The sequence below is a fragment of the Coptis chinensis genome, chromosome 1 (assembly GCF_015680905.1).
Source record: "Coptis chinensis isolate HL-2020 chromosome 1, ASM1568090v1, whole genome shotgun sequence".
Classification (NCBI taxonomy): Eukaryota; Viridiplantae; Streptophyta; class Magnoliopsida; order Ranunculales; family Ranunculaceae; genus Coptis; species Coptis chinensis.
The window spans coordinates 45,697,176-45,769,264 of record NC_141456.1 but is presented as its reverse complement, the minus strand read 5'-3'; the positions used below and the strand labels follow the sequence as shown (position 1 = coordinate 45,769,264).

General features: G+C 37.8%; 4 protein-coding genes, 1 long non-coding RNA gene and 2 pseudogenes across 5 annotated transcripts; 3 read left to right on the top strand and 4 right to left on the bottom strand.

Moving 5' to 3' along the window:
* Nucleotides 1–24,508: 24,508 nt before the first annotated feature.
* On the bottom strand, nucleotides 24,509–30,016 carry LOC147524259 (uncharacterized). The gene is made up of 2 exons (XR_015196917.1): nucleotides 29,803–30,016; nucleotides 24,509–24,910 (listed from the first exon to the last, which is right to left on the bottom strand). It is a non-coding gene; the product is annotated as an uncharacterized LOC147524259 (long non-coding RNA).
* A 5,007-nt stretch (nucleotides 30,017–35,023) lies between these two features.
* On the bottom strand, nucleotides 35,024–36,760 carry LOC147524258 (uncharacterized). The gene is made up of 3 exons (XM_086574095.1): nucleotides 36,054–36,760; nucleotides 35,861–35,958; nucleotides 35,024–35,742 (listed from the first exon to the last, which is right to left on the bottom strand). The coding sequence occupies exons 1-3, from the start codon at nucleotides 36,758–36,760 to the stop codon at nucleotides 35,024–35,026; spliced, it is 1,524 nt and encodes a 507-aa protein (XP_086430221.1).
* A 2,617-nt stretch (nucleotides 36,761–39,377) lies between these two features.
* LOC147524257 (uncharacterized) lies at nucleotides 39,378–39,785 on the top strand. The gene has a single exon (XM_086574089.1). It carries the CDS (start codon nucleotides 39,378–39,380, stop codon nucleotides 39,783–39,785), a length of 408 nt encoding a protein of 135 aa, XP_086430215.1.
* Nucleotides 39,786–45,771: 5,986 nt separating this feature from the next.
* On the top strand, nucleotides 45,772–52,843 carry LOC147524256 (pentatricopeptide repeat-containing protein At1g25360-like). Its single transcript, XM_086602513.1, is given in 4 exon segments — nucleotides 45,772–47,441; nucleotides 47,443–48,955; nucleotides 49,132–50,694; nucleotides 52,443–52,843. Coding segments are annotated over 2 exon segments (2,430 nt in total). The 5' UTR covers nucleotides 45,772–46,415; the 3' UTR covers nucleotides 48,847–48,955; nucleotides 49,132–50,694; nucleotides 52,443–52,843.
* On the top strand, nucleotides 49,183–54,812 carry LOC147524255 (DExH-box ATP-dependent RNA helicase DExH12-like; annotated as a pseudogene).
* A 1,101-nt stretch (nucleotides 54,813–55,913) lies between these two features.
* LOC147524254 (putative receptor-like protein kinase At3g47110) lies at nucleotides 55,914–56,309 on the bottom strand. The gene has a single exon (XM_086574077.1). The coding sequence runs from the start codon at nucleotides 56,307–56,309 to the stop codon at nucleotides 55,914–55,916; it is 396 nt and encodes a 131-aa protein (XP_086430203.1).
* Nucleotides 56,310–65,029: 8,720 nt separating this feature from the next.
* Nucleotides 65,030–66,733, bottom strand: LOC147524253 (uncharacterized; annotated as a pseudogene).
* Between the last annotated feature and the right edge of the window lie 5,356 nt (nucleotides 66,734–72,089).

Genomic DNA, 72,089 nt, shown 5'->3' with positions numbered 1-72,089 from the left:
AAAATATATTCGAATCATATTAATTGTGTTACGTGAATATGTGATGACGAACCACCTTTACATGCACAGAGTTCTCATGCCAACATACAATTATACGAGGTAAAACAGGTTATAGCAAATAATATCCTCGACAAAGTTTGAGGAGTTTAAGAGTTTGAAACCTGGCGTCCCGCGATTCCTCGTATAGCGATCGACTACTCCCGAGCTTATGCTTACTAGTAAAACAGGACCAAAGAGCCCAAAAGAGTACTGAAAAGGAAAGTGGCCTGTACCTGAAAACCGGAGTGTTGATACTCCAGGTTAGTCTCGCGTGCTACTAATTCAGTCTCGTCCGAGACTCTTTTGTATGTTCAGTACTTCAAATTCCTACGGAGTACTTAGACTGTGCTAATGAAAATAAACAACTTGGCTCACAGATATTTGTTAGTAGAAAAAATTACGGTAAAGAGTTAGTATTGTAACAGAAATGAAAATTAAAAAGATGAGGAGGTAGGGGGGGAGTTTTTATGGATGTATTCCAGTTATTACGTTAAGTCCGTAGTCCTTCGGCGGTACGCCGCCATTTGATTTGATAAACGCTTATTTTATTGAACGTTTGGTTTTCGCCACTTATTTTCTTAAGTCCGAGGTCCACAAATCAAAGTCCAAGGTCCATCCCAAGTCCAAAGTCCAAAGTCCAACGTCCGTATAGTCGTACGTTTTAGTCAAGTTACCTTACTCACGTGGGATTGGTAGGATAGGTCGAGTAAGGGATCGTCCAAACCTTAGGACTCGGATAGGTTCACAACTGGAATTACAACTTTTGATGAGTAGGATTTTTAGGTTTCTTTTTAGTTGGTTTAATTAAAATAACGGTAATGCAAATAATGTAAATTATTACGGCGATTATATGTAGGTAAACAAAGATGGAGAAACAGGGAGAGAGTTAATCATGCTCATGCAAGAATCATTTTTCAACAGTTTTTATTACCAAATCACTACATCTCTAGTTCGTCTCGTTTCGGAGACGACGTCGAGTATTGATCCCTAGTGCATACCCACATCTCTAGGTCGCATTTCACTAGCATAAGGAGTTTCAATAATACCTCATCTCTGGTATACTATTTCAGCTCTGGCCTCGATTTCACATCGGACGGCCGGACGAATTGGAGAGTCACTGTCGACACTTTTAGACATTTTTAGCGCCAAGACTATCTGGAGCATCGGCCTCCAACTTTGTACGATCTCGATCATTTTGGGACCGGATGTTAAATCTATGCCTAATTCCTAAGTAGTGATTCTAGAATATTAACGAAGTCAATCCGGATTTTCACACGAAGCGGCATAACCCTCCCTTGAGGGGATTAGCTCATCATCATAGAAGGAATAATAAAACTTGCTTTGTATACATTAAGTAAATAAATGCGGGACAGAAATTAAACTAGAAAAGAAATGACATTATTAAGGGTAAAATAACTTACGATTATTAAGGCTCTTTGAAATGGAACCGGCCGAATGTGTCTTGAAGAAAAAAAAACTAAAAAGCGTAGCTAAAGCATTAATATCTTTGAAGGGTAATAATGAAGGCGACCCTTCATATATATATAGGCTGATCTGAGAGTGATCCGTGAATGTTTTAGATTTTGTTTTATGCTAATTGAATGGTTCAAACAAAACTTTGTTTTAACCGTATTAATTTTCGTCCTTTTGCTAAATTAAGGTTTTGTTTTAGCTTATGTCAATTCAAACCACCGGTTTTGAATTGGTGCGTATCTTCTCTCTTGCCGGTGGTATCAAATTGAAACCATCCTTTGCCACCTGCCTATCTTCGACTCATCATGCGTTAAGGCCCGCAGAGTGTGTCTAGTGGCGGATTTTGGCGTTTTACGACTTTTGTCCTTGCGCGAGAAATTCGTCGCCTCGTCGCTATGGCAGCTTCACTAGCCAACGCCGGCACCTAGATTTATCCGATTTGAGCTTGGAAGTTTCCTACTTCTTTGTATGTGGGCCCGCTCGCGACCGGTTTTGTTCTTTTGGAAACTTCGGCTCTAGTCAGGCTTTGTTGGGCTTCACGGGGATTGAGTGGGAATTCCAAATATTCCCGTATTCCTGTACTTAGCAGCTTCACTAGCCAACGTCGGCATCTAGATTTATCCGATTTGAGCTTGAAAGTTTGTCTTTGCTTCTTTATATGTGGACCCGTTCGCATCGGGTTCGTTCTTTTGGAAACTTCGGCTTTAGTCAGGCTTTGTTGGGCTTCACGGGGGTCGAGTGGGAAACTTCAATTATTTCCGTATTCCTGTACTTCGATGCATGTTTTATCACTATATTTATTTTAATTGCGGAATCCTGCAAAAGTACGAAAATATAATTATTACATGATTATTAAACACATAAACGACCAAAATGCTATGTCTCTCGGGGTTTAATATTACAGTTTTGGGTGCTTATCAATAAGAAATCAATAGCGGACTTTTCCAAGCTGATGGTGTTGTTTATGCTCAACTCCATCTTTTTCACAAAATCAAATTATAGTCTAGCTTCAACGTACATCTACTACGTCTACAGTTTGGACGAAATGAATAAGGTGTCATGGGCAGCAACAATCTCCTCCCACATAGTGAAGCAAATTAAAAAGCACAGCGTTAAAAGCCCTATGAGCACTACTACATGTGTGGTACAACTACTTGTAAGTATTTAACCCACTTTAGTGGTATTTTAGCTTTTATTATTGAGTGATTGAGCAATAACTATGCTTATTTCATTTTTTGTCAATGATAGTATTGGTTCTGCGAGCATACAGTGGACTTTATCTCACCGGTCAACGATTATGAAACCCAATACCCTAGGTGCACAAAGTGGGACTTGAGTGTGCTCAATGACAAGTCCCCACAAGTAGTAGGTGAGAGGTTGCAAAAAATGCAAAGTAGAGATGCCAAGGTAAGCTTTTTATTTGATAAGTTAGCACCTAAAGTGAGAGAGAACAAAAGAGAGATTTGTGATCGCATTATTTGTGAGTGAAGTGAGAGCTCCTCTTTGTAATCCTCTATCTTGTTCATCTAGTAAATCATTGATCTCGCCGTGTAGATGTAGGCACATTGCCGAACCACGATAAATCCTCCTCTTGTGTGAGTGTGTTCTTTACATAGTCTCTACACACTAGTTTATGCTTGTTTGTTGATATTATTGATTGGGTTTATTACTTGAGTTATTTGTTGGAACTTTTGTCTTGTGTGAAAGATCACTCCTTTGGTGGTTGATTTAGTTGTTGTTGCACGATTCTGTGATAAGACGCAACATAAATTATTTTTCCAATAATATGGCATATGTCAATAAAATTATGGATTATATGTTAGTCATGATAAATAATGGGATGTAGTTGTGGAGTATGTAATTTGAAATTCTTAATTGAATTTAAGTTTGTCATTTCAGGCTAAAATTCCCTTCAAAGTTAGTAAAGAGCTCAGAGATATCATCGATGATGAACAAATCCTTTTAACCCGATTGTATGAACCAAAAGAGATTGAGACTACAGTAGAGATATTGAGGAGAAAACATGTAAAGCTCCGAGATGAGAATGTGCGATGATAAGCACCCAAAACTGTACTATAAAACCCCATAGAGACATAATATTTAGGTTAATTTTGTGTTTAATAATCATGAAATAATCGCTTTTTTCGTGTTTTTGCAGGATGGAGTAACTAACGTACAAATAATGATAAAGCCATCATTTAAACACGGAATAGGGAGTGTACATAAGCTTTCCGATTAAGCCCATGTGAAGCCCAACAAATCCGCACAGAAGTATCAAACTTCCGAAGCTCCTACCTCTTGAACCAGGACTCCGAATGCGACAAGTGAGCTGCTCAGACGATCAGTACGATGAACTCTACACATAGGTAGGAAGTTGTAAAATTACCAAAAGACCGGACCGCCACTGGACTACACGTGGACCCACTATGCGAGCCCGCAAGATTTGATGAGTCATCATACAAGTCAAGACAAAAGTGCAAATAATTGGTGCAAAAGTGACACCTTGCATGTAGTTAATAAAGTTAGATGAAATTAGGTGTTAATAGTGAAAAAAAGATAGGTATCACTTTGTTGTGGATTGTGTGGGTAAGAAGGAAGTAAATGTGGTTTGGTGTTTCACGTGGTAGAAAATGAGATTTCTCTCAAATGGAGAAGAAAACAAAACAAGGGGGGATGCACTACATTGATTGCCCTGACTCTTGTTCCATTTAAATTCCTAGTCTTTATCTTTTGGAAGGGAGATTTTTTTGTTTTTTTAGAAAGAAAGCTTGTAAGATGTTAATGGTGGAAACACTTTCTAGTTTCTAATAAAATTTCTTTCTTTCTTAGGTAATCTGTTTTTACATTCCTTTCTTCTTTTTATTACTTATTAGTTTGTATCTTACAAAAATAAACCCAAGAATCATGAGCTAAAATCCTCCAAAGTGGAGGGTTAATGATGCTCATGTGAGGATTTGTATAGATTTCTTTGTAGTAGGATTCTCTACCTAGACCTAAAGACGCATATAACACACTACCCCAAAATGGTAGTGTCCGGCCAAACTTGAGGCCTGGAAGTGAAGAAAGACTCGCGTGCGCCTCCCTTTCTATGCCTGGGATAGCCGCGCGCGTGAGCCTTAATTAACTCCTTGTTTATAGATTTGACATGATTATGTTTTATGAGTCCAGAAGTTGAGATGGAGTTTCAGAGATGAAAGTCCAGTTCAACTTCTTATGCTAGGGAAATGGACTTAGAGATGAGTTCATCTCGCTAGGGATTGACGCTCAAGCCGGTTCAGGTTTGATAATATACTCAAAACAGCTTAGAGACGGTAGGAATCCTATACTAAGATAAGATAATAAGCCCTTGCATGAGTATTATAATCTTCCACTACTTCTTTCTTCTTAAATATCTTGTAAAATTCTTAATCTTAATCTACCGTTTTCGTGTTTTCACAATTTTTTGCACTTGTTAGGACTTAAACAACAAAACCAAGATTAGCTAGTAATTTAATATTAAACTTACTCACTAGTTTCCCCTTTTAGAGCATTAGAAAGTTGTATATTTCCCTAGAATTTAGGTTGGTTCGAATCCCTACTCAACTAAACGCAAGAAGACGTGAGTAAGGACTTGAGTCTACTCCGAACGAAATAAAGATTTCGTATCTTTATACCGAAAAGTGTTAGATATCATGCGACTTTGGAAATATTACCTTGAGCTAATTAAAACAAAATGGAGCAAGGAATATGATTTTGGTCAAACAGGTGGGCACATGGAAGAGGGAGGTTTGATGGATGATGATAGCCCTGGTATGGATACTCACGATGAATTCCCCTATACAAACTCCACACCGATGGAAGGATCCACCCAAATTGTGGTTAATTTGCAACAAAATGATAGTGATCCAATGATGGAAGGACCATAAATTGAGAAGGAGAGGAAAGAAGATTATTCGGGTGAAACAGGTACGAATGTGGGAGATGGAGGTTTGATGGATCATGACAGCCCCAACTTTGATACTCTCGCAGATGAATCTCATGCTAAATGTCTCAGTACAAACTCAATTCAAGTGGAACTATCCACTGAAATTGTGGATTATCTGCGACAAGGAGGTGCCTCGGTGATAGAAGATCCATAACTTCAAGAGGAGGGGCGACAACATCTTCAAGAAGCAGAAGGTCACCCGATTATGATGGAAGAACCTCATATTCGGGACGAAATGCAGAAGCGAAAAGTTACAATTAGCCTGTCTACAATGGTGAAAATAGTGAAGGGGGAAGAGAGGAAGCAAGAAAGAAAAAGAAAAATAATAAATACTTTTTGTTCTATACAAGAAAGTGAAAAGGACAACATTGATATAGAAGAAGAAGAGGCAAGGGAGAAAACCAAAGCTCTAATTAATGAAGGTACATTGCACAACCCGCATTAATATAGTATATCTAATCATATGAAACTATGATGGGGAAGTGTAATTGCCTTGTGTGGAAATGCTCAGACTTGGTAGAAGTTGGAATATGGGGTTAGATAAGGATGGATATTTGATCTGTATGTGGGTGGTTTGTGTGATCTTGGGGGTGTTCTAACATTGGTCTATCGTAGTAGAGCATTGTCCAATGCATTAATGCATTTATCAATGGTTGGATGGAAGAATAACTAGGAAAATTGAAATAGTAGACCCCTTGAGCATGTTAAGTTTTATGTTTTTTTATTTCGCTGAGTGTGGTATATCTAGGAAAACTACAAAATAAGCCTGCTTTAGAAGTAAGGTGTCTCATGTCAGATTTGTTAGTCTCGTAGTCCTTGTATGCTGAAGCTTAAGCTTAAGTGTCTTTATAGACAATACATTAGATGTCTAAAACAACAATGTAGGGGTATATAATTGTTAGTTGCAACATATGTAGCAGTATGACTAGTGCTTACCATCTATAACTTGTTTGGGATCTACTCTCATATATTAGCACCTACTTTTTCCTTCAAACATGTCCCCTCTCCCATGCTTGCTCGAACTATATATTCCATTTCAGTTTGTGCACTTGAAGCTGAATATGGATCTTAAACATTGGTATTCATATTAATATTTGAATGTATTGCTCGCTAATCTTCTGCACCACCTATGCTTTGGATAAAATTACATATTTGTTCTATTTATTCTACTAGGTGTTTATATATTTTGCAGTCAAATTTCACGTCGATGCTTTACTTTTGCTTTGATTCTTATATATAATTTGTCCATGTGTTGCTTACTTGGTTACCTTGTATATGGGTGCATTTACTAGCTATTTTATATCAAGTTATATTTGAGTGTCACCACCTCTTTTCAATTGCAGAACTCAACTTTGCGGGTGTGTTAATGATGTGAGCTAGGATTTTGTGGCTCCCTTGGCGGAATGAATGATGCACGTGTCAATGAATGCTACAAGTTGGGAAAATTTTCTAGTAAGGTGGAATCCAATAGCTACACAATAACATTTTGGATTGTGATGGATAAATATGATGATCTATTTTGGATGATACTTTTGCACCTAGCTTTCTGGATAAGTGTGTAACTTTTGAACTTATAAATAATTCCAAAATCTAGTATTTGGTTGAATATGGATTTTGTTTGTTGGTTCAAATTTTCGTTTCATATGATTCTTAGGAAATTTGAAGAAAAACGTGGAATCCGAAAAAAGAGAAGCAATGAAATCTCATGTAATGGCATCTAATTTGAAATCAGTGTAGAATTAGTGGTATCCACACATTTGTAATTTATGACGCCTGATAAGTACAAATTGTATCTTGTTGAGAAATGGGTTAAAATGGCATAGTGGAAGTAAGTTAGGATGATAACTTTGATTGAAAATTTGTCATATGAGCTCCAAGGACATTGCCTGCCTTTGATTGAAGAAAAAACTATTGATTTGGGTACCGAACTATAGTGGATTTTACAAAATGGGTACTGTATTATTTTTTTTGCAAAATAGGGTACCGTATTTTTCAAATATTGCTAAAATGGGTACCGTCTATATATACTGTGATGTATGTATATGTATTTGATGATTTGGCATACATAATGCGTACACATGGCCAACTCAGTCTCCACGTAAGCAAGCATGCACGAAGCATGTGAGTCTCATTTAAAATTTCTAATCGTGAAATCAAACACCCACGCTCTCTCTCTCACGTGTGTTATCTTTGGGCTTTCTCAAAGTCCATGTTCATCTCCCTCCAAAATCCCGACCCCAAAATCCTTAACTTCACAAACCCTCACTATGCTTTTATTCAAGATCAAACCAAAAAGCAAACAGGAGCTCTCTTTTTCCAAAAAGAACTTGCAAAAATGAAGGTAATTGTAATATTGAAGCATATGCATTATTAGTTTGAAATGTCTATTAGTTTCTAATGAATACATGAGATGTTTATAATATGATTATAATATTTATGCTTGTCCTTGTGATAGCTTTATACATTCTTTTAGTTTCAAATTTTGTTGTTAAATTTTATTTCTTTAGTAAGTAATTAGTACATGTTTTGTTCACCACAGGTTGAATGTCAGGTCTGTGATGAGGTTGGACACTCAGCTATTGAATGCCAATTTGTGTACTCTCCCTGTAAGGAATCTACATGTGATGGGATCCGAAAGTTGGGCATATCGCAAACAACAAATAATCCAGGACGTGCAGTATGTCCAAGTTATATGCAATGGTTGGATGAAGCTGTTGCTGAAAGACTGTTTGGGATTGGATCAAGCTCATCAAGAAATGAATGCTTTAAGTGTGGTCAGGCAGGCCATTGGATGCAGGTGTGCCCATGGGATGCAGGAGTGCCCATGGGTAGATTGTGACTGCAAGAGAAATGATTGTAGGGGAAAGAGGTCTGTTAAGACTACCAAGTATGGAATGAATATTGGGAAAAAGTATTTGAAATGCAAGAGTTGTGGGGAATTTGAATGGCTTGAAGATGCACTAAAGAGGGAGTTAAGAAATAAGAGAACCATTTTGACAACGGAACCCCTTGTTACCTTAAAAATGACTCTATATGAATTCTAAAAGCTAAATATAAAAGGATGAGCATGTTTAATAGAAATGCAATAGTAGGAGTAGTTGCAAAAATTGAGGGAGGAGAATTCATGAAGCATAGGTTGTTGTTGCTGAAGTGGCTAGTCTTTTATTGTTTCAAGTTTAGTTAGTTAAGTAGGTCTTTTATTGGGGAAGCTCATGAACTAGCTAAGGCTACAAATCCGAGCACTCTTCCACCTTGTATTGTATTGTTGTATGTTAATGAAATATCCATTATTGAAAAAAAAAAAAAAAAAAAAGACTTGTTTGAGTTTTAGCTTTAGTTCTGTTCAACTTTTGTTATGTTCAACTTTGATTTCTTCAACTTTTGTTCCAACTGTTAGAGTGTTAGTTCTAGTTCAAGTTGTTAACAAAAGAAGCAACTTAGTTCTAGTTCTACTGAAATTCTGACGAAAAATTCTGACAGATAGAGCAAACATATGAAATTTAAAATGAACTGAAGTCTAATAGATAGTTCAATGTACTAAATTATGACAGGTTTGCATAGATATGAATAAATGAATAAAGAAATGTACTAAATTCTGACAGATAGTTCAAGAAATTTCATAGTTCAATGTACTAAACATACAAGTTCTAGTTCTAAACATACAAGTAGTAATTCTAGTTCTAGTTCAATGGTGGATTTTTTCTGACAGAGAGCAAACATACAAGTTCTAGTTTAAGTATTATCCCTGAACTACAAACATAAAGCAAAACATACGAAATTTTGACATAATGCAAACATACTAAATTCTGACATAGAGCAAACATAGAAATTTCAGCAAACATACCAAATTTTGACAGAAACAACAGAAACAACTACAAACATAAAGCAAAAGACAAACATATAGCAAAGAAACTATAGCAAACATACAAGTTTGCTTGACATTCCTTAAAAAAAGACTTAAACTAGACTAGACAATAATACTAGACACCATCACTTCTTCTTAAGAGTTTTTCCCATAGTTTTCATGCACACACCTGCAGCTGCTAGTGCTAAAACAACTTCTTTAATTTGTTTTTTAGATGGCCCTGCTATGCTTGAGGTGCTTGCGCCAAGCCTAATGGATCTCCTCTGTGACACAGTAGACTTCTGGAATCCTTGTGGTGGCTCATCATCATCAGTCGGAACAACATCTTTCTCTTTCACAAAACAGTAGGGAAGACATTTTTCTACTTGTCCTTCTTCCCCAAGCACCTCAATGTTGCACAACCTCTGACACTTAGGACAGACTCCAATATGTAGGTCTCCATCTTGGTACACCATTTCCATGAACACCTTCCTTCCCTGTGTTGTCTTCATGATTTCACATAATTTATCATAGGACTGAGATAACTTGGATGTGTCCATCTGAACACTCTTCACGACTCCTTTCACCATGTCAACCTGAATGTGAGTGATCAAGTGATTTCTAAAAGTCTTGAGTAGAGAGTGGTGAGAGTGGTGTGAGTGGAGCTGTTATTATGTAGGAGATGAATACGAAATAAACCATTGGCATGCATTGGTACCTGTAAAGAAATGAATACGAAATGAATAGACACTACTACTCAACTAACACATTCATTAAGCACGAGTTACAAAGCACCACATATTTACTATAATATATCCAAAACAGTTCCTAATCTAGTAGTGTGTTGCAGTTTCAAAATAGTTCCTAATCTAGTAGTGTGCTGCAGTTCCAAAACAGTTCCGAATCCAATTTCACATATAATCCAGGCCCAACATTCATTTTCATAGTCAAATTACATTAATTCCATAATTCCATATTCAAAGATAAGTCAATATCTTAGTTAAATTACATCCATTTCCATAGTCAAATTACATTCATTTCCATAGTCAAATTACATTCATTTCCAAATTAGCCTAACAGTGTTTGGCTTAGTCTTAGTTGCACCAGCTCTGGTTTTAGTTGCAGCAGCTCCTTGTTTACTTGTCATTGACCTTGTTGTTGGTGACTTGCATTCATTTATTGTCTTGGTCTTAGTTGCACCAGCTCTGGTCTTATTTCTAGCTTGAATTGGCCTTGCATGAATCCCTTGAGCTCCAGCTTCACTTTCTTGAGTTCCAGATGCTTTTGGTATAGGAACATTCATATTTTTAGCTGCAGAAGAAGAAGCTGCAGTCAATCTTGAACCTGAACCATTATAAACTTTGATTGGTGGTGCATTGCTTCCTGAATAAATGAAATGACTGCCAGTGTGTTCTGATATATATAGGCCATAACCTTATGGAGGCACTTCTTTTCTCCCAGAAGTCTTTCTCTTCTTGGTTTGGTCCTACAATATACATTGCAATATATAAGGATAAACTAATAAAGACAACCATTAATATAGACTAATAAGGATATAAACAATGTAAGAACAACCATTAATATAAACTAATAAGGATAAACATAAGTAGTATAAACACAAGTTGGATAACTACTAACCTGAGATGGTTGCACATGATAGGGTTATATACTAAAAGCATTACTTTTGTATTAACTTTAATTCTTTATATTTTGAATGAGAATCATATGGGCAGATATTATGCATATTATATATGTTATTAGTTATATGCATGTGTCTAATACTTTATGTTGTAGATGATATGGTGTGGACACACAGAAGATCATATCATCAGTACCTTATAAAGTATAAGTAATCAATTGTTCACAACCTAGATGGATTTGGACAAACGATTGGTACGGTTGTAGTATAATCTGGTATTAGTCTATCTTGACTATAGGATTACACTAGTACACTTTGTGTGTATTGAACATGACCAAATGAGGTTGTTTCTCTTTATACTGACTATATAAGAGAACAAACGCCTCTGTTATTATGGATGCTTGTCCTCTTAATCAGGATATAATAATGGGCACTTACATGCATTGTGCATTGCTTTAAATCATCAATGAGTGAGATTGATTTGTGAATCAACAAACTCGATGGATTGGGTAATGACATTGTATGTAAGGTGTGTTGTTGATTATAGAAGGAATCCGTGTCCAGCATGAAGTCAGGCTGATGATGCCCCCTTGAGGAGCTCATAAGCATTGCTATGTAAACCCTGCAGGTGGATTTGATCATACATGACAATGAGGTTGAGTGGTACTACTCAAGGACATAAGAAGTTGATTGATGTTGTTGTCAGTAACTTGACTTAATCAACGGACATTCGATATCTTAAATACGGGGAGATCAACGAGCATATAATATGGAGCCCATAAACACTGACACGTAATTTGGGATTAGGGCGGTAGTGCAACAATGGCCTTTAGTGGAATAAGCCATTTGTTGACGGACTTGGGCCGTGTATTCTGGGCGAACATGGGAAGCCCAAGCCCGTCAAGAGGCCCAACCCTAATTTCTCCTCATGGTCCCTATTGTAGCCTATAAATAGAATCTCTTCTCTCCTGGCTGAAATTCACTATTCATCTGGATTGAAAAGAGAGGCAAGGAAAGATAGATCCAAAATTGGATCTAGCTTTGTGAGAAAGAAGGGGGTTGGTAGATCGTTGCCTACACAACGTCCAATCTATTGAAAGGAATACAACAGAAGATCAAGGGGTTGATTATTGATTCGGATTCATAGCTATTGGATTCTCAGAGTTATCTAAGCCGGATTTACAGGTATGTTTTCCATTCCAAAATTGAAAGAACCATTAATTCCGCTGCGCGTGGTTTTCACGGTTTGTAGAAATATTCATTATGAAATAACGGTTCCTACAGCACACTGGGTGGTGGCATGGTTGGCTGAGGAATGGACTCTGGTATGTTCTTACTCTTTCTCTTCCCCCTTGTACTAACACTTGCACTAACAGTGTCCTACAATGCAAAAATTATAATAAAAAATTCAAACTAATAAACTAACCTCATACCATTATAAACCAATAACCTAATAAACTAAAGAAATTTAGAAACTACTAACCTGAGATGGTTGCACACTGGGTGGTGGCATGGTTGGTTGAGGAGTGGACTCTGGTATGTTCTTACTCTTTCTCTTCCCCCTTGTACTAACACTTGCACTAACAGTGTCCTACAATGCAAAAATTATAATGAAAAATTCAAACTAAACTAACCTTATACCATTATAAATCAATAAACTAAACTACTAACCTGAGTGGTTGCACAATTGGTGGCATGGTTGTCTGAGATGGTTCTTCAGCTTCTGATTGCACAGTTGGTCTGATGGTTGTCTGAGATGGTTCTTCAGTTTCTGGTTGCACAGTTGGTGGCATGATTGTCTGAGATGTAAGTTAGAGACACAAGTTAACCAAAAAGGAAAACTTAACCAAGAGGGAAAACTTAAGGGTAACTGACAAAACATTTACTTACAACACTAGCTGGTGGCAATAAGTTGCAACAATTCCTCATATTATGGCCAACTTCAAAACACTTTTGGCATACAATCTGCCTCCCCTATCTGCTAACCTTGGTTCGATTTGCACCTAGCTCACCTTCTTCCCTTTTCCTATTCTGTTTAGGCCTTCCTGACATCTTTTTATCAGCAGGTGGCAAGCAAATAGAACAAGTGCTTTTTGGCCATTGCATTTCACCAGTCAAGGGTTGTGTATAGTGCTGGTATGCCTTGATATAATACTCCACTATGTACTAATGAGCCATATAATCTTCTGGATTTAACTTCATATAATATATGGCTGAAATGGCATGCTGACAGGGAATGCCATTTAACCCCCACATCCTACAAGTGCAAGTTCTAGCTTCTATATCAACACATTGTGATTGGGAATAGCTTTGAGGTCTTCTAATCTCAAAAGTTGTGGCCCCACTGTAAATGGTTACCCAATTCCTGGCATCATCCTTGTTCTTTTCAAGTTTTTCCCTAGCCCTTGGACACAACAGATCATGCCATTTGTTATATATAATTATCTTTTTATGCATCCTTTCCATACATTACAATCTTATATCCTCTACCATTGCAATTATAGTCTTCCCTCTTGCTTCTTTGATTACACCATTATATGTCTCACACATGTTATTCTCAACTGCATCACAACATGGCACAAAAGAAAAGAAAGCTCTAGACTACCATCTTGCATCTTGCTGCTCAGTTAAATATTTGTTTGCTTCATCAAACAGCTTTGCTATCTCTTCCATGGTAAGATCAAACTCCTCAGGAATGCTTACCTTGGCAGCTTGCCAAAACAAACTCTTGTAATTGGAAACAAACCTTTGTAATTGGAAACATTTAAAATTTTAAATTATTGTAAAAACAGCAATTGCATATATTAAAACAACAATTGTAAAAACAAAAACATTTAAATTGCATATGAAAACAATAATTGTAAAAACAAAAACACATTTACCTGGTTGTCTCTTCCTCAGGTTTGCATAGATATTCCTTACACAACATATATGGTCTGCAAATGGTAACATCTCATTAATGACTTGCAGCAAACCTTTTTGTTGGTCAGTGATTAGAGTCAAACCAACACCATGGGCAATTCCAAGGTCATCAATCAACAAATCAAGAAACCATCTCCAACTGCTTGCATTCTCAGCTTTAACAACAACACAAGCAATGGGAAACATTTGATCATTGCCATCCCTCCCAACTGTAGTAAGAAGTTGCCCTTTGCAATACCCCTTTAAAAAGCAACCATCTAGACCTATGATAAGTTTGCAACCTTCCACCCATCCCTTCTTACATGCATCAAAACAAATGTGCATTCTCTTAAAAATAGGTTGATCTAATCCTACAACTTCATCTACATCTATTCTCACTGTACTCCCTGGATTCTTCTTTAATATTTCAAAACCATAGTTCCTACTTTTGAGAATATATCTCAACCAAATTCTTTTCAATGTCCTCCATACACTTTCTCTTAGCCCTGAAGCACATTGTTTCTGATACATTGAACTTGTAAGTTTGCAACACTTCAAACTTGAAATTACTTAACTTCCAACCTTGATTACTAATGATTCTATCATGATAAGCTTTAGCCAACCACTGAGAGTTAGCAAGCCTACTGTTCAAGTTCCTTGAACATTTATGCACATTAACAAGTGTCTTGATTTGGAAACTTTCTTCATTCTGCATAGGACTAGCCCACAGTCTCCAAGGACATTCACCACCTTCTGGATAGCATCTTGCTTGCATCCTACTTGCATCCTACTTGCTTTGTTGATAGACCACTTAACTGGGCACCCAGTAGCAACAACATAATCTTTCAAAACACCTTTCAGTTCATTTCTATGACCAAACCTCATCCCAACTTCAAACTGAATCTTCTTTATCTCAGTCTTGGTATTAAATATTGGGAACTTGTTCCTATTTCTAGCTGCTAACCTAGGCCTCATCTCATCCTCTTCACTACTAACCTCAGGACTATCATGATCATCACTACTGACATAATCAGTTTCATTTCCATCCACCATTGGTGCTAACCCCTCAATACTTGGACCACCTCCATCAGTTGGAACATCCTCAACATTCACATTGCCATCCAAATTGTCATTCACATCCTCCATACCTTTTGACTTCTTCTTCTTCTTCTTCATACTAACCAACTGTTGTGTTCTTACTTCAAGCAATTCTTCATCCACATCACTTATATGATCTAAATTAGCAACATCAGACTTATCAGATTCATCACTACTCACATCCTCTTCTATAATAGGGCATTGGGACACAGCTTCATTGTGTTCAATATACACCTCAACTACGCCTGTTCTCCTGGCATACTCAACCATCTCAATTGTCTCTTTGTCACTAAGGATTTGGTGGATATTATTTTGCAAAAATCTACCTTGAGGTGCCCAATACATGTTTGATAAATTATGTATATTCAAATCATTCTTCACTATCCCCAAAAGTTCAAAATAAGAAATCTGATCAAAGTCCAACTCTGTGACATACTCTATTATACCACTGTAATTTAGCATTGGTGAGGTTTTAAATCCCCCGAAATGGTGGAATTCTATCATCATACTCTCATGATTAGTTTCCATTGAAAAGGATATAAAAATGATTTCAAATAATATAAAAAACAAACATTATTATATCAACCCTATACAAATAAAGAACCACCAATTATAATATATCATTATAGGCCATATTCTATACAAATATTGAAATGAAACACAAAGAAAATTAATAATAATATAACTTACTTGTTTAGATAGTTAAACTAGGTTTTCTTTCAACAAGAATTTCCACAAGAACAGCTGAATTTCTTCAGACGAGGGTTTGTGAAGTTAGGGATTTTGGGGTCGGGATTTTGGAGGGAGATGAACATGGACTTTGAGAAATCCCGAAGATAACGCGTGTGAGAGAGAGCGTGGGTGTTTGATTTCGCGATTAGAAATTTTAAATGAGACTCAAGTGCTTCGTGTATGCCTGCTTATATGGAGACTGAGTTGGCCATGTGTACGCATTATGTACGCCAAATCATCAAATATGTATACATACATCACAGTATATATAGACGGTACCTATTTTAACAATATTTGAAAAATACGGTACCTTATTTTGCAAAAAAAATAATACAGTACCCATTTTGTAAAATCCACTATAGTTCGGTACCCAAATCAATAATTTTTTCTTGATTGAAAGGATCACTGTCAGAATTTCTAATTGGAAAAATAGAGCTTTATCATATGCAGGAAGATTGCAGCTTATACAATCCATCCTTTCTTCTTTCCACATTTATTGGGCTAAGACCTTCATCTTGCCTATGGGGGTACTTGATAAGGTGGCCAAGCTATGCAACCAATTTTTTTGAGCTGGAGTTTCCATGCAAGCTAAAATGCATAAAGCCAGTCATGCAAAACTGAGATTACACAAGTCAGAAGGGGGGTTAAGCATTATGGACCCGAGAGTGTGGAACAAAGCTGCATATTGTGGGCTAGTCTTCAAAGTGGTGAGTAAAGATGAACCTTTATGGACAAAGTGGACTTGGGAATATCACATAAGGAGTAAGCACTTTTGGACCATGAAGATACCACAAGACTGTTCTTGGGCCAGGAGATGCATTCTTAAGCATCGAAAGACTTCCAGAAAATTCATTCGATGTTTGATAGCAGATGGAGAGGAGACTAGATTGTGGCATGATCCTTGGATGTCCTCAAAACTGCAGATCCACAACAACCAAACTCGAAACATGCTGCAGGATATACCTGATGATGCCAAAGTCAGTGTATTGATTACCAATGGCATATGGAATGAGCTAGTAGCACAGTTACCAGATGGTGAACTGAAAGTGAACATCTTGCAGATGAGAATCAACCCCAACATAGGGAAAGATCTAGTTGTGTGGACACCTTCCAGCAATGGTAAGTTTACTACTAAATCTGCATATATGGCTATAAAGAAGGTAAGAGAGAAGGTGAATTGGTACAAGTTGGTTTGGGGTAAATACACGGTTCCAAAGCACTCGTTCATAACCTGGCAACTATTTGCAGGGTGCCTAGCCACACAAGACAGGTTGATACACAGGAGGATTCTCACCTCCTCAAGGTGTTGTTTCTGTGAGGCACATCCCAAAAATTCGAAACACCTTTATTTCAACTATGAGTATTCTCGCAAAGTGTGGGCAGCAGTAAAGTAGCGACTGGGGTTACAAGCAACTGTATGTGAATCTACTCTAGAATGGCAACGTATAATGCAGATTAGTCGAAAAAGCTCGGTGTCTAGTGAGATAGTCAGAACCTTTGTCTGTGCCACAGTCTACGGAATCTGGAACGAACAAAATACACTCTGCTGACACTCTCTCTAGAGACATAATTGAAAGTATGAGAAATTATCTTCAGAGAGTGATAAAGGAAGCAGAAGACTCACCTGAAACCAGGAAGATCACAAACAGTATCGGTATAGACCTCTTGCTGAAACAGAAAACCCCAGTACAAGGGGAATGGGCGAAACCACCTCTTGGCACGATAAAGATAAACACAAATGGGGCAGTAAATGCTGAAGGAGTCGGATGTGGTGGAGTACTAACGGACCATGAAGGGGTACCATTACTCATCTACATGGGACACTCTAATCTAAGATCGGTTATAGTCCAGGAGCTAAAAGGAATTGAAGCTGGGCTATTGGCAGCTCAATACATGAACTGTAAGAACATCATGGTTGAAATTGATTCCTTGAGGGTAGTTCAAGTGATCAACAAGGTGGAGATATGTCCTTGGTATTGTTTATACCTGATTGTTGTGAACATAATGAACATGAGGAAGTTTGAGTCTGTTGTAGTCTCCCACGTGTATAGGGAGAGAAATAAAGTAGCTGACTGGCTGGCTAAGGCAAGTACTGTAATGGATATGTTTAGTCCTTCTGAGAGTCTAAGCACCTTTTATAGCATTCCTCCTCTTGAGTATGAGTTAAATGTAATAGTGGACGATGATGCTAGGGGTATGATGTACCAAAGAGATTAAGTTGCTCTTTTAATACAGGTTGGGGTTTGCCTAACCCCTAACTATTCAAAAAAAAAAGTTAGGATGATACATAGAGAGTTAGATATGACTTTTCTTTATGATACTTTGCAATTTTTTACATTAAATACAATGTATTATTTTTCTTGCCTAAAAGAGAAGACCTGTTACCTTTTTAAAGAGAAGACTTGTTATCATCTGAAAGCCGATAGAATAAAGAGATGAGAGTTTCTGGCGCATAGATGAGAGACCGAGTTACGATAAATATTGGTATATTGGTATGAGCCACATTGGTATATAGTATGTATGTATGTATATAACATCCTTAGTTGCTCAACAGGATGTTATATAGTATGTATCATTTAGACAATTGTATGATACATTGTATGTATCATCCATACTTTAAACTTCCAGTAAGAATGGTGAGAACTAAGTGAGAATGGTGCTCAACAGGACGCTATATATATAGTATGTATCATCCAGACAATTGTATGATACATTGTATGTATCATCTATACTTTGAACTTCCAGTAAGAATGGTGAGAACCAAGTGAGAATGGTGCTCAACAGGATGCTATATAGTATGTATCATCCAGACACCTGTATGATACATTGTATGTATCATCCATACTTTGAACTTCCAGTAAGAATGGTGAGAACCAAGTGAGAATGGTGCTACACAGGATGCTATATAGTATGTATCATCCAGACACCTGTATGATACATTGTATGTATCATCCTTACTTTGGCAGACCAAAACTTTTCTAGGGTTGCTTTGAGAGAGAACATAACAACAAGAAGTACCACATCCAAAATAAATTCTAACTTCATTAAGTCACATAAATCCTAATGAGTAATGAAATTATCCTTAACAAAATTGACATCTTCAGCAACATAGACAAAATGGATCATCACTCTTGTCCCCACATTCTAAAATCTAAATGGGACTAATAAACAACTAAAACAGCTAATGATACCACAAAATATACATTTGCACCATCATTTTAAATTGTTAATTTGATTGTATCAACAACAGTAATAATACATTCATTCCAAAATCTACATTCATTGTATGTATTGTGATTCACTAACACTTACAAAACGAAAGTCACGGTGCATTCGAAATAGTAATATCATAGATCACTTCAACTGCATAAAACTATATTTTAAACTCTCAAAATATATTCGGACAAATCTCATTCAAATATGGTTCAAATCTGGTTTTGATTGATTATATTCGGACATCACCATTAAAACTACCATTTGATGTCGGAAGTATGGAATGTCTAGCTGGGTGAAGTTGTAGTTCAGATGTTGCCCATCCCATAACTCCATGAACTTAAAGGTGAACACCCCGCAGTCATACCTACATAGAGAAATTCATTTTAGTCACTCTAGATGGTAAAATTCTAATAAATATGAAACTAAACATTTTACCTATTGGCCTGTCGTGGAACTTCCCATTGTGTAATTGCCCAATCTGTGACTGGAGAAGCTTTGGCATCCACATCACCAAGAGCACGCAACAAAGAATGCATATACAACACTTAAGCAAACAAAAAATAAAGCATAAGCATAAAGTGTAAATAGTTAACATGTTCACTGACTTGTAGGATGATACATTTCATGTAGCATTCTAGTGGAGTGTACCAGAAACATTCAAGTTTCCAAATGATGGAGACTACATTTTATATATCCTCCTTGTGACCTAATGTTGTATACGATATAATTGAATCATGTCAAAACGATAATATGTAATATGTATCATTCGTCTGACATTAAGCTACATAACATACAAAATTTTGCAAAATGAGCCACACAATAATTAGTTTGGCATTAGCATTAATCTAACCAGTTTGGTGGTAAACTCAAAACCACCAGAGATATTATTAGCTGATATTGACAGAGAATCCATCACAAGTACGGTGCAATTTTTCGGCTCAATAACATATAACCACCAATGATGATCTTTCAATATTGGTATGTACCACTGCACAATAATAATCGAATTAGTTCACATCGTTCAAATCCAACCTACGTTATAGAACGTATGATTCATAACAAAATCAACTTACTCTCCGATATTGTCTTATGTCTAAATCTAAATTCATTGCTTTTGTGGCAGTAGCAAGCTTCAATGGGTCAGTGCTCCATTCCTACAAAATATAATTGGAACTCCTAAACAATGATGGATGCATAGAATGTCTGTTTGAAATCCTCCTAGTTATTGATTCACAGTCTCATAATTTAACTTATGGTTTGAAACATAAAAGATTCAGCTGAATACTTTCATATTTGTGTTCATGAGGGCCGAATAATAGTAGTCCTTATTCATAAACCTGCGCTTTTGGTGTGCATTCAGATAGGCACACCAAAGAAACCCAAGCTAAAACAAATAACATATTAGTAACGCCTTATATTTGGTAAACATACTAAATGTATGAAATAAAACACCACGATGATAGTAACATACGTACAACGACACTTCACTAGTTCCTAACAAACATTTAAAGGTAGATCGGGACTCGTGCCACGTAGGAAAGTTTGCAAAGAAATCCCTGTGACAAGAAAGAATAACATTAATTGGTGGATGAGGTAACTAAATAATATGTAGGCAATTCAATGTGACCGTTTACCTGGGTTTGGCAGTAGCTGAAAATATCCAGTGGAAGACTTTTTCTTCGTTAGTTGTTAGTAGCCAGTGAGATTTTAGCCATTTTGAATCTATATCTGTATATGGCATGTCTTCAATGTCACGGCTAACTACAAACTACAATGCAACCCAAATTATACACTAATTGTAGCTTATACGCTAATTGAAGGGTATGCTTCTATATTCTAGTTGTTGAAGTTACCTTATTCTCTTTAGGGGTTACTAGAGAAGAGAATAGAACCTTGCCTTTCTTTAAAGGTAGTGTATGAAGATCTTCTTCATTGTAAGAAGGCAGTAGATCTGCTATATCTATTGGATCCTCCACAACGCTTCCTCTTCTTCGGGTATTCTCGATTTTATCACCTAACATCTTCTTCAATCTATTCAGAGCAATAGAAAGCGCATCAACATCTTCCACTACTTCACATATAGCTGGTGCGAATGTACTTTTAATATCTCTGACCTCAGCCAGTATAATGCTTAACTCCCTCTTCAGAGAGTTAATAGCGTCATATATATTGTACGACTCGTTTGGTTCAACTTTGCCTTTTTCTGAATTTGGGATTTTCTTATATAAAGCAACAGATAGTACAAGGTCATTGTTTATAAGAGACATGAAAAATAAAGAACTAGCAAAGAAATAGCTTTATGAAAAACCAAAAACAACAAACGGCCTCTATCCTGATACATATACTAATAAAGATGCAAGCTATAGTGTGTTTTTTTTCGAAATAAATGGGTTAATCTCAACAAATTAAGATTTACCATCACTCAATTCCTCTACTGCACAAATTTTCTCAAAACTAATAACCACCAGAAAATCCACAAAAAACTACTATTTTCTTTTTCTCAAATCAAACCAAAAAGAACATATCATCCGATTAGTACATCTTCTACTTAGAGCCAAGACCAACTACAGTCCGTCAATACCTCTAGAAGTAGTTAACAACAAAAAACATCTATTTATAGTTTCGTACATATTATGTATTATGCAAAACAGTAATAGAGGAAACATCTCAAACGTTCTAGATGAAGAGACTGCTCTACCCAATAATTGACAACTCTGCAGAGTCAGTTGTAACAATATAACAGAATCCTGTAACAACCTTATAGTTTGTAACAGAAGTTAGTTAGTTTAACTAACTCACCTAACCTCATGTATAAATACTACACTAGTTCTCTGTGTTTGTTAATGAATAAAATTATATTTTTCACTTTTCTGGTTTTAAGTTCAATCCTTTTTAAACACTCCAACACCAAAGTAGACTAGACGACCTCTTTCATGATAAAAATAAATAAAAACACAAACTTTATGCAATAACCTTAACTATTGTCACCAAAACAAAGATGACATTTCTATGCTTGGGCGGATTTGAACAAAGCCATACCATTGTGCACCATATATTAATCTGCTGCAGACCAAAACACATTCATCCTTATACAAAACACTCCTAAACCCAAACTATACAATTTTCAACTATATTGAGTGTGAAAAATACAAACTTTAGAAAAAGTAGCATCTTTGGAGATATGGTGAAGTTTTGTAAAATGAGCTACCATCAAACTTAAGTATATGAGTTACCAAAAATAAAAACACTATATGAACAAGAACAAAGTTAAAGGACCTACTTATCCTCTTCACCATCTTTGCAAACTTATTTTCCAAAATAAAATGCAAAACCTCACAAAATGGATTTCTCAGAGACTAAAGTTGTCACTTGGCGCAAAGCTCGAGATGGTTTGCAGCCCATACTTTCTTTATATGAACGATTACACTTGCATATAAACGCGCAAACAGATATTTGTGGGTTTTTTTAAGAGTCGGGATCCCCTAAAACCAGCCACTTCATAACTGTTTTAATTCCCGACCTATCCATTTTCATAGCCGTGCCTTTGCATTTGATGTCCCATCTATCCCTAATAGTATATTTTCCTTTATCTTTATTTTCAACGTCCACAGTAGATTTCGATTTTTGGATAATGTTTATAAATTTTCCAAAATATTTAATTCCTATTTTCTTCCCTTTATTAATTTCAAATAGTACTCTTCAAGAAAAAGATTTTACATAAATAAATGAACTAAGTTATGCTGCCCCAAAGTTTGTTGTCCAGCTATCCAAAATAGATAATAACCGCTTATATAATGCCTCGAGATTTACACACAAATGTCCGTGTGTATTTCAATGCAAACTGACGGTACACACTGAGTCTAGACAGCTAGGACAAAGTATTTTAGGACAGCAAAACCAGACTCCTCTTTTAAAAACTTGTTCAACAATTATAACTATACATATATAATTTTTTTTAACAAATCGTGATTCTTGTTTTCGTCGCTAACCTATTTTAATTTCCTAACAAATTATTTTAATCAAGTCTTAAAAACCTGTTTTAATTTTTCAACTAATGATTTTAATTAAGTTTGAAAAACCCTTTTTTTAATTGGGGGAGGGATATCTTTTTAATTAGAAGTGTTAGATTTATTCTATATGGAATTCCCATTATAATAAGGAATTTCCATTATAATAGTAGTAGGATTCCCGTTTTAATTAGATGTGCTAGAATTTCTCTTTTCAATCGGAGAGAAATTCCCGTATTAATAGGAGTTAATCACGTAGAATTTTAAGAGAGCTAGAAAATACCCCTTGTGCGAGCTTTAAAACCTTGATGTATAGTTGAAGTGTAAGCTTATCTTCTATCTAACAAAATAGGGAAGTGTGGGGTCCAAAAGGCCCTATCCAATGGTAGGTAATCATTCTCACAAAAATATGATTTGGTAGATCCAAGTGTTTGGAGGATTTGTACAAATTTGTTAAGCGCAATCAATACCATGAGATCTATCCAAAAGTCAACAATTGCGGCTGGGCTTATAAACTGTTAGGCCTCCAAATTTGAAATGGTACTGCATAATTGGCTGGCCCAATTGGGCTTATAGATAATGGGCAATTGGGGTGGCCTTGCGCCGAAGGCGCGACGAGTTGTCGGGGTAGCGCCGCAGGTGTGTCGAGGTCTCGTGGGCCGCAGGCATGGGCATACCCTAGTACTATATAATATGTGGCCTTAATTCATTTGTATGTTAAGAATGTGGCTACAGTGAATGTGGCTCTATCCGTGTAGGATACAATTTAATGTGGCTATTTTATTAATTTGGTTTAATATTTTTATAATATTTTTTGTAGGAAATAAAGATGTTGGTCAAAGCCCAATCAAAGCTTGAGCCCATGAGCTAAAGATGATCATTTAAACAATCAATAAGTTTTTCTTTTTTTTTTTTTTTTTTTTTTTTTCGATAAACAACAATCAATAAGTGAGAGCTCATGGAATAAATTGTGTTATCAAGAATGGAAAGAAATCTTCAAAGGATAATTGCAACTACCCCAATATTTTCTTACCATTTTCAGCTCATGAAATATCCTCATTTACATTAACTATTTATTCCCTTGATTTTATTATATCAAATCATTCCTTAATTGATATATATTTTTGCCACCATATATATTCTCCCATATCACTAGGTGAAAATAAGACTTTTTTTTACGGGTAGACCTTGTCAAAAAACACTGTTTTTGACTGACATCGCCGGTCTCAAGGCCCTTCAAAAAATTCATGGTCATTTTTTTTTTCTTGACGGTTAGTTACCGTCAATAACTTTAAATTTATTTGACGGGTGGTCAACATCAATAATAAATAGAATTGTTGACGGTCCATAACCGTCAAAGTTTGCTATTTCACTAGTCAAATTTGTCCGATTTTAATGAAATTTGGGATGCAAATTTGAAAATTATTGACGGTTTGCTATGTCAATTTTTTGTATACATAAATTTTCTTGACGGTCTATATTCGTTGTTTTTCTGAGCATTAATGTTTTTTTTAAAAGAAATTCTTATAATCTAAATTTCATAAAAATTAAACTATCCAATTCAAATCAACATTCTACCAAAATACAATAGATTCTTTCATCAAAACACCAAAATATTGTAGCAAAGTACATTACATGAGCTTTAGTATACTCCATATACAACCATACATCTTCATGTGTATGCAAAACCAACTAGGTTGTACAAAAGAGTCGAAACTATTAAAATGCACAAAAAAAAGTTCACCAACTCACATCAAATTGGCTCCACAAAAGGCATGGGCCATGTGATTGTATCTCCAATTGAAATGTCGCCAAATGTTCCTTCCCCAACATATAACTCAGTTGTGTAATCAAAGATATCATCAATTGTTATGTGATGGTACGTCATTAGACACGGTTCCAAGTGCAACGGTTTTTTTCCTAAAGTTCTTTAAAAGGCATCGTGCGGATTGTTGAACATGTGACACTTCATCAAAAACACGTGATTGTCTTCTTACCTACATTACAACATCACAATTATAAATGAATACACGATATACAAGTTCAACTCAATGAAAGCACAACAATATTTAAATTTAAATAATCAATTTAAATTGGCCTATTAGCTCAGTTGGTTAGAGCAACATTCATTCTCTCTCTACCGAACGGATGCTCTGACCGGTCTTTGTTTATCGAGTACTATTTCCCGGCAAACTGCCTCATAACCTCTTATAGAAGTACAAATCCATCTGACAAATATTAATTATTATAATTATTGAAAACAAGTATTAAGAAGATATTATCTGCCGTTTCATGCAACATGTTAAATTGTCATCTCCTGTACATTGCTCATGTAGACTTGGTGGATAAATTGTGTTTTGAGATATCAAGCAGTCCTGCACAAGAACTTCTGGTTTTAACACTTGGCACAGGTATCTAACTTATTTGATTTCAAATGATTTTTTAGGTAGCAATCTAGTAGAAAGAAAGTATGGTCTTTAGGTGTTTGGCATATTTTTGAGTAATGAATTTTTTACAGGTAAAAACGCATGTAATATTACTGCTGCTGGCCCCACACTACTTCAGAAGTTGCAGCAGTGCTATTCCAACTAACATTGCAATGGTTAAATATAGGATAGAAGTTTAACTAACTAATACTTAAACTGTTATCATAAAGTAGAAACATTAGCAATTTTTAGCAGTTTACATGCCTACTCTCGTCAGCCTAGTAAATATCTTTGTAGCATCAAGAACAATGAAAACAGAGTTGGTTGAACTTCAGAAATAATGTTAGGAACTCACTTGGTATCAACGCTTTAGTTTGAAACCAACTTCCAAGACTTGACCTTTCACGAAGTTTCCATGTATTTTAAGTGGTGTTTACGTGGGCTAACTTAGAGTTCTTAATTTCATCAGGAGGGGGGGGGGGGGTGTTTCTGCCTCTGTCCAGTGTTTCTGTTTCTTTGCATAGGAATATTACGAGTAAAGTAGTAAGTGAACCTTCTGAGGTGAATCTGCTCAATCATGCTCACCATTACTCGTGAAGCAATTCAGCCACAGAGTATTTCAGATCTGCCACATGAATAATTTCAACCATTTTACTCTAGAAAGATGCAACTCTCAGATGGTGCACATTTCTGACGACCTTTTTTAGCCTAGTTCTCTTCTCTTAATGGTGCCTCAGTTTCTTCCGTGAACTTAAGAAAGCCTCTTGCTCATATTTTTTATACCTTTCACAACTACCTAGATACTTCTTTAAAAAAGCCTCTTGCTCAAGTCAACGTCAGAGTGTAATCTTAAACTTTCTTTAAAAAAAAAAAAAAAAAAAAAAATCGTAACCGAAAAAAGAATTTCTCCAGTGTATTGGCTGCTGTGTTCTGTCATTCTATTGAAACCTAACAGTTACACAGGTAAAGACGCAGGTGTTGGATACGCACAAAGGGTTAGCCTATGTGCACAAGTGGAGGAGCAGTATCTATGCAAATATCTATAGAATAAGGTAACATCGAAAAAATGGACAGATCTCAAATTCAATGCTGTCCAACTCCATTATTCTCTTTTTTTCCCTAGGTGCCAACTCAATTAAAAAGGCCTTCCAAATACTTGTGCTATAGTAAAAAATCCACAAATGTTGTTGACTATCCTGCTCAAAATCTTCCCTAACCAGGATAGACAACCAAAGGTGACCACCAATATGATGAGATCCTTCCCAGAATCAAGAACTACCTAACGAAAGCTTTAAAAGGACAACCAAATCGCCACATGAGCAGCGGACTCTTACTTCAATGCAAAGCAGCAAGCAGTGAGTATATTTAAACCATTGAAGTGCAAAGTTTCTTAATGTATGTTTTCACAATCAAACCATAAAATGATTAAGTGAAATCCAATCTCTCTATGACTAAGGCCTAGTCCTTTGTGTATTAGACAGTTTTCCAATTCCTTGACCATAAGTTTAGTTCTTCAGAGGAGAAATAACTTACTAGAAAACTAAACGACTAACTACCACCTAAGGTATAAATTAAAATGAAAACTGAAGATGCCCAAAAGTAGGAGTATGCCCCAAATTGATGAAGTTGGTCCCTAAATCATTCACTACTTGCTATCTAAGATAATAATGTGGCCTACCTAATAGAACTTAGTCGGACCTTCATTGATTTTCAAAAAACGAGTATATTACTACTGAATCCACTACCATGAGAATCTAAAGAAGATATCTCTAAGTGCTATTTCAAGGGACATGTGAACTTAAAGAAATAGTAGGATTTTCAAAAAATTGTTTGACTACTTTAATGAAGTGGGCTTCAATATCATAGCTTCTACGATATATTGATCTCGAGTCAATCTAAAACAAATTGCACTAAGGTAATATAGTTGAGCTGTAAAGACCGTCGTGTTGATAACACGAAGGTTAATTCATGCAAACTAATTCACAGAGTGTCATGACAAGATGATTATGGAGTCTAGTGTCAAGTCTGAGAGGGCAATTCACGGTGATATTTACTATTTTTATACTAACAACGCTAGGTTTTCAAGAACTAGCAGTACTGAGAGCTCACGCTAAGTTTCGGTTGATAATCAGAAATTTATCGTTTGCTCGAGCCTTTAAGCTCTCTTATAGTCACTTTTGGTACATTTTAATCTCTTTTCACTAGTCTTTGCGTGTTAGATCATTTTCCGACAAACACCACCTATAATCAGAAACATATTAAACTAGCTTTAAAGCCTACTGTGATAGGAAACATTTAAACTACAAAATGCTGCAGAACAGACAATGAGAGAAGTAGGCTCTGCAAGCTTTGCTCATCATAACTAAAACAGTTGAGATAAAAAAAAATCCCAGGGTAAAGGTTATGAATATACAGAGAGGTTGCACTGGTTTAGGTAGCCAAGTATCCAACAAAGTGAGCCTATAAGAAAGCACAATTGTTCATGCATGATGCATCACAGCAGGGCCGAAAATATCGGTCGAAAAATCGATTTTTTGCCGATATTTATCGTTTTTTCAACCTACCGACTTTGAAACATTTGAAATATCGGTTCCGAAAATTAAATTAATTTTAAACCGATATATATCGGTAAAACTGATATAAAGATATATATATCGGCAATATATTCCGATATATTCGATATATATCGTTTGACTTGGTTGGACAGTTTGACTTTTGACCGATTTTGTTAAATGTTGACCGATATATCCCGATATATATTTTCAATATATTCCGATTTTTCAATTTTTTTGAATATTATCACCAAAATGGGCAAAAACGATATATCAATCCGATTTTTCGATTTTTCCGATATATATCGGTTTTGGAAGGGTCCAAAATATCTTCAAATCCCAAAACTTTCGGCCTTGCATCACAGTAAGAAACTAGGACTCTAGTAGTTTACTAAAAAAAATTAAAGAAACTGGTAATGCAAAATTAGTTTAAAGTAGTACTCCTAGTTGAAAGACAAGCAAAATTTAAAGAAACTAGTAAAGTCAGAGAGGGCAATTCTCTGTCACTATGTTATTTTGTTATTTTTTCAGTACTTGATTCAACAATGCAACTTGATTCAGTACTTGATCAAGGAGGAGGCCTTGGATTTTGTCTTAAATTATGAAGATAAGGCGGGTGAGCAGAAGGTAGTAGATTCTTCAGAAGTGGAAGAAGCTCTGAAGGCAGTAGATTCAGAAGTTTTAACTGTTCAACAAGGTTGTTCTACTGCTGCAAAAGAAATGACTCAGACGATCGTAATCGGGGACGAGCAGAACCTGAAACTAGCAACATTAGGTTCATCGGGTGAGAAGAAAGCATCAGGTTCATCAGAAGTCGAGGAAGTTATAGCGGTCAAGTAAGGTTGCGCTGCTGCCGCCAAGGGAATGATTCCGATAACTATCGGGAATGAGGTGAACCTTCCCGGAGTAACGCAAGAACTCAATAAGGTTTCGAACCTGACTAACCAGGGAGTGCAAACTCAAGTGGCCACACCACAGGTACTCAAGGAAGATAAAGGCAGTGCTGAAGTAGAAGCTGCTGGACACACAGCTTCGGACCATTCCTATATGGGTGGTCGTGAAAGGGTTGCCAATGGAGATATGGAATAAAGAGGGTTTTAGCCAAGTTTGCAGTGTAGTAGGAGTGCCTATTTTCACTGATAGACTAACTGAGAATATGTCTAAAATAGCCTACGCATGAGTGTGTGTAGAAATTGATGCCAAGTGCACATACCCTGAAGCTATACCAGTTATACTAGATCAAAGAAGGGCTTATAAAGTAGCTTTTGAATATAACTAGCTGGAAACCAACGCGCTGCCTAGAATGTGAAGTATTTGGTCATATTGACCAAAGTTGTCATAAGAAAAAGCAATTCGGCCGAGTTGAGTCGAACAAAGTGTGGTTACAAAAGACACAAGTTGAGAAGGAAGAAGAAGGCAAGGCAAAATCATAGGAGAGGATGAAACTTAAAGAAGTAATGGTAGACACTCAAGAACTGGTGGAAGTTAACAATATTAAGGAGAGTGATGGATGGGAAATGCCAAACAAGAAACACAGTTGCAGGGCTTGAGTTATTCAAGTGGAAGGGTGCTCTCATTCCAATGAGCAAAAGGAGGATGGAAGTAACACAGGCCCAATTATAGAAGAAAATGATAGAACGTCAGAGAGAGAGATGGGCAAGAATTTACCCACCCGCACACCAGCAAAGAATCCAGCAGCGATTATAAACAAGGATGAGGAAAAGGATGTCTCGAACAAGGATGTGAAGAAACCAATCTCACTGCAGCAGGGAACCAATAGAATTAAACCTATTGTAGGCAGTAATGAGAATGGATGTTGGGTGGATAGGCAGCAACCATTCGCAATAAACTAGCACGATATATATTACTACATGTATAAAGAAATGTTGCACTAAGTTAGCTGATCATTACCTGTGGAGAAGTATTTTCAAACTCCGGTGCATAACCCTCTAACTTTTCCTCAAGAATTTTACATGCCCTCGTCTCTTCATCAAGACGTTGCATCACTAGTTTGACATTTTCATCTGTAATTTCATGTTTTTTATTTTCTTCTTCAACAATTTTGATGTGAGGAGCAGAGGCATGTACAACAGTCTTTGTAACACCAGTTCCTAGTCCTCGAACGCGACCCTTGCCATCACGACCAATGACCTAACCATAAGACAAAATGATTACATTCAACAAAGAACGACATTTAACACATACATCAACTGAAAAGTTTTAGAGTATACTAGATAGATGCCTGCTCTAACATGACCATTATCTAAATATATATACCTTCGCCACAGGATCATTATCCAAATCTTTCTCTCCCAAGTAGGGGTCAAGGCTCACAAGCCGCTTGATTTCATCCTAGAAACAAAATTTATAGTCATATACACAAATTTTTCCACCATGAAATTAAGAGCTAAAGTTAAAGAACAATAAAAGAATAAGAATTCCAATTACCAGACTTGGTCTCAATTTAAGAAAAGGACATGATCCGTCCTTACTTGTATGTGTAGCCACAAACACATGCGTTCTTGTGACCGTACCATCTGGGCTTTCATTAATCTAAAAAGAAAACAAACTCTTAAGCATATAACAATATTCCGGTAAATCCACGAAGTTAGTAACAATAGAAAATACCAGTTCCTCTTCGATTCTAGCACATCCAAGCCTACCAGATGTGTGTGGCAACTTCATGTGCTCCCTAGATAATTTGCCATTTTCTCACTTAATTTTCTCTTCATCAGTCGAGCAAATTTCTATAAAGCTTTCCCAATCTTCTTTTTTTGTACACTTTGGTATGTTTTCCATACACTCAGAATTGGTTGAATATCGATCATAAACCTTGCGAAGTCTGTGTTTCCAATTTTTCCAAGATATGTTGGCTTTTACCAAAACACCAACTCGGCGAGTAGGTGAAAGATCATAAACATCCTTCAATATAAAACAAGAAAAGATAAAAATAGCTTAAAACTTGTTAACAAAAGAGAGGACTAAACTCTTGAAATTAGGCAAAAACAAATAGAAACACTTAGAATTTTCAGGTGGTATTACAAATTGCTAAGACTAAATGCTAAGACCAACACTTCGAATTTTCAACAGTGAGCCGACACTTAGAATTACAAGAGGCAGTGGGTAAGGTGGATACATTCTATGGGAATATGACTTCAAGCGCTTTATAGTCTTCCAAGCATTTTCAAGTGTCTTTGCTTCACAGCGGGAATATGCCTCTTTGACCATTAAAAAAACTGACAACATAATGTATCCATTGCTCCCATCCAAGATCAAGTATATCAACTGGAACATCGCAGCATTCTCTTTTGAGGTCTCTATGCTAATCATTCTAGTTGTTCAGTTCCCTAAATGGATTTTATACATGAAGAAGGAGCTCCAATAGAAAGGGGTTCTTACAATAGCACCAGGTGCAGAGGCAACTCTTGAGAGTCTACCATTTTAGTCAAGGAAGTAAACCTTAACATGCTTACGAGACCTGAGTCATCCCAAGAAAGTGAAGGGCCCCTAGTCATAAGTGGAATGAAACAAATTGGAGGAAGCATTCATGAGACTTTGTCAAAACTAGTCCACCTCACTCAACTTGTCCTTGAGGACAAGATTCTTGAAGGATCCATACCTTCAAGTCTAGGTCAGTTGGCTTCACTTAAGACCCTCTCATTAGGTGGTAACCATTTGAAAGGATATATTCCTTCAAGTTTAGGGAACCTACACAATCTCCTCCAGCTAAACTTAGCCAGAAACTCCCTTACAGGTCGAATTCCAACTATCTTTGGCAACTTCCATTATTTGCAGTCTTTTGATATTAGTTACAACCTGTTATTAGGCTTTATACTAGATTTTGTAGGCAAGTTTCAGAACTTGACATTTATTGATCTCTCAAATAACCAATTTTCAGGACAGATACCAAGTTCACTATGAAGCCATAACCAACTAACCAAAAAGTTAAGAAAATTTAACTCATGAGACGTTATGTGTTTCACAATTATAAGGATCATTGGGGAGATGGGCTGCAGCACTACGCAACGACACAGGTGAGGTTATAGAAACCAACAATGGCTCGTCAGTTGAACTGTGAGCAGTGGCACATGGTATGGGCATGGCATTGAGACATGGCAGCAAGGAAATTATAGAATAAACTGATTCCTTGGCAGTAGATGCATTCAACACAAAGAAGAATGTGTTTAGAAATGTACTTAGAGGGGAAAAACATTAAAAAAAAAAAAAGAGTATAATGTACTTACTGTTACTCTCTTAAAACCGTGTTTCTTGATATCATCTAGCACAGTAGGGCAGTCAGCGTAAGGAGGTGCACAATGCATTCTAGCCATTTTGCCTATAAAGGTGACAAATTGAGTAGAACCAGGACCAACAGGTAGCCCATTATAATTGAACCGAACTTGCTTTTTTGGACATAAAGATTTCGATATATTAGATTACACAACAAAGCAAAAGCAATAACAACTAAACATTTATGTAAAAAATCAATATCATTAAGTCATCTGTATGTTGGTCCTCACTTTCATGTTGTTCCTCGATTTCTTCGGAGTCACTAGGTTCAGAGTCAAGTTGATAGTCACTAGGTTGATCAGATCCGGTTTGCGACATAACTGATTCAAATCTAAATAATGAGTTCACCAAATTCTAGACATAATGTAAGTAATGAATTCACCAAATGCAAACTGATTTCAAACAAGAACATCATACCATTCAAGATTAGATATATTCAAAAAGCTTGACTTACGCAAAATAGAAATAAAATGCAATATATAAGTGTCACACCAAATCAGCAGACACGCAAAATCAGCAGACACAAAATAATTAAAAAAAAAATGCAATATCCAAATCAGCAGACACACGGCAAAAAAGAGTTACAACTGTGTGCACTAATATGATTTCGCTTTACTATCCACTAAACTTCAACACCATCAATATCACCCATTAAAGCAGATGCTAAACCATCTGAGTTTGCCATTGCTTCAAAGACTAAGGGGTCTTCATAAACATCCACATCATGGTTCAATCTCTTAGGAGCATGCAAGACGACATGCCAATTATATCTACTAAGATCTTTGCCATAGAAAACTTGAGCGGCTTCAGAAGCAAGAATGAATGGTTCATCATCCTCATTCGTATTTCTTTGGTACCTTCTCAAATTAACATATACCAGATTTGTATATGGATCAACGACACATTCATTTCTTTTATCTTCAATATGCACCCAATCATAAAAGAACACTACTTGTTTAAACTTATGGTAATCTAGCTCAAGTATCTACCTAATGATTCCATAATAAGTGGCTTCATCTTCCACTAAATTTTTGTCTTTGGCACTTGCTCTGAAATTAGTAAAAGCCTTCATTGAGACACCACCACTATTTTGGGTTGTTGAGTTTGCTTCTGAATCATACGTACAAAAAACATATCCATTTATTGCGTAGGAATTTTATGACTTTGCAATAAAGGATGGCCCATCAGCAAGCATCTTGAATTTAGACTCTTTTTCTTTCTCAAGTTGTTTCCTTAGTCAAGGAATATACTCCATCTCCTTTTCTGATGATGCAATGACCCTACGACTTTTACTCCTAGATTTGAAGCTTTGGAGGTATGTCTCGTACTTCCTGTAATTATAAACAATGTACATTTATTATTAAAAATGTAGAGAGACATAATAAATGAAACTGAATGCAGGCGGTATCTAATTTTACCTTTCCCACTCAACATTTTTACTTGACTTTCTCAAAACCCATTTGCGTGCTTGCCGGTATTGAAAACTCGGAAGCAAGTAGTCCTTCCCTTTTTTATCAATAGGGTAGCCACACTCAGTTTTATCATCCAAGGCAGCCTTTTCTTCTTGCTTATGTATTTCTCTTTTGCTTGACGGGATATATTCCATGCAGTATTTCATTGCTTCATCCATAAGGTATTGTTCAGCAATACACCCTTCTGGAAATTTTGGGTTCCCTATGTACGATTTGTATGTTTTCATCATCCTGTGGTGTGTAATTAATCAATGTAAATATACACAAAAAACTAATGAATAACATAATTAGTTTCAGAAGTAACACTGACCTTTCAAATGGATACATCCAACGATATCTAACTGGTCTGCAAATTTGAGCCTCTTCCGCCAAATGCAAAACAAGGTGTGTCATGGACACAAAAAAAGATGGTGGGAAATACTTTTCAAACACACATAGTGACTCCACAACACGTTGTCCCATTTTTTCAAGTTCAGCACGACAAATAACCTTCGAACACAAGACATTAAAGAACAAAGAAAATTGTCGAATAGCTGCATGCAACGGCTTATGTTTCTTGAACACATACATCAACAATACTGGCAATAGGTGCTGTAACAGGATGTGATAATCATGTGACTTTAGACTCTTCAATTGAAAATCATCCAAGTTCACATTATGTTTCCAATTTGCACTATATCCGATTGGAACCTTCAATTGGTGCAAAGTTCTACAAATCAAGGACCTCTCAGAACGGGAAAGACAATAAGGAGCCTTAGCATACGATAACCTCCCATTAATTTTCACAGGCCACAACTTCTTTTTGATCTTCATAGCCTTCAGATCTTTATGTGCTGCCATACCATCCTTCAACTTACTAGTGTTCATGATTAAAGAGAAGAGATTATCTGCAACATTGTTTTCAACGTGCATCACGTCTACATTATGTGGAATAGGAAGATGATGTAGTAAATGTGAGAAGAGTATTAGTATATGCAAAATATAATTACAATACTAGTAACTAGTAGCAGGACATGCTTGAGATAAAAGACTGGTCAACTAGTCTTGCTGCAACCATTTACTTTAATATCAAAAGAGCATAATACAGAAACAAGAAGGGTGAGGCCTAAAGACAGAGACTTGGCATTGCTACCCTAAAGACCTACAAGTCTGATCAACTGCCAATGGGTGAGGCCAACAATAAGGAAATGGATATGGAGGTACTACCAGAAAATCCAAAGGGAAGGTGATATTTTCTTTTTTTAGTGGCAGCAAGAAGTCTAAGGATGGTACCGGCAACAAGAAAAAGCCTAAAAACAGGAAGAAGTTCAAGGATATGGTGGCAGCAAGAAGAAGTTTATGGATTTGGTCAATAATAAATTACAATGCTATTACATAGAATATTGAAAAGAATGGGTAATAAATACCTCCCAGTAATCCAGTTTAAAGAAGATGGAATCCTTCAACCAACCAGTCAACTTAACCTCGTTTGAACCCCTCTTCCTCTTTTTACCATTCACCTTACCGTATACATAAGGAATTTCGCTCATTTTCTGTTTCACTATTGAACCAACCAAACGGCGAGGATGCTCTCCATGTTTTTCCTTCCTATTAAATTGGGATTTCTGTGTTCTGAAAGGATGGTTTTTGTTTTTCAGAAATTTCCTACACCCCATGTAAGAAAATTTCTTCCCATTTGTTAACCATTTCGACTCTATCCCTTCACTACAAACTGGGCAAGCGTACCTTTCTGCTATTCTACGTCCTGAAATATGACCATATGCTGGAAGATCGTGAATAGTCCACCATAAAATTGCTCTCATGTTAAAAGTTTTCATACTGCAAGAATCATAAGTTTCAGCCCCCTTGGACCACAAGTTTCTGAAATCTTCAATAAGTGGCAGCAAATAAACATCAATTTCACCTCCTTGATTACTTGGAATCAATAGTGTTAACATTACAAACTCTTTGCGCATGCACAAAGATGGAGGAAGATTATACGGGACAATCATTACAGGCCAACAACTATGAATGCTATTGTTGTTACCAAATGGATTAAATCCATCTGTTGCAAGTCCTAATCGAACATTACGTGGCTCAGCAATGAAAACTGCTCCACCGATAATTAACAGACTTCCAACAAGAAGAATCTACTGGGTGCCGCATATGACTTTGGTTTGGAACTGATTTTGCATGCCATGTCATATTCTCAACAAGCCACGACACACTATACATCTTCTGCAACCTTTCTGTTAAAGGAAAATATCTTAGCTTCTTCATTGGCAAAGGTTTAGCCCTTGGCTTGGATTCATCAGCTAGCTTCCATCTGCTCACACCACATATGGGACAACTAACTCTATTTCATTATCCTTCCCCCAGTATAAAATACAATCATTTGGACATGCACGGATAACCTCACACTTCATACGCAATGCCTTTATCATACTTTTAGCATTATCCATTTTAACAGCCAATGTACTATTATCCGGTAGAATCCTCTTTAAGAATCCCAGTAACTGTGCGAAACTATTATTGGACCACCGATGTCTAGACTTCATCCCCAATAGCTCAATTGTTGCTGACAACTTTGAATGTTCACCTTCACACGAAGGATACAAGGGTTGTAATGCATCTTCCATCAATTTCTTGTACCGAACATCCTTATGTATATTGATTTGAATATCATCTAGTAAAATATCACCATCAGGAGCATCATCTTTATCTTGATTCTCATCCACCTCATCCAGACATGCGTCCAAGTTATTAGGTTGACTATGCCCAAATGTATCGTTCACCATCTCTACCATTCTTGGAAGCATCTCTTCATTACCAACACAAGTTAAGGCACTAGTAACACTAGCATTGACATTTTTTCTGGAAGAACGCTCTCCATGTTGAACCCATGTTGTGTAAGAGCTTGTTATACCCTTACGAATCAAATGGTAAAAAATATCTTCAACTGATCTCTTCTCTTGGTTACCACAGTCAACACAAGGACAGCAGTACCAGTCAATTTTTTTCCCCAAACTATTTTGGGTAAATTTAATGAATGAACGAGCACCTTCAATGTATTCTGTAGATAACGTCGGTGCCTTCATCCATGCCTTGCTTGGCACTTTCGTAGACATCTTTTACAACAAAAAAAAATCAGTACAAATGCCACTTGCATATCAAATAAAGTGTCATACTAACTAATATGACTTGCAACACACACGCACAAACGAGTAATATTACATCACCAAGAACATACTAATTAAATTAAACTTGTGGTAGTGGTAGTGAAAGCCATATAATCAAAAATTTCATGAGTCGATATGCAACTAAATTTTTTTACTATGTTTATGCCCCCTCCCTCCCCCTCACTCTAAATTCGTAGTTTAGCCCCTACATTAGACAACCACCACACGAATAACATTTTCGACAAACCAACACCCTCACCATGTTGAAAAAATATAATTTATAAAAAAAAATAGTTAGAATTGATGGACAACACCCTCAACACGACAAACCAACATCTTCACCAAGAAATGCATCCAATTAAAGGATTAAAAAACTTCCATTACTCAGTAAAACGAATGGTGAAAACTCACAATTTTAACAACAATAATTTACTCAAATTTTTTGATAAAGCAATAAAAAGACACAACGTTATACAATATTAATTCGTAGTAACAATAACATATCAATATCAATAATAACGATAATGATATGTGTTTCATTTCTTAAAACAAAGAAGTCTTTTTAAACAAAGAAAAAAAAACACAAACCTTTAGGAGATGCAAACTAACTAAAATTTGATCAAAACTAGTTGTAATAGTGTATATACAAAACAACCATTTTAAAAAGTTAGAGTTTTGACGCAACCCATTATAAGAATGGGAAAAAAAAAAGGGTTATGATACCAATTTATATCTCTACAACATACAAGTACCATACAATCTTCTACAAAAATAAACAACTACATACTAAATGCTACAAGATACAACAAGTACTGATTGCAATACTACAAAAATGATATTTCACTCTAGGCTCAAAGCTAGTAACAGATATATCCAACATATGTAATAGATGAATTTGCTCATAGAGTTGCAGGTACCATAAATAATTGAAATAACTACAAAGAAATTGTACCTAAGTTCAGACTTATTCAAAAGAAGAGTAGGCGAAACTCCAGTCAAATTGTTTATCAACGGAATGATAGTTCTTTGAAATTGTTTTTTTTTTAGTCATTCATTTCTTACAAATTCAATAAATTGAACTGACTAAAACTCCTCAATCACTTAATAATTCACCCCACAACAACAATGAAATATTCACAAAGCAATTTTTTAATACACCCCCCTATCATAAACAAACCCTCAGCAACTCCAATAAATTTCATGAGAAAGATGCATCATCCTAATATACTAATTAAAGAAAAAGTAACATCTTTTCTGAATAAAAAAAAACAAACCGGTGAAATTGAAGCTTGCTGAATTTGTTAGCTTTGGCGGAAGTTGTTTGAAGTTGCTGTAAAGATGAAATTGTTAGCTTTAGGTGGAACAAGGTAATGAAATTATCCACGAGGCTTGCAAATGGAGCCTTGAAGTAGCTGCTGCTTGTGAGGTATGGAAGGAGATTGTATATGACGGTGAGTTTTTGGTTTTGAGTTTTAACCAAATAGAAACCGAAAGAGAGAAAATTGGAAAAGAGCGAAAATTTTGGGGGGAAAGGTATTTGCGCTTCGACTAGGATTTCAGGGAAACTTTTCTTGACAATGGTGGACCATCAATTTTTTGTTTGACAGTTATGGAACATCAATTTAATAAAAAGCCCGTCAAATATATTGTTGACTATTAGTACCCGTCAATTCCTATCCGGGCTAGGAGTAAAAAAAAACCATGTTTTCACCTAGTGTATTCTCCATAAATCTAGAACTAGCATTTAAGATTTAATGAAGTTTCAGAAAAACTAACAAGAGGTATAAAAATGAAATAGAAGAATGGTTGGTGAGTTAGTAACTTTATACCAAGGGTTTTGATAAATTGATCTTTGAAAATTAATGTGTTTAATTGGTCATTATTTCCTTACAAGTTACTTTTATTTTGAGTTAGATAAGAAATTAGAAATTCTCAACAATTGTTGGTGAGTTAATATTAATTGGGGGATCCTAATTGGCTCATCTAATGGGGGGACCGTGGTTGAAATGTCTGGGACCGTGGTTAGCCTTGGAGGTGCTGGCAGAATTGCATGAGGGGGACTATGGGAGCCACTCCGCCGGGAGGACTACGACACCCCGACTGCTAATGCAGGGCTACTTTTGGCCCCATATGAAAAAGGATACGGTGGAGTTTGCTAAGAAGTGTGACAAGTGCCACAGGTTTTCACAATTGATATTCGCCCCCGTGGAACCCCTGCATAATGTCTCAAGTCCGTGGCATTTTGCTATGTGGGCGATGGATATCGTAGGAACATTGCCCATGACTAGCGGTAAAAGGAGATATGCTAGCAACCACGGACTACTTCACTAAATGGATAGAGGTCGTACCTTTGCAACAGGTGAAGGAGCCACAGGTGATTAAGTTTCTATGGGAAAACATCATATGCCGGTTTGGACTGTCGTATGCCATCATTGCAGACAATGGAAAACAGTTCACAGGAGCAAAGGTGATGAAGTTCCTGCAGGCGTACAAGGTGAAACCGGGGTTCTTGGCCCCCTACAACCCTAAGGGCAATGGACAGACATAATCTTCCAACAAAACTATAATGAACAACCTTAAGAAAAAGTTGGAAGACAAGAAGGGCGCGTGGGCAGACAAGTTGAACCATGTTCTTTGGGCTTATAGAACTACACCCCGGACCACCACCAAGGAAACACCATTTGCTTTGGCTTACGACATAGAGGCCGTGATTCCTTCAGAGATGGTGGTTGCCACCATGCGAACCAAGGCCGTGGAGGAGGGGTCGAACTGGCGTATCTTAGCAGGGGACTTGAATATGGCGGAAGAGAGAAGAGACTCAGTATGCATCCAATTAGAAGAGTATCATAGGCGGCTACAAAGGCAATATAACAAGCGGGTCAGACCGCGGCAATTCAAGATGGGAGAATTGGTGCTCCGCCGAGTGACTCCGAGTACAAAGAATGAAAAGGATGGGAAGTTGGGTCCGAACTAGGAAGGGCCATACACCGTGGTGGATGTAGGAGGGTCTGGTACTTATAAGCTACGAACAATGGAGGGGAAACTGATAGAGAAGCCTTGGAATGTCAGAATGTTGAATTTTTTTTGCAATTGAATGTAATGAAGTTGTCGTGCAATGTAAGGAAAATCCAGAAAAGCTGTATGTAAATATAAAATCGCAGCACTTTTGTGAAACGAACTTTGTTGCTATGTGTGATGTCTAAGTAGTAATGCAGATAGAGAATCAAAGATATGAGAGACACATAGGGCAATGAGAGGGACCCCATCAGGCTTCTACGCCCATCAGAGGGAGAAGCAGTGGAGGGGAACCCCTTCGCTGTCACTAGAGCTGGAGGGAGCCTGGAACAAGATGAGTTGTTCCAGCAGGTCATGGCATGACTGAGCCCGCAGAGTGGGATGAGCCCTCTGCGGATCAGAGATGCAAAAGACACATGGGGCAATCCGAGAGACTCCATCGGGCTTCTATGCCCATCAGAGGGAGAAGCAGCAGAGGGGATGAGCCCTTCGCTGTCACTAGAGCTGGAGGGAGCCTGGAACAAGATGAGTTATTCTAGCAGGTCATGGCATGACTGAGCCTGCGGAGCGGGATGATTCCTTTGCGGATCAGAGATGTAAAAGACACATGGGACAATGGGAGAGACTCCATTGGGCTTCTCCGCCTATCAGAGGGAGAAGCAGCAGAGGGGATGAGCCCTTCGCTGTCACTAGAGTTGGAGGGAGCCTGGAACAAGATGAGTTGTTCCAGCAGGTCATGGTATGACTGAGCCCGCGGAGCTGGATGAACCCTCTATGGATCAGAGATGCAAGAGACACATGGGGCAATGAGATTGACTCCAGTGGGCTTCTACGCCCATCAGAGGGAGGATCAGTGGAGGGGAGGAGCCCTTCACTGATAGTAGAGTTGGAAAGAGCCTGGGACAAGATGAGTTGTTCCCGCAAATCATGGCATGATCGAGCCCGCAGAGTGGGATGAGCCCTCCGCGGATCAGAGATGCAAGAGACACATGGGGTAATGAGAGTGACCCCATCGGGCTTCTACGCCTATCAGAGGGAGAAGCAGCAGAGGGGGTGAATCCTTCGCTGACACTAGAGCTATGGCCATTAGAGGGAGAAGCAGCGGAGGGGATAAGCCCTGGATAAGCCCTTCGCTGACACTAGAGCTGGAGGGAGCCTGGAACCAGATGAGTTGTGCCGGCAAGTCATGGTTTGATCGAGCCCACGGAGTGGGATGAGCCCTCCGCGGATTTGAGATGCAAGATGTACATAGGGCAAAGAATTGGCCTACGATTGAATGCACCGCCTAACTGGGCACACCGCACGACTTAGTAGAGTCAACGAAGTGCCTTAATGAGATGAGGAAAGCTTCGGGGGTGAAAATCTTAGGAATACGCTAAGGAGAGGGCAAGGGACTGACCAAAGATGTGGAGAAGCACATGGTGCTCGGGGATGACTTCAGTGGCCGAAACGCCTTCCTTTGCGACTTCATGGGATTCAATCAACGAGGTGGTAGGCCTTTCTGGGAGAAGGCGGCCCTCCTGTGTGAGCTGCGAGAGCTCACCCTGGACCTTCTTGGCCACCCTCTTGTCGGCCAAGGCCTTGAAGTGGTTGCGAAAAACAGTCATGTCATCTTGATGCTGCTGTAACAGTTTGGCAGTGGCCTCCTGATGGTTCTGACTAAGGGTGTCCATGGCTTCCTTGTGTTGTTGGGTAAGGGCGTCCATGTTGAGCTGGTGTTGATGGAGGAGCACTTCCCTTTGATTGCTCAGGCGTTCATTGGCTTTATCAATGCATTGCTCATGAGATGATTCCGCGGACCGGAGCTCATCCTGCGCCTTGACTTTAGCCAAATTGGTAGCTTCTAGATTGACTTGGAGACCAGCATTGACAGCTCTTAAGCCAGCAAGGCCGTCGAGTTCTTGCTCCAGGGCTATCACTTTATTTTTGGCGCTGAAAAGGCCGCGTATCATAAAGGAGATGTCCATGCTCACCTGAAATTACAGAAGAATATGAGTAAAAAAAAAAATTTTTGATGTAAGCGTTCTATGGTAAGATTGTTGCTAGTCTTGAGAGGGAGTTTATGCTATCTGCTCGTCAGAAAACAATCATTGGATGCTTGCAATCGGAGCATGCAAAAGATTTTCTACTTGCTATTCCGATGGAGGGACTTGGACAACTTATGTCGCCGGTAGAGTATCGTTCTATTCTTCGGTACCGTCTCATGATCCCTTTGTACTCTAATGGTGGTCTATGCCCTGTTTGCAAAAAGAGTAGACTAGATGCTTTCGAAAACCATGCAGTACATTGTAGACATTTTCCATGTTTCAAATACTGACATGATCATGTCAGAGATATTTTATGTGATGCATTTTGGAGGGCTGGGGTACAAGTGAAGAAGGAGGCTCTCGTGAATTTTCTCACTGATCCGAATGAGGGAAGATCGACACTTCAGCTTGTGGATGTATTGGTCTACAGTTGGTCTGAGGGGAGGCATGCGTGTGTTGATATAACTGGAGACTCTCCGTTGGTAGGGCTTGGGAATGGAGTCTTTGAGGTGGGAGAAGTAGTTAATAGAGCAGTGGTATGGAAAATTGAGAAACACGAGGATGCTTGTAGAGCTAACCAACATTGTTTCATTCCTTTCAGTTTTGACACTTTTGGTTTCTTGGCACAACAGTCTGTTGAGCTCCTTAAGAGATTGCAGAAAGTTATGGACTGCAACGTAATGGCAGCTAGTTCCAACGAGTTTGTATTTAGGAGAATAGGATTCGCCATTCAGAAAGGACTTGCGGCGCAGCTTGTTGCACGCTTATCCTAATTATTTGTAAAACTCGTTATCATTATCAATAACATTTCTACTTAAATAAATAAATAGATAAAAAAAAAAAAAAAAAAGAAAGAGAGAGAGTTGTACCCTTTCCCAATTGGTGTACAACGAAGTACGGTGCTGGTCGAACGAACCCCCGTCCGCATATGCAATGTCCTTGGGCAAGTGAGAGTTATAAAATAAGAAAGAGGCTACGGCGGCGTTGTCCAGAGCGGAATCCGCCGTATTCACCCAACGGTTGCGCACCTTGAAGATTGGACATAAGTCCTCTACCGCGGCAAGTCCGGATGCCGGGGCGGTGGGCAACACTGGTTCTTTGCCAGACCGGCGTGTGCGGGGGGAGGAGACAACAGAGCGAGGGTGAAGAGGTAGGGGCTTGTTCCGTGGAGGCAGAAGCCTACTGAGTGGTGGGGGCAGGGTCTTTGGATATATTAGTCCGCTGCCTCTTGGAGGGAGGCTGGACAACATGCGCTTGCACTTCACTGGAGGGAACTTCTATCACTTCATCCTCATCGGAGTCATTATCATACAATTTTTGCTTGTGGACGTCCATCTCAGTGGAAGGGGAGTGAGGTGAAGTGTATTGGTCGTCCCAGGTGGAGATAGAACGGTAAGATGGGACGTGTTCTGGGGCAGGGGAGTTTGAGGAAGTTGGGAGATGCTGGCGGCAGGAGGTATGGGAGCTAGGTCTATGTCTTGGAGGAGGGGATGCTTTGGGCTTCCGCTCTTTGGGAGGGGGAGGACGGTAAAAGGGTCGCGAGATGTGTCGATGTGTTTGCAAATCGGGGATGGGCGATAGAAGCGTAGCGATGGTGGGATGGATGCCGAGGCGGTCGGGTCGGCTTGCGGGACCAAGGTCGCGGAGTCTTTGGAAAATGGGACACGAGATGTGGGAATAAATTCCTGACTTGGAATCTGGCCGCCAACCTGCAAAACAGAAAAAAATCGCGGCTCAGTGATAACAGGGGCAACACATCAAGAGAGAGGAGAAGAGATAAGACACTCACCACTAGTTATGAAGGCGAGATGGGTAAGAGCTAAGTCAGAAGGGATGTCCACAAACATAAATAGACCCGACACGTACAAAAGGTAATGGTGCCACACTTTATCCGAGGAGGTGATACGGAGTAGGAAAGATAGTTTTTGAGGGCATACACAAAAAGATTGGTACCCCACACTGACATCCTTGGTACTTTTCTTAAGGTAGTATTGAGAGAAGATATCGCGGCTTGTGATCTTAGGCTCTCCAGTTTTATTATATGAGTTCGCGGCATACATGATTCTCCAGAAATTCCCTATGCCTTGGCAAGGGGGATGTTAAAGTGGTTGCACACCTCTACATCAAGTAGGGTGAGGGGAAGCCGAAGACCGGCGACAATTTGGCCTACTGTAATAATAAGATATCCCGGTCTGCAGGGAACCAGGTGAGGGTAATGGGTGACGGAAGGCACGTGTTCTATACCTATGTCAGTCGGAATCTCGTAAGCAACCCTAATCGCATTCAAATTAGGCCTACGGCACCCAGAGGGAGGCGGCAGTAAGGAACCCTGACGACCAGAGGGTGGATGGGGCCGCAGCAGGGGCAAGAGGGGGTGGAGACGCTACCCTTTTAGACTGGGAAGAAGAGGGGCCACTGGATTCGGAGCCCGACATGGGGAACGAGAAGAAAGTACAAGTGCAAGAATTTGAATCTATTCAAATACACAGTGTCAACAAAAGAGCAAAGGCAATAGGAAACGTACCTACGAGAGGGAAGAGAGGAGTGACAAGCCCAAGGGGAGTGCTGGAAGGGAAGAAAACGCGTCGGAGAAAGAAAGGACAAGCACGAGCCGGAGACTGATCGGAGGGGACGAGTTTGCAAAGCAAAAGAAGATGGAGGAAGCTGGCGAAAACAAAAGTGAGAAAAAGAAGAGAGCGATGGAATTTAAATAGGGGAGGGGCAGGATGGTAATTACAATGGGTGTGAAAATCGAAGAGTCGGGCCAGTAATCCAGCCGAATGGTGACACGTGGAAGCTCGAGGTACGAGGGGCGGCCGAAAATGCGCGTGATGATTGCCATCACATCACACGCAAACCGATGAAAGAGATATTAAAGACAAATAACGAAGCGGCGGGAGTTCTCGACCCCGGGTCCATTAAAGGAACCGTGGAGTCGAGAAGGGGCATTTGTAGTGGCCCAGTGAAGAGATATGGACTAGGTCAACAGGAGAAGGAATATGAGGTAGCATAACAGGGGGAATTGGGGAGCATCGGATCGTGGCCGCAGAACTCTAAACCGTGGACGTGGCATGGGTACGACAGAAAGAGGGACCTTGGGATAGAAGGACAGATGAACGAGCCAGATGAAATGGAGAAGGAATATGATAGTGGCCCAGTGAAAAGATGTGGACTAGGTCAACAGGAGAAAGAATAAGAGGTAACATAATAGGGAAAGTCGAGGAGCATCAGATTGTAGCCGCAGAACCCTAAACCGCGGACGTGGCATAAGTACGGTAGCAAAAGGACCGAAAGATGGAAGAACAAGTGGACGAGCTAGATGGCGAGAATGAGGCATATAAAAAGAAGAAGAGGGAGAGGAAAAGAGGAGGCCGCACAAAAGAAAGGAGGAGAGAAAAGAAAGAGAAAGAAAGAGAGAGAGTTCTAGGGTTAGTTGTAGGTTGTAATTTCTGAGTTCTTATTAATATTGGGTGAACTAGTGTTACCCCCCTACTAGATGAGCCAATTAGGATTTCTCTCCCACTAGATGGGAAATTAGGGTCTCCCCCCTAAATACACACAAAATTTTTTCGGTCAACCCACTTTGACTTTTTTTTTGTGTGTATTTAGGGAGGAAACCCTAATTTCCCATCTAGTGGGGAGAAATCCTAATTGGCTCATCTAGTAGGGGGTAATACTAGTTAACCCATTAATATTTAGTGTTTAGATTTTAGGTTAATACAGTAGGTCTCTCTAACATTAAGAAAGGAATCTACAATAGGTGAGATGTTGGTTCTATAAACATAATAAAAATTATAGTCCCTCCCCTCCCATGTAGTCTTTCCATAGAGCACCCAACATGATAACCCAACTGGTAAGGGAGGGCGTTGGTGTGTACTTACCCCCATGAGGTCCCGAGTTTGAGTCTCATGAAGTGGGGATCATCGGGGTCTGTCCCCAAGGGGCTTGGGTGGTGGCCTCCAGGCTGGGTTTGGTTCCAACCACCCAAGAACACACATATCTCTCGGCGGTCTGGGAAGCTGCACCGTGAACCAAAAAAAAAAAGGGTCCCTCCCCATAACCAAGATAGGGAGGACCATGAGTTAGCGGTATCAGTTCTATAATGCTGAAGCAGATCAGTTTTCTTGCTATTGTTTAAATAACAATTAAAAATAGTAGGGTTGTGTCAGGATCAGTATTGGCGGAAGCAGGTGGGAGGAGGTACTGGAAAAGACTCTTACATAATCACATAACGCCCACTTGCTTCTCACAGTACTGACCCCGACAGGTTCTTGATTTCGGAAACATAATATTAAACTTGGGAGTTGTCCAAACACAGAAAACCCAAAAAGAGACAGGAAGGTAGAAACAATAAGTAATATCTTCAGTACCTTCAATTATTCCAATCCACCTCCAGTACTCGTGAGCCGCAATTATATATTAAAAGAGTGATTCGCGGTTTGAATTCCACAGTATGTATTATTGGCGCACATTGGTCTAGGCCCAGCAAATAGCCGCTTCCATTGTCTTACGTGGTAAGCTAGTACGTAACCGCATGATTCCCGATTCTTTTAATCTCAGACATGAATTCAGCCACAGGCTCCATTTCCTCCCCACTTACAAAACTCCTTCGTCAAACAGACACCCGTTCACTAGCCAACCACTATGCGTCCCAACTACAACTATGCTGCCCACCAACTCCCACATCCCACAAACTCGCCCGTACACTCCACGCTCAAATGATCACATCCGGATTCAAGCCACGTGGTCACATCCTAAACCGTCTAATCGACATTTATTCCAAGTCACGTGACTTAAATTCTGCCCGCCTATTATTTGACGCAATTCCCGAACCTGATATCGTTGCACGCACTACCTTAATCGCTGCTTTATCAAACGCAGGAGACTTAATTCACGCACGTGATATACTTAACTCAACTCCGTTAAAAATCCGTGATACTGTTTCTTATAATGCTATGATCACTGGCTACTCTCATAACAATGACGGTTATAATGCCGTTAAGTTATTTAGCGAAATGAGACGGGATCAATTTCGACCTGATACATTTACTTTTAGTAGTGTACTTAGTGCTTTGGCACTTGTAGTTAATGACGTAAGACAGTGTCAGCAGTTACATTGTGGTGTTGTCAAGTCAGGGACTGAAACAGTTGTTTCTGTGCTTAATGCACTTGTGTCTCTTTATGTGAAATGTGCCATGGCATTGTCGTGTTTATTGTCGATGGACTCGGCTAGGAAGTTGTTTAATGAAATGCGTGTTAGAGATGAGTTGACGTGGACTACTATGATTACAGGGTATGTTAGGATTGGTGAGATTGATTCTGCTAAGTTGCTTTTTGATGGGATGACGGATAAGTTACAGGTTGCGTGGAATGCGATGATTTCAGGATATGTTTATAATGGGCGTATTTTAGAGGCGATAGATATGTTTCGAAGAATGCATTTGGAGGGAATTATGCTTGATGAGTTTACATTTACTAGTGTGCTTAGTGCTTGTGCTAATTATGGATTGTCACGGCATGGGAAGCAGTTGCATGGTTACATTCTTCGAACAGAATTTAAGTCTGTGGCTCATTTTGTTTTGCCTGTGGAACAATGCCTTGGTGACATTATACTCGAAATGCAATGAAGTTGATAGGGCACGTCGAATTTTTGATCAGATGTTGGAGAGAGATCTTGTTTCGTGGAATGCAATCTTATCTGGGTATGTCAATGCAGGGCGTGTTGGTGATGGAAAACAATTGTTTGATGTGATACCAGAAAAAAATCTTTTGACTTGGGCGGTTATGATTTCAGGATTTGCTCAGAATGGTTTAGGTGAGGAAGCACTCAAGTTATTCAACTGCCTAAGAGTGGAAGACCATGAACCATGCGATTATACGTTTGCAGGTGCGATCATTGCCTGTGCTGGACTTGGAGCGTTGGAGCATGGAAGGCAACTCCATGCTCAGCTTGTTCGCTTTGGATTTGAGTCAAGCCTATCCGCGGGAAATGCTTTGATGACTATGTATGCAAAGTGTGGGGTAGTCGAGGCAGCACACCATGTTTTTATCACAATGCCTTACGTGGACTCTGTGTCCTGGAATGCCATGATTGCAGCTCTTGGACAGCATGGGCATGGAGAAGAGGCGCTTAAGCTCTTCAAGGAGATGCTGAAGGAGAATATATTACCTGATCGAATTACTTTCCTCACAATTCTCTCTGCATGTAGCCATGCAGGTTTAGTGAATGAAGGGTGCCAGTATTTTAATTGCATGAAACAGATGTATGGCATAAACCCTGGTGAGGACCATTATGCGCGATTTGTTGATTTGCTTTGTCGAGCTGGGAAAATTTCAGAAGCCAAACAGGTTATTGAAACAATGCCTTTTGAGCCTGGTGCTCTTGTATGGGAGGCACTTCTTGCCGGTTGCAGGATTCACGGAAACATGGACCTTGGTGTCCAAGCTGCACAAAAACTCATGGATTTGATGCCACAGCATGATGGGACTTATGTCCTGTTATCAAACATGTACGCCAACGTGGGCCGTTGGGCTGATATGGCTAATGTGCGGAAATTGATGAGGGACAAAGGTGTGAAGAAGGAGCCTGGTTGTAGTTGGATAGAGGTAGCCCGTAAGGTTCATGTATTCTTGGTGAATGATACTATGCACCCAGAGGTGCAAGAGGTATATAATTTTCTTGAGGAGTTGGGAGGGAAGATGAGGAAGTTGGGTTATGTACCAGACACCAAGTTTGTGTTGCATGATGTGGGATTTGAGCAGAAAGAGTATGTATTATCTACTCACAGTGAAAAGTTGGCAGTTGGGTATGGGCTACTGAAGCAGCCTCGTGAAGCAACAATTAGAGTTCTTAAGAACTTGAGAATATGTGGAGATTGTCACACTGCATTCAAGTTCATGTCTAAAGTGGTTGAGAGGGAAATTGTAGTGAGAGATGGGAAGAGGTTTCACCATTTCAAGAGTGGGGAATGTTCTTGTGGGGATTACTGGTGAACAGACTGACTGGATATGAAATTTAGGAAAAGGGGAATCAGAAAAGGGTGGAGAGAGACATTGTCCTAAGAGACAGTGTGCTCTAGGAAAAGGGGTTCCTCTTAGAAAGGTGGGGCTCAATTATGATGACCTTTTCTTATTGTTCTTACCTCCATTAGGTGTTTTAACTTAATAAAAATGTCAAATTTTTTACTTAATTTTAATTTTCAATATTGTATTCAGCTGCATTTTTTTTTTTTATAATCTAGCTCAGTATTAATATTTTGTTTTCCCTTTTTCTTTTAGGACCAACTAGAGTCGTATTTTTGTATCCATTGGCAAAGCTGAATGTTTAAAATGGAGAAAGAAGTATGTTTAGCTATGGCGACAAAGGAAATGAGGTACTTTTTGCTGTCGTAATTCCATCCCATTCCATTTGATTTTTAGTTCACTTCCTTTAGTTCAACCTACTTACAGATAAGCTTCATCATTTGCTTTGCCCAATAAATTGACATCACCTTTGGCATTTTTCAAGTGGTAAACTAGCAATAGGTGAATCATATTAACAGGCACACCATACTAGATCCATGAAGAGGAAGGCAATGAAAGTAAGTCATCTGATACACCAACGCTGTACACAAAAGAAACACTCGAGAAACTCCAGAATGACGTTGAACGATATTTTAAAGCGACGAGAGTACCAGGAGTGGAAGTTGTTTCGTCCTCAAGTAATAGTGCAAGAGTAGGTGAAAGACATGTTAACAAGGATCTGAAAGACTTAGAAAGTGAAACACGGCTTGAGAAAGGAGGAGACTTTCAGGCCAAGCAAGATGTGATTGGTACAAAAGCAACACTTGAGACTGCGGTTACTGAAGAGAAGCAGAAACAGAACGAGAGCGAGATAAAACCAAAGAGTACTTGGTCCGAAGTGATAGGGAAAGGGGCTGCTGGAAAAGAAGAACTGAGTTATGTACCTCCGACAATTGTAAATGGTAAGTCAGTAATTTTTGTTGAAGCGGAAACAAGAGAGTTAAAAACAATCCCAATATGGGTGATTGTAAAAGGATTGCCTATGGAGATGTGGAATAAAAATGGCTTCAGCCAAGTGGGGAGTGCCATTGGAGTCCCAATGTTCACTGATAGACTTTACAGAGAACATGGCGAGAACCTCATATGCAAGGGTGTGCATAGAAATTGACTCAGAATGTCCATATCCAGAAGACATACCAGTGGTACTAGATCAGAGAAGAGCATACAAAGTTGCATTTGAGTATAACTGGAAGCCCCCTAGTTGCAGCAAGTGCAAGGTGTTTGGGCACACGGAACAAAGCTGCCCAAAAAAGCCGCAGATAGAGGTGACTACGAAGCAAGTATGGCTAAAAAAGCAAGAGAAGGAGGAAGGTATAGGAAGTAAGAGTAGTGAAAGAGGCAGTACAGAACAACAGAACATGTCAGAAAAAGTTTCGGTGAAAAAAGAGAATGTAGAAGCTGCAAATAAAAAAGTCGAGCCTTCCATAGAATCCAGATAAAGGAGCATGGACCGAACGGAATCCACTGGATGTTATGCAGATGCTTGGTCCTGCAGGGAGGCCTCAGTATGACAGTTATGAGGAAGGAATTGTAATAAAAGGGCAAACTGAACCGCAGTACTACTTGTCACTCATGTATCAGCAGCTTGCCATTGAAAGCCAGTTTGTATCTACTTTGGATAATCAGTTAACTGCAGAGATTGTTCTAGGAACGGTTCAGAATGCTAGAGAAGCGTGCAACTGAATTGGATAGCATGTTGCGTAATATCTGGTTCTCTATGGTTTGTCTCCTGAGGATCTGACTAGAGATTTACTCTTGGAGAAATGGAGAGCTGATCTGGTAAGAATCAAAGTTATCAGTTTTTTTGTTTCTTTTTCTATATTTTGTCCCTTTGCCCTTGCCCTTCGTTTTTCGTTTCCATTGTTTTAGGTTTTACTCGATCATTTACTGTTTAGGATTTGGTATTGTTTTCTTTATCCTGTGAAATTCACAGTTCTTTTTTACTGTATGCAAAAACGGTTATGCCTCGAGGCGTGGGCGGTCCCTTCGGCGCGTCCCACAAACATACCTTGACGTTAGAGAACACAGTTTTCATCCCACATGTCAGCGATCTCATTTGTTTTCTCCCAGAGTAATCCGATTTATATTATTGTCCAAAAGAGTTGAAATTCACCAGTCAGCAGAGATTGACTAGGTTTCAAACAGGGCTTCATCTAATAATTTTCTGTTTCCTAATTTTATCTGAAGCCTGTTTAATTTATCAGTATTTTCCCTAGTTTGAAATTAAATTGAACAACAATTAAGGTGTATAAGAGCTGGAGAATATAACGAATTAACTGGGCAGGATTTTGTACACTCAGAACTCAGAAGAAGGGATGGTTCAACCCTAAAGAATGGGGTCTACACCTATCACAGCGTATCCCTTCTATATGTCGCCAGTACGTCTATACGTGGGCACCTCGAGTAAAGTCTTTGTGGCTTTTAGCTGAGTCACCTGAGTGTGTCCCTGTTGCACATCTCAAAGTGCGCTTTGCATGTGTTGAAAATAAATTGCTTTTTGAATAGAGAAAATATTTGTAGTTATTTGACACTCCTATATCCTAATCATGACCTGATATCTGTTTTAGCTTCAGTTTTGCGATGTAGGATTTCTTAGGAACTTGAGAAGAAATTCTGTCACAAAAGTTAACTATACATTAGTTTTTTGAACTAATTTTGAAAATGGTTAGTGTACATTACACTTTTTTACAATTTAGAGACTTATATTTTTTTTTCCTCACCTATTTTTGTCTGTACTTTCAATTTGGTGGTTCTGTAATTTTCTTAGGTGGTTTTTGTCTAAAAGTAAATGACACAGAATTATAATATACCTGGTTAAACAAAAGCAAGACATGGCCATATCTTTGAAATTACAATATTGTCCAACCTCACAACGGTCATATTTGCTACTGAAATTGGAGGTCCACCACTGTCCACCAACTGTAATTGAAGGTTCACCACTAAAATTGAAGCTAAATAAAGTTTGTTTTAACAGTCAATGAGGGTAACAGGTTGTGGTTTCCCCTTCTTTACTGAAAAAACTTCAAATTTTACTTAAAGCCACGTGAGAAAGATATAAGATAAAAGATAAAGCCATGAAAAAGCTTTTTTTTTTAAAAAAAAAACAGATAAAAGCTGTGTAGGAAATAACTTTACGTCTGTTAAAGTGATTGCACCAAGCACTTAATGAAATCACCAAATTGAAAAAAATTGAAAGTACAGTCCAAAATAGGAGAGAAAAAATGTCGAGTCATTAAACTGAACAAAAGTGTAAAGTATGGTGACCATTTTTATGATAAGTTCTTTTAGTGTTGTTTTCAGAACTTCCGCAATGTTTTGTCATGGAATGCCGGCATTTCCATGTGAAACAGACTCCCAGCCTATCAAATTTGAATCATAGTGACACTTTTACTCATAGTATGAGCTTCACATGGTCCTTTGCCTATTGCATAATGTTCCTGAAATGTACATTATATTTCCAACATGGATAGATTATGATTGGTGGACTTGACTGGTGGTCAACTTATTTTCTTTTGTTTTCTTTGTAGATCCATTCTGCTGCTACCATCTTGGACAAGAATATTTTTGTGAAGTGTGACTGGAAAACCGGCTATTTCCAAGTTAAAGGTCTAGGCTGCATTGCTAGCTACTATTATATAACACATTGAACAATGGGTATAGTGAGCAAGTCGGCTATTTTCTCTTAAATATGTCAGAGTTAAACAGGATGAAATGATGGAGCTGGCATTAGAAAGGATAACTATTGGTTTAGAGAGGTTCGTTAGATTGGCCGAAAGTAATCAATGCCGTGTGATGCGTGCTGGTAGGTTTATTGAGTTAAGGAGTTTGTAGTTTCATTTCCTTGTTTCATAGTCTAGTGAGGATCTCACTCACCAGTTGTACTTTTTGTGCTTTGCACACCCTCTGAATAAAGATTACTTACCAAAAAGAGTGAAACAAAATGATGGAGCTGGCAAAGCTTTTAGATAGTGCGCCCACCATTCCTGTTGAGGAGAGCTTGGAAGAGCCTAGTGCAAAATCAATGTTTTGCTCCAACCTTGTATTTCGCGGCTGAAGTTTGAGGGTCTTTCTCTGATGTCGAACGTGGTATTTCTCTAAATCAGGTTTCCCGTTTCTTGTGAATAATGTCGTATCCAGCTTTTTCTTTTCTTACTTGATCATAAATGTCTTTTATGCAGAGTGCCTGTTGGCTTATGCGGGCTCTTTTTGAGATTCTACTGAAATAGGGTGGGCGCAGTTGATTGAGAAGGCTTTAAATTTGTGCAAGATGGTTACAAAGAGGATGTGGAGTGTGCGGACTCCACCTACGACAATTTGCTGGAATTCCAAGCAAAGTTTTGACGAAGGTGGAGAAGAAAGATTTGGCATGGGAGAGATATTATGATATTTCTTCTGTGGAAATTGGAGAGCTTATCCGTATGCCTAATATGCCTAATTTGATTGAATATTTGCACAATTCATTTATCAGTTCCCAAAACTTTTTCTGGCTGCACATGTTCAGCAATTACCCGTACTGGTTGAGAGTTGAACTCACAATTACAACAGATTTTTGGTGGGAGGAATCGGAGGACAAAGTCCATGGATTTTGTCCTGTCTTTCAGAATAATTTTTGAGGACAATGACAGGGAGTATATCCTTCATCATGAATATTTTATGCTGAAGAAGTAGTGTATAGAGGAGGACCACACTTCAAATTTCAGAGAACCAATCTGTGAACCACTCCCTCCCCAGTCTTTCTTTCATGTGGTTTCAGAGAGGTGGCTTGGCTCCCAGTCTGTCTTACATCTTTCTTTCAGGCACCTCATTTTACCTGAAAAATATCCTCCACCAACTGAACTATTGGGCTTACAGCCACTCTCTGTTACTGCTTAGGAGAATCCTGCATATGAAGCTCTTTACCAAGAATTCCTGTACTTAATCCTGTCCAAAGCACTCCACTTGACAGTCCTGTAGGACACATATGACACTGTTTTAGTTGCTGCGCCTACAGTAAGTGGAAAGACAATTTGTGTCAAGTTTGTTATGTTAAGGAATCACCAAAAAGAACCTGAAAGTGTCATGTGTGCTGTGTATGTCGTCCTGTTGAAGCCTTTGCCATGGAAAGAGACCGTGATTGGGAGAGGAAGTTTGGGAAGTGCGTTGGTATGAAAGTGGTTGAGTTGACTGGTGAAACAGCAACTGGCAACTGATTTGGCAAATAATCTTTTTAAGTACCCCTGAGAAATGGGACGCTGGAAACAAAGACGTTTAGAAAGGCAGCTCATTGGGTCCAGTTTGGAGGTGATAGTATCTAGAATGCGATATATCGCCAGTCATCATGAGATTTTTAATTCCCCCCTCTGCGTTTGTCCCGTTCCTCAAGAGGTAGACATTCAAGGTGTGGACATAGCTAATTTTGAAGCAAGAGGGCAATCAAGGACATATATATGCCTATATTGTCCAACACGCCAAAAATGCGAAGCCAGCACTTCTATTTGTTCCTACAAGGAAGCACGCACAGCTAACTGCAGTTGATCTTATGACTTACTCAACTGCAGATAGCGGGGAGAAGCCTCCATTTTTATTGTGTTCAGTTGAAGAACTAGAACCTTTCGTCTCCAAGGTTAATGAGGACATGCTGAGCACTACAGTTTGTCCTGGAGTTTGCTACCTACACGAAGAGCTTACAAGCATAGTTAGTAAGGCGTGGTATGGCGAAAAATTCGATGCGGAACGTATTCGTGTAAAAATCAAGGTCAAGCACTCGGATTCATTAAAAGCCAGCTATAAAAAAATCGATAAATTCGTGCATAATTTATTTGAGATCCTGCACAAAATATTCATATGTAATTTGAGATCATACGCACACTGAAACCTATGGTCTACCTGCAATAAAATATGTTTTGTTGCTTTAATAATTCGAAAAACACTTATTATTCGGTTATTATACTTGTAATCATAAAAAACGTGATTTTGTTTCTCAACTGTTTGAAGCTAGCTGGTTCAGTGTGTTTTGCTAGTGGTCCAATGTCCTCGGGGATGCCACTATCTGCTCACCTGGTGGTGGTTATGGGAGCAGAATAATATGATGGACGTGAAAGTGCTCACAATGACTACCCTGTTTCTGACCTGCCAGTAGACCTCTTCTTGATAATTCTGGTAAGCGTGCCATCCTTTCCCACGCTTCTTGTTAGAATACCACAGCAAGTCCTTGTAGTCAAAAGCATTCCCTGTCGAAAGCCATCTTCACCACTACTTGCATGACAATTTCAATGAGGAACTAGTTGTTGGAATCATTGGCAATAAAATCGGAACTTAAGGATAGCTTGATCAAGGGCACAGTAGTTTTATAAACTCTCCTTGATAATTGGACTACAGCATCTAAGCTCGCTTAAACGCTCGACATTATAATTGTTCTTCAGTGTCGTTGAGCCTCAAAGTAACAAACTCTGAATATTTTCAAGGCCCCGTGAAAATTATTCTTGTATCTGTTTGAAGTGTGGTATTTGATTTCTAGGTTCTTGCTAATGTCCTTACCTTTACTGAGAATGAATATGGAGCGAAGAGTCAAATTGCATTGTACAAACTTTAACATGATTTCATGATAGACAAGTTGAGAGGTCATCCCCTTCCCCCTGCACTGACTGACCTTGTGAGGCTGGGAAACATTTTACAGCTAATAAACAATTTAACGTTTGGTGAGGCGAAACTAGAAGATCCCAAATTGCACCATATGTCCAAAAGCTTGCGATGTATAGTCTCATGGAAAGCTTTTAAAATAAGTTGAAATTTGCAACTAAAAAGAACGAAAAGAAATGTAACGGTAGAAACTCAGCTTCTAAAGAAAAAGATGCACTGACAAGGGAATACTCTTATTTTTTTGGTAAAGAGGGAATACTCTGTTTTATAATTTAACTCACTAGTAAATGACTTCGACAAAGCTCAGTAATAAAGTTGCACTAGGAACACATTATCTCATACACTTTCCGTAGTTGTTATTGTAGAAGACAGGATTGCACCTACAAATCATCCCCTTCTTCATGAATGCCAGTGCCTAAATATCTGTCTCTTATCAAGTGTAATTTCCCGCTGACATCTTCCATTTGTTCTGATGGTGTTTCTAGTGAACATGAAACCCCGACTTCAATTATGCTAGTCACACACTCCAGAAGTCTAGTTCTTCTCTCACTCTGATTTCTGGTGCTATTAGTATCTCTCGTCATTTGATCTTTTTCAGACAGAAGTATCGGATCCACAATCTGCAGAACTTGATCTGGCAATGCGTTGCTAGCATAATTATGAATGTTCAAACCATCTTTAAACATTTCATCAGTGGGCCTCTTTCCTATGAACATTTCCAACAATAGAATTCCATAACTGTACATATCACCCTGTATGGAAGCCTCACTACCCATACCGTACTCTGCAATTTGTATATCCACCACAAATGTTATTTGGTTTAAAAAAAAGAAAATAATTTAACAGCTTCTAAGTTGAAATATGATAACAATTGACATCCCTATTCTATATCAATGGTCCAATAGGTCTCGAGAACTACAAGTTTCATAATGCTGATCAATTTATGTTTTTCTTTTAACTCCAAAATGTTCAAATTCAGAAACAATTGTTTTTGACTCCATGAGAGCCAGGGGCGGATGTAAAGGTTGGCTGACAGGGGCTGTAGCCCCCCCCAAACTTCTCCCAAAAAAAAAGAGTAGGAATACTACCGTCTAGCCATAGGCCCAAAGTGACAAACACACACAATTCCAGTTTGACCGTCCTGTTTGTTTGCTGTTCCCACTTCCCAACTTTCTATTAGCGAAAACAAAGAAAAAAAAGAAATCACAACTCATAATAGAGGCCCACCGCCCATCACTATCTGTCTATTCCAGTTTCTCACAATTTACAATAAGAGATTCTCCAAAAAGTAAAACCGAACAAAAGAAACCGAAAGGTCAACCAAAAAAAAAAAAATTGAAAGTTCGTTACTTTGTGTCGCACACTCGTACAGACGGTACTATTTACAAAAGAAAATTTTGTTCTATATTATTATCTTCTTCCAGTCGAGTTCAAATCTATTTATCATTTTATTTCTATTCAATTTTCATTAGCTAAGGACTAAGGTAAATTGTTTTGTATTATGCATATTTTTTTCTTAGTTATTGTTTTTTCAATTTTCAAATACTAATGTGTTCTCTATTTGACTTATTGCCTTGTTAACTTATAGTTTATATTGGAGTATTAGATTGTCATTTAATTTTTGTCTTATTTAATTAGTTGAATATTATTGTAGTTATTATTGTGATATTTTTTTTTTTTAGTTTTAGTATAGAGCAAACTATTGATTACGAAATTATTATGATTTATCTTAGGTAAGAATGTCTGAACATCAAGCTCGTAAGAAAATGAAAACCATGTTTTCCTTCTTTAAACCCAAAGATGTCACCCCCGAAAATGATGTAACTTCTACATCATCTAGTCTTGATATTTCATTGATAGATTTCCTTCACAAGTTCAAGTTGTTGAAATTGAGCAAGTTGAACCTTCTCCTCAAGCCCCAAAGAGTTAGTGTTGAAGAAGTTGACTCCACATCTTTATTTGAACGTGATCCGGGTAAACGCGTCTTCAATATATAATTACCCGGTTAATCAACAAGATGATGTTGACGAGCTTTTCTTGGAAAGGCGTTGGTTACTTGAACTCGAGAGAAAGAGTATCCATCCACCATATTCGGAAAGCAAACTATCCTCTTGGTTCACACTATTTCCTTGGCTATACTCACTCCAAATGGATAGAGCTTATTGTTTTCCATGTTTTATATTTGAAACAAATCCGTAATGCATTCATTGTTGGAAGAAGATTAATAATGGAAAGAAGTGTTCCTTTTGCAACATGAAGGAAGTCCATGCTCACCTCATAGGGTCGGCGATGATAGCTTGTGAAAATTTCATGAATCCTTCTCGACATATAGATAATATGTTAAATACATTATCTAAAGAAGAGGTTGTTAAGAACCGCTTTGCTAGTCAAAGCTATTCTTCATGTATTCAATTTCTTGCACTACAAGGGATTTCTTTTAGAGGCCATGACGAGTCCAAAAGTCAAAAATGGTGGAAATTTCAAATGTTGGGATTTGCGGCGATGTTGAATGACAAGGTTGCGAATTATTAAAAGATGCTCCGAGAAATGCCAATATACCTCACATTCAATTCAAAAGACACTTTTGCATATCTATGCCGATAAAGTGAGAGAGAGAAATTTGTGAGGAAATTGGTGATGCAAAATTTTGTGTCCTTGTTGATGAAGCACAAGATAATTCAAACAAGGATGGCGCATTGTCCTAAGATTTGTTGATAGAGGTGGTTTTGTTAGAGAGTATTTTCTTGGTATTGTTAGTGTTAAAGACACTTGTGCTTTAACTTTGAAAGAAGCTATATGCAATATCCTTGCTCGCCATAATTTGCATATTATAAATATGAGAGGTCAAGGTTATGATGGTGCTAGCAATATCGTGGTCAATGGAATGGATTACGGGCATTGTTTAAAGAGTGTCCATATGCATATTATGTGCATTGCTTTGCACATCGTCTACAACTTGCTCTAGTTAAGGCTTCAAAGATGTTTTGATGTTTTGGTTATTTTTTTCCAAGTTGGCTTCTATTGTTAATCTTCATTGAAAACAGGAGTTGGAAGATACTTCGGAAAAATGAAATTGATATCTTTGGTAGCTAGTGGTGAACTTATTCTTGGAAAAGGAGCTAATCAAGTTTCTACTTTGCAACGGCGCAGGAGATACTAGATGGAGTTCTCATTTTGCTTGGTTTGTAGTCGAAAAGAGATGTTTGATTCAATTTGTATAGTTAAAAGCGTCATGAAGAACGGGTCAAGCAACTTCTATGTGGAGAAGCTAAAGGTGCTATTCTTGCAATGAAAAGTTTTGAGTTTGTCTTTCTTTTTTCATTTATTGCATAAGACTATGGGAATTACTAATGTCTTGTGTAAAGCCCCTAAGAAAAGTCCCAAGACATTTTAAATGCTATCGGCTTAGTCTCGATCAAAAGCACTTCTTCAAGAATTAAGAGGATCTTCTTGGGGCGCTTTCCTTAGTTGTGATTTTGTTTTGCAAAAACATGACATTGATATGCCCGATATGGGTTTTCGATACATGGAGTCGTTCTTGCCGCCATATACATTCTTTGAGCACCACTACTACCCGTCGAGTTATTTAATGTTTGTAATAGATTACCGGTTGGTGGAATTAAATAACAGATTTCGGAATTAGAGCTTCTTTATCTTAGTTACGCTTTGGATCCGAAGATGCTTTTAAGTCCTTTCATTGATGACATTTGCAAACTCGGAGAAAAGTTTTATTGTGGAGACTTCACGAAACAAGAGATACATCTTTTGAGAAGTCAACTATGACATTACAAACTTGATGTGCTCAAGCATCCTCTTTTTTTCGGGTTGTCTACCATCTCCTCGGATTATGTCAAAGACTAGTTGAAACAAGAAAGATCAATATCTATTATTTGATTGATAGATTGATTCGCCTTGTCTTGACACTTCCCACGGCAACTATGAGCGAATTCTCGGCTATGAAATTGCTTTTAACAAGATGGGGGATGAATTTTTGCATTGCATTATTTACATTGAGCGGAATTTGCTAAAGAAGTTGATTTGGATGTAATAATAGATGTATTTGATAAGAATCCACTATCAAAACTTCACTAGTGTGATGCTAATGTGCTATGTTATTCTTGCACATTTCTTTGTTATATTTGTCTAGGTCTATAGTGAAAACACTATTTTGTCCATTTTGGGTAAGGTAATAAAAGCGATAATTCTTTTGTTTATCAATGCTAGTTTATTGGTATTGGTTCCTAAAAAAATCTTTAAAGGTTAACTCCATGGCAGCCCCCCCTTATCTAAAATCCTAGATCCGCCCCTGATGAGAGCAATATTGCGACAGAAGCCATCAACGAGAAGGAAGTACCACCATGTACTGCAAGACCCAGTTTCAGCAATTTATTACTTTAATTAGTTCTACTATTGGGGAGACAACTTTTGTCTGACTTCTATGAAGTATGAACAATGTTCTTACTCAAAAGATGTGATTATTAATGATAGGATGAATAAGCAATTTTTGAATTGTTGTCCATTATTTGATGGGATGGTACTCCCCGCATAGTACAAAATATCAGGATATAGGTATTTATCGATATTCAGTTTCTAGATATGTATCGTAGATATATCCTCCTCTTTGGAGATATTTGACATTGTTTCACATGCAAATATCATGGATATATCCAAAATATCGACAAATATCGTAGATATTGTGGATATTTATTGATATATCATGATACATTATTTATATTTATTTGAAATATAATGGTAAATATTAAATAAAATTGTTATATACACAAAATATCGCCAAATATCTCCAAATATTGCAAAATATTCTCAAATATCACAAATATCATAAATATCGTCAAAATATCACCGATATTTACAGTCGTATATATCTTTAAACATATCGTGATATTTATATATCTTTATCTGAAATCTAGATAGATATCTCCAAATATCACGATATATCGGGATATTTTGTACTATGACTCCACGTACATCTTTGAAACAACAATTATAAAGTACTGATCAACACTCATGGTTTATAATTTTAAATATTGAATATGGTTAATCTTAAGCATTTCAATAATTTAACATATAACGTTTTTAAAAGTGTTGGGATATTTGTTACCTTAGTTAGGATTAGCAAGTATCTTGTAATTTTAATAAGAGTATTATCTTCTTCTAGATTTGTGGATCTAGGAGATATCCTGTATTTTTGTATATATACCTACTGTTTTATATCAATAAAATTATCAGAAATATTCAGTAAAACATCTTTGACATGGTATCAAGAGCCGACTCCGATTTCCTTTTCATTACCCCATTACTATAGGAATCAGAGCTTTTTTTTGGTATTTTGATTTTTTTTTTTGGTCATATAATACAATCTGTTACACTATATTAGATTGTATTTATTACCCTCTTCTTTCTTATCGTTCTTGTCTATTGATCTAGTTCATTGTTTATGTTCTATATCATAATGACATGCTTGCCTACCAATAATGATTTCGTTGTTGTGCATTCCAATAACGATTCCGCTGTCATGTCTTCTAACTCGAAGAGTCACTTAGTCACTACTGCCGGATTTGTTGCCCAGTCAGGTATATTTAACTCTGCTCTTATTGCTTTTACTGGAAATAGTAATTGGATAATTGACACGGGTGCTACTGATCATATGACTTGCGATCGCTATAAATTTAACTATTTCTCCTCTAGTTGTTCCAAATCAGTCATTACTAATGCTAATAGTGTGTCATCTCCAGTTGTTGGTGTTTGCTCTTCTTTCTTATCATTCTTGTCTATTGATCTAGTTCATTGTTTATGTTCTATATCATAATGACAGACTTGCCTACCAATAATGATTCCGTTGTTGTGCATTCCAATAACGATTCCATTATTCGAAGAGTCACTTAGTCATTCCCCATCAGGTATATCTAACTCTGCTCTTATTGCTTTTACCGAAATAGTAATTGGATAATTGACACGGTGCTCTTGATCATATGACTTGCGATCGCTATAAATTTAACTATTTCTTCTCTAGTTGTTCCAAATCAGTCATTACTAATGCTAATAGTATGTCATCTCCAGTTGTTGGTGTTTGCACTGTACCTCTGTCCCCTTCTTTATCTATCTATGATGTTTTATTTGTTCCATCAATAAACTGTAACCTTCTCTCTGTTAGCCAATTAACCAAATCTCATAATTGTGTTGCCTTGTTCTTTCCTACTCACTGTATTTTTCAGAACACCCTTACCAAGGAGAGGATTGGCAGTGGTAAACAAAGTGGAGGATTGTACTATCTGGAGGATGGTTTTCAACGGTCCAATCAAGGAGTCCAAGCTCATGTTATGAGTGACGATAAAGTTAATAAAAATAAATGCGAGATTTGGCTTTGGCATAGACGACTAGGACATCCCTCATTTGGTTATCTTAGGAGATTATTTCCATCTTTATTTAATGGTTGTAGTCTTTCTAATTTTGCTTGTGAAATCTGTGTAATGGCGAAAAGCCATCGTACTGTTTTCTCTTCGAGTGATAATATAGTTGATGCTCCTTTTTCTTTAGTCCATTCAGATGTTTGGGGTCCTGCCCCATGTCCTACACATAACGGGATGAAATGATTTATTACTTTTGTCAATGACTGCACTCGAATGACCTGGGTATATTTTTTGAAACATAAAAGTGATGTAAATGCAGCTTTTTCCCCTTTTCCATCGGATGGTGCTCACCGCAGTTTGGAATCTCTGTAAAGGTTGTTAAAGCTCGATAATGGGGTGAGTATTTCAAAAGGAATTGACCGCTTTATGCATTCGGCTGGTATTCTACATCAAACCTCTTGCTCTTATTCCCCTCAGCAAAATGGGGTTGCAGAATGAAAAAACAGACATCTTTTAGAGGTCACTCGGTCTTTATTAATTGGTGGTCATGTCCCATCTCACTTATGGGGCGAAGCTTTGACCTCTGCTATTTACTTGATGAATCGTACACCTTCTAGTGTTGTCCAATTTTGGAGACCTTTAGATGTGCTTTCTGATCACTGTACGCTTCCACCTATTGTTCATTTAGCACCCTATATCTTCGGGTGTGTGGTGTATGTTCACTTACATACACAACAACGCACCAAACTTGATCCTCGTGTGTTGAAGTGTGTCTTTGTTGGGTATGGCTCAACTCAGAAGGGTTATAAGTGTTATCATCCATCTTCTAAATTTTTTTTTGTCTCAATGGATGTCATTTTCCATGAACACGACTTTTTTTATACGGAGATCACTGATTCTTCACTTCAGGGGGGATAATAGAAATGAAATATAGAATCATGATGATATAATGGTCTTTGATTTATCGAGACCACAATCACCTAGTGATAAAAACTCAATAGAAGAAGTCGATGGAACCTCCATTGAGTGCTCAAGTGAAGGATGTGAAGATCAAGTCCATGATAGTATATTACCTCCTATAACGGATCCACTAATCCAATCTTCTCCAGAAGACCCATTAGAGGTATCACCCGACTCTATTATTGTGGATTCCAATACTCATAATGTTGGTGATTCTAATATTCATGATGCTAAGCTACCTAGTCTTAATTCTGAACTAGTTCAATATCATCTTCCACCTCGATCTAACCGTGGCCAACCACCAATTCAATATGAACCTGATCCTAAAGCTAAAGTGAAATATCCCATAAGCAACCATGTGTCATCTCACAAGTTGTCCAAGTCATATGCATCTTATGTATTCCAATTATCATCTGTCTCTATTCCTAGTAAAATGCAGGAAGCTTTAGCAGATTCTAGATGGACCAAAGCTATGGCAGAAGAAATGGCAGCATTGAAAAAGAATGCCACTTGGGAACTTGTAATCTTACCAAAGGGAAAGAAGACAGTGGGGTGCAAATAGGTATTTACAGTCAAACTCAAAGCAGATGGGGCTATTGAGAGATACAAAGCTCGGTTGGTTGTGAAAGGGTATACTCAATCTTATGGTGTTGATTATCAAGAAAATTTTGCACCGGTTGCTAAACTCAATACTGTGAGAGTACTTTTGTCATTAGCAGCTAATAAAGATTGGCCTCTTCTTCAGTTTGATGTTAAAAATGCTTTCTTGCATGGAGATCTTACTGAAGAAGTATATATGGATCCTCCCCTAGGTATACCAGAATACTTAGATACAACAATGGTCTGTAAACTAAAGAAGGCATTGTATGGGTTAAAACAGTCCCCAAGAGCTTGGTTTGGCAGGTTCACTAAGTCTATGAAGAAGTTTGGCTACAAACAAAGCAACTCAGATCACACTTTGTTTTTAAAACACAAAAGAGGTAAAGTCACTACTTTGATTATTTATGTTGATGATATGGTGGTGACAGGTGATGATCATGAGGAGATTTATAGCTTACAATAGTATCTGGCTTCTAAATTTGAAATGAAATAGCTCGAAGACCTTAAATATTTCCTTGGGATTGAGGTAGCCCAATCAAAGAATGGTATTTTCTTATCCCAACAGAAATACATTCTTGATTTATTATCTGAGACGGGAATGCTTGGATGTAAGCCATTTGATACCCCCATTGAGCAGAACCACAAGCTGTTTTTGTGTTTGAATGCAACTCCAACCGATAAGGGGAGATATCAGAAGCTTGTAGGGAAACTGATCTATTTATCGCGATACCGGCCGGATATTGCATTATGCGCTTAGTGTCGTGGAGTCAATTCATGCATGACCCATGTAAACCTCATATGGATGCTGTAGAGCGCATATTGAGATATTTGAAATCTGCTCCGAGTAAAGGCTTATTGTTCTCGAAACATGATCACCTAAAAGTAGAAGGCTACACTGATGCAGATTGGGCAGGTTCAGCCGACAACAAAAGGTCTATCTCAGGATACTTCACTTTTGTAGGTGGAAACCTTGTGACTTGGAGGAGTAAAAAAACAGCCCCGATGAGTATCAAGATCAAGTCTTTGAAAGCTGAATATAGAGGTATGACATATGGGGTATGTGAGTTGCTGTGGTTGAGAAACTGGTTGACGGACTTGGGTGTTAAACCAAAAGTGGAAATGAATATGTATTGTGACAATACATCAACTATAGAGATAGCTCATAAACCTGTTCAACATGATCGGATGAAGCATGTGGAGATTGATAGACATTTTATCAAAGAGAAACTTGAAGCTGGAATTATTACTTTTCCATTTGTAAAGTGTGAAGACCAATTAGCAGATGTCCTTACTAAAACAGTGGCTAGCAAGGCGTTTATTGACTCTCTTGTCAAGTTGGGCATGTGTGATATCCACGCACCAACTTGAGGGAGGGTGTTGGAATATTTGTTACCTTAGTTAGGATTAGCAAGTATCTTGTAATCTTAGTATGAGTATTATCTTCTCCTAGATATGTGGATCTAGGAGATCTTCTGTATTCTTGTATATATACCTACTGTTTTATATCAATAAAATTATCAGAAATATTCAGTAAAACATCTTTGACAAAAAGTTCATACAATGGGAATGTATAGTTAGATTGAAATACAAAAAATTGATGAATGTATAATTAGTTGTTAATTAGTGCAGCGGACAAAATGACTGCATTAGTTTTGCTACAAATATGTTAAAATGGTCACTTGGAGCTGCATAGCCTATAGATCCCTTTACTCCAATTGAAGCACTCTGATTGTTATATGGATTCTCCACTGATGTTGAAAGAAGCTTTGCCAAACCAAAATCACTCACATGAGCTACCATATCATCATCAAGAAGAACATTGCTTGGCTTTAGATCACGGTGAATAACTAAAACATGGCATTGGTGATGAATATAGTTAAGAGCAGAAGCCACATCAATAGCGATATTTAGTCTTTGATGTACGTTCAACTTTCTTGATTGAGCATCTGATCAATCACTCTCTCGATGTAACCACTTTTCTAAACTTCCATTTGGCATGAACTGAAAAACTAGTGCTTTGAAATCATTACTTTCAAAATCCGTACTAGAACACGAAGTTAGAATCTTCACAAGATTTCGGTAATGGATTTTTTGCAAGGATTCACACTCAAGCACGAAACTCTTTGAAGCACCAACGTGATGAAGGTAGAAAACCTTAACAACAACATTTGTTTCTTCCTATTGGAGCATTCCTTTGTATACATATCCAAAACTACCGGAACCAAGGATATTGGTTGGAGCAAAACCATCAGTTGCTTGAAAAAGTTCTCTGTAGGAAACCCTTGAATGTTGTTCTTTAATTGACGGGATGGAAGATTTAAGTTTTGGCTTTATTTTCCAATAACGAATGAGAAAACATGATGGCAAAACAAATAACATTCCCAGACTTAGGGCAATTGCAAGCTTAAAAGAAACAGGCTTTTCACCTTTGTTAGTATCTTTACTTTGGCATTTCAGTAGTTTTAGATCTTGAATACCCCCACAAAGCTCAAGATTTTCTGCTACAGAAGTAGAACTTATGTTTTTAAAGATTCTTGCTATTGGTACCTCACCTTCGAATTTGTTGAAAGACAGATTCAATCTTTGGAGGTGTTGAAAGGTTTCCAAATATTGTGGAATTCGACCTGACAAGTTGTTCTTGGATAGGTCCATATATCGTATATTCTTTAAATAACTCAAGGACTGAGGAATTGTTCCTTCAAACAAGTTGTTCTCCAAGTTTAGTTCTTCCATACGTAGACACTTACCTAGAGTACTAGGAATTTCTCCAGATAACTTATTTCTAGAGACGTTGAATGTCCCAAGATTTGTAAGTTACCAACTTCTTGAGGTAGGGAACCTGAGAAAGAATTCTGAGAGAGGTCAAGAAAAATTGACAGGTAAGGAATATCAAAGATTTGTCGAGGTATGGTACCGGTTAGGTTGTTTTCATTAAGGTATAGTGATCGCAGATATTGAAAACCACCAAAACTTGAAGGAATGCTTCCTTCCAATATGTTTGTTGATAAAGCCAAGAGGGACAATTGAGTAATGTTTGCTAGAGATGATGGAATACATCTAGACAAGTTGTTGTTATTCAGATACAACTTTTGTAATTTCTGAATATTTCCAATGGAAGGTGGAATACTACCATGAATATGATTGTTTTCGAGCCCCAACCCAATTAGGTTGACAAGATTGCCAATGCCTTCTGGGATGGTTCCGAAAATTTGATTGCGTCCTAGAGAGAACAACACAATCTGGGTGGAGAGGTTGGAAATAGAGTTGGGCATGCAAAACACCTCCGAAATTGTTATAGCTAAGAGAAAGAATGTTCAGATTACTTAAGTTGGTCAAAGAAGTGATAAAACTAAAATCATCAGCTTCTCCTCTTCCAAGATTATTGTCACCCAAATTCAATCGATACAAAATTTTCAATGCCCCCAAGTTAGTTGGAACTTGTCCCGTGAAATTGTTTTCATAAAAATCTATTTCTTGGAGGTTAGAAGCATTAGCAAATGACACTAGAAGAGATCCTAAAAGTTGATTTCCTCCCACAATAAGTGATGTGAGATTAGGAAGAGTGGTGCCAATGTCTGGTGGAAGAGTACCAGTGAATTGATTACCATCGATTCCTAAATCAGTTATAGATGAGATGTTGTAAACTGATAGTGGAACTTCACCGGAAAATCTATTAACACCAATTAAGAAATATATTAGGCTTGGCAATTTACCTAATGAGTTTGGAATACTACCCTCCAACGTATTGGAAGCTAATGAAAAGTATTCAAGAGAAGAAAGGTTACCTTAAGAAGGTGGGATTTCCCCAATGAGATTGTCTGCTCAAGAGACAGAAAATAAAGATTTGATAATGAGCCGAGTTGGGTAGGAATCATGCCAGAGAGCTTATTATTACCCAAATTCAAGAACATCAGGTCAGTATACTGGGAGAGACTGACTGGAATTTTACCTTCAAAAGTATTATTATAGAGACTTAAACGCCGAAGACGAAACAAGTGGCCGATTTCTTGTGGAATTTCGCCATAGAAATTGTAGTCCTCGATGTAAATGGTCTGGAGAAAACTGAGATTACCGATGTGTGGCGATAAGTTGCCAACTAAACTCTGACCAGAAAGGTTTAATCCTATTACCCTTTGAGCATGACGCTTGCTGCATGTAATGCCCTGCCAATTACAGAAGTGAAAGGATTTGTTCCACGAGCTTAAACCTCCTTGTATTCGATCTTTAATGGCGATTAAAGAGACAATATCAGTCTCGTTGCTTGAGAATTCTGTTTGTAGCAATAATTGATTCAGTGAACAAAATAGGAAGATATTGAGATAATAACGGTTATTTACGAGTGGCAATCTTGGCCTGGAAATCATACTTTAAAATGGAATGAGGAGGGAGAGGGAAGATCATAAGGTAATATATAGGAAAGTCATGAGGGAATTCATTGTTGACTGACCGTAGTATTATCTTGATTGGACTTTTTTTAATACCTAAAATAATTGGACTACAAATTGTTCTTGATTTTTTTTACTCGGTATTCTTTTTCAGGTATGAAATATGATTAGACATGAGGTCTAGACCAAATGTGTGTGTTACTTTTGGAGCATGAAACTTGAAGTCTTTATTATTGTTTTGCTAATGACAAACTTTAAAAAATTTTTTAGTGCCTTTTTTTTTTACTTGTTCTTTCTTATTTTAAATTGTGGTGCTTTGTTCGTTTTCATTTCTTTGAAGTGTTTTCTGGTATGGAAAGATTTTGGAATGATTACGAAGTGTTTTAAGCGTTGAACTGTGTCCCTTCAAAAACGTTACCAAAAACAAAAAACAAAGGGCTTTTTTGACTTAACCCCAAAATTTATACCCCGTTTTTTTAGTTTTTTTTTTGTGAAAACCACCCATTTTCGAAATCAGTAGTGATTGCCTCCATTCCGTCAATTTTTTGTGTGACGGTGGTATTTTGTATATTGGCAAATTTGCCCCTAATTCAAATTTGCAAAAAAAAACAAAAACCATTCAATTTGCCCCATTTTCCAATCTCTCATTCATTTTTATCACCAATCAAAATCAACAACTCAGTAAACCCACTCCCCATATATATTCATTTACAACAACACTAATTTTCGTAAATTTTTCAGTGCAGTTATTTTTTTTACTTGTTCTTTCTTATTTTTAATTGTGGTGCTTTGTTTGTTTTCATTTCTTTGAAGTGTTTTCTGGTCTTCTTTGGAAAGATTTTGGAATGATTAAGAAGTGTTTTAAGTGTTGAATTGTATCCCGTCAAAAACGTTACCAAAAACTAAAAAACAAAGGGTTTTTTTGACTTAACCCCAAAGTTTATACCCCGTTTTTGTGAAAACCACCCATTTTCAAAATCATTAGTGAATAACCCATTCAAATTTGCCCCATTTTCAAATCTCTCATTCATTTTTATCACCAATCAAAATCAACAACTCAGTAAGCCCACTCCCCAAATATATTCGTTTACAACAACACTAATTTTCTTAAATTTTTCAGTGCAATTTTTTTTTTACTTGTTCTTTCTTATTTTTAATTGTGTGGCTTTGTTCGTTTTCATTTCTTTGAAGTGTTTTCTGGTCTTTTTTGGAAAGATTTTGGAATGATTATGAAGTGTTTTAAGCGTTGAATTGTATCCCGTCAAAAACGTTACCAAAAACTAAAAAACAAAGGGTTTTTTTGACTTAACCCCAAAGTTTATACCCCATTTTTGTGAAAACCACCCATTTTCGAAATCATTAGTGAATAACCCATTCAAATTTGCCCCATTTTCAAATCTCTCATTCATTTTTATCACCAATCAAAATCAACAACTCAGTAAGCCCACTCCCTAAATATATTCGTTTACAACAACACTAATTTTCTTAAATTTTTCAGTACAATTTTTTTTTTTTGTTCTTTCTTATTTTTAATTGTGTGGCTTTGTTCGTTTTCATTTCTTTGATGTGTTTTTTGGTCTTCTCTGGAAAGATTTTGGAATGATTACGAAGTGTTTTAAGCGTTGAACTGTATCCCGTCAAAAATGTTACCAAAAACTAAAAAACAAAGGCCTTTTTTGACTTCAGCCAAAAGTTTATACACTATTTTTGTGAAAACCACCCATTTTTGAAATCATTAGTGATTGCCCCCACTCCGTCAATTTTCTGTGTAACAGATGTTGGTATTTTGTATATTGGCAAATTTACCCCTAATTCAAATTTGTAAAAACTCTTCATTTTTAACATACAAATTTGTAAAAAAAAAAAAAAAAAAACCATTCAAATTTGCCTCATTTTCCAATCTCTCATTCATTTTTATCACAAATCAAAATTAACAACTCAGTAAGCCCACTCCCCAAATATATTCGTTTACAACAACATGATTGAGTGTTTCTTACACAATAGGTGTCGTCGCGCATAAAGAACACAATAGCCAATGTTTCTTACACAATAGCCACAAGCGGTACTAAAGAACGTAACTACCTTGTTGCTGGCGGCGAGGACGATGATGAGGTTGTTGGTGGTGGGAACTATGATGAGGGTGGTAACTTAATAGGATCCTTAACCAATAAATTGAAGAACCCTAAATTGATCTTTTGAATTGGAGATCAAACCACCTAATGACCTTTTGATTGGAGATCACAAACCACCGAATTCTTATTGAATTAAATAACTGCTTGCCCAAAACCTATTACAATGATACCTCTAAATTGATAAACAACCTCCTAATTTCACTAGGACTCAACTAAAGCAACTTTCCTAACTAGACACAACTCAATTAGAAATAACCAATTCTATTGGACTCCTAATAGTAATTAAGTATTAGGTTCCTAACATCCTACGCCCCGTGGAAGACGGCTTGTCCTCAAGCCGAAAAACTCGACTCTGCACCAGCAAATCATGTGACACCTTCATCTTGAGAAACAACAACATCAAGAAGTAAAACTTCAGGACCCTTGCAATGGTGACCAGGCTTGTAGAGTTCATCACAATTAAAGCACAACCCGTGGCTTCTTCGATCTTGTTGGTCTTTCCAAGAAAGACGTTTCAAATTGGAAGAGAGAAACAAAGAAGAGGATGAAGATTATGGCTTTGGAATTTCTAATTTTGTAGCAGAATGGTCAGACACTGCAATAATCGCTTCCTCTTGACAAAGTGCTAATTCAAAAGCCTCAGTTAAGCTTAATAGGCGAAATAAACGAACACCAGCTCTTATATCAGCATGAATACCGGAGAAGAAAATACTAACTTGATGGGATTCCAACAAATTCGGAATCATATTAACAATGCACTCAAACTCAAACTCTAGCTAATGAACTACAGGGGTCTATATGTTTTTGCAAACTAAAACAAGTGCATAATGCAAGAGAAAATTGCTCCCAAGTCAAATTACCTAGAGATCGTTTCATTCGATGATACCATGGGATAGCGTCCCCTTGAAGATGTACAACAACCAAAGGAACCATCTGTACGTTGGTAAGTTTATTAAGATCTTGATATTGCTCTGCTTGAAACAACCATCCTTCAGGATCTTTACCATCGAATTTTGGAAAATCAATACGAAGAGTGCGACCTTGAATAATAGCTCCTTGTTGGTTGTCGTAAGTAGGATTTCCATCAAGCTGAAATTGTTGAGTACGGTTACGAATAAGGTCGTGTTGAACAGGTAGGGGTGCTGGTCTGCCGTTTGCTAAAAGTTTCATAGAATCTTGTATCTCTTTGAGAATAGTATTAGTACTCTGATGATCCTGTATCAACTCTTGGACATTCGTTGACAGTGCATCAACTTGAGAGGTAAGAGCATCAAACTTCTCTTCTAATTCCCTTACCATAATCTTGAAGAAAGTCAATTAACTATGTAAAAAGGAGGGTTTTTTTTGGGTGGATTGGGTGAACAGGAGCCAGGAGGTGTCTTTTTAAATAGGGAAAACAACAACGTGATTGAGAGATGATAGATGAACTTGATAACTACAGAAGATCGAACGCTCTGCTACCAAATAATATGATCCTTAACCAATAAATTGAAGAACCCTAAATTGATCTTTTGAATTGGAGATCAAACCACCTAATGATCCTTTGATTGGAGATCACAAACCACCGAATTCTTATTGAATTAAATAACTGCTTGCCCAAAACCCATTACAATGATACCTTTAAATAGATAAACAACCTCCTAATTTCACTAGGACTCAACTTAAGCAACTAACCTAATTAGACACAACTCAATTAGAAATAACCAATTCTATTGGACTCATAATAGTAATTAAGTATTGGGTTCCTAACATCCTATGCCTCGTGAAAGACGGCTTGTCCTCAAGCCAAAAAACAATACCAGTTTGACAGAGCTTAGCTAATGAATTGCAGGGGTCTATATGTTTTTGCGAACTAAAATGAGTGCATAATGCAAGAGAAAATTGCTAATTGTTTCATTCGATGATACCATGGGATAGCGTCCCCTTGAAGATGTACAACAACCAAAGGAACCATCTGGACGTTGGTAACTTTATTAAGATATTGATGTTGCTCCGCTTGAAACAACCATCTTTCAAGATTTTTAGTATTGAATTTTGGAAAATCAATATGAAGAGTGCACCCTTGAATAATAGCTCCTTGTTGGTTATCATAAGTAGGATTTCCATCATGT

What these genes read in the sequence shown, in the direction of transcription:
- LOC147524258 (XM_086574095.1), bottom strand. Translation starts at nt 36,760, where the DNA reads ATGTCTACGAAAGTGCCAAGCAAGGCATGGATGAAGGCACCGACGTTA. An exon ending in ATAAAGGCATTGCGTATGAA is followed by an intron (nt 35,959 to 36,053) that starts GTGTGAGGTTAT and finishes TGGTGTGAGCAG; the next exon opens with ATGGAAGCTAGCTGATGAAT. An exon ending in AAGGTTGCAGAAGATGTATA is followed by an intron (nt 35,743 to 35,860) that starts GTGTGTCGTGGC and finishes TCGGTGGAGCAG; the next exon opens with TTTTCATTGCTGAGCCACGT.
- LOC147524257 (XM_086574089.1), top strand. Translation starts at nt 39,378, where the DNA reads ATGAACAACCTTAAGAAAAAGTTGGAAGACAAGAAGGGCGCGTGGGCA.
- LOC147524254 (XM_086574077.1), bottom strand. Translation starts at nt 56,309, where the DNA reads ATGGGTAGTGAGGCTTCCATACAGGGTGATATGTACAGTTATGGAATT.